We start from the raw sequence: 72,089 nt of genomic DNA on the forward strand, positions 1-72,089 counted from the left end.
TTGTGTGTATTCCCCCATTGTGATTGTGAGAAAGCCTCAAGTGAGACTCCTTCCCTCTCTCCCACTATCTTCACATCTACCAGTGGATATGTGTTCTTGTTTGGGAGTGCTGTAGTCACTTGGTGCAGCAAGAAATAGCCTACAGTTGCCTTGTCAAGCAGAGGCTGAGTACAAGGGTGTAGCAATGGCTGCATGTGAGGTAGCTTGGTTGCATAAGCTACTTTATGATATGCATCAGCCTACAGATGGGCCAGTTGTCATTTATTATGACAACATGAGTAGTATACACTTGGCAAATAACCCAGTCTATCATGCTAAAACAAAGCACATTGAGGTTTAAGTCTTATTGATCTAGTTTATGTCACCACACAGGATCATGTAGCTGACATATTCACGAAGGCATTGGGTGCAGAGAAGCTGTGAAAGTTCAGAGACCTGCTTGGTGTGCAGGAATTGGGATTGAGCTCAAGGGAGAGTGTCGAGATATCGAGCTCCACTTGTGATATGCCAAGGTGACCGTTGTGCATTTATGTCACCAACTTGTTAGGTGCAAATGTGGTTGGTACACCACCCATGAATAATAGCTAGATGACAGCTATCCTTATGTACTCTAGTTCGTGGCTCAGTTAGTATGCCACCTTAGTTAGCTGAGTTTGGTTTGAGAACCACATATAGGGTTCTTCTATTTCTTTGTACTAGAGTTCTTTTGACTTTCACAACTAAGAAGAGGAAAATTGTTTTCAGCCTCCACCTTTGTGTGTATTCCCCCATTGTGTATGTGAGAAAGCCGTAAGTGAGACTCCTTCCTTCTCTCCCATTATCTTCACAATGAGTTCATTGCATTTGCGCCTATATCACAACCATGCAAGCACTTGAGGGTTTTCAAATCACCAGCAAGATGCCATTCAACTTGAAAGGTTCCATGGCCATCAACTGTCAATGTTTGCCCTTCCTCTTGTCTTCGGATGGTCGATGGGATTCCTATTCTATCTAGAAACCACTTCAATGTCTCATGGCACTCTTTCGAAGTCTTAAATGCTGCAGGCCACCATATATCTTTCTTTGATTGAACTGAGAAATCTTGCTCTACTTCTTCATCCCCTTAAACAAAGGCTAAGGCTTTTATCATAATGCAGATGGTGACTCTCTCTAACTTGTGTTCTTTCACCAATTGAGCTTCATCCATTTCGATGACAAATATGAGCTTTTCATTGCAATGTGTACAACAAAAGAGAAAAATCATTAGGATAAACATGATATAGGAAATGAACTAAGTAAAGTGCAATGCTATAATGGATTTCCTCTTACCATCTTCTCTCATGCCATAGAATTTGACCATTGCTTGTTGCAGTTTCTCAACATCTAAATAGACATTGTTGAAAGCATTCATCTCAAAGGTTTGCAAGCCAGATTTCTTTTTACTCTTGCAAGTCATTGTGCCCCTTACGCAATGGTACCCTCCAAGCATTTCTCTTGTAGATTGGTTTGTTTCTTGCCGTGCACGTCTCACAGACCAAGGTGTGGGTAGGGGCACTGTAGACTTCTTATACTTTCCCAAAATAGTAGACTTGAAATTTTTAAAAATAGATGTGTAAGCTTGATGACTTACACCGGCAGTATCACAAGTTGCAAGCATCTCCTTTGCATCCACAATATCCTTGAAGTCCTTCATCACCTCCTCAGCAACTTGCACATGTAGGCTCTTGTGTCTTGGGTCCCTTAATATCCCAATGACATCGCTTGACTTCAATAAACTAGCTAGAGCATATGAACAGTCAATATCATCCCCATCCGTTCTTCTCGTCACATCTTCCATGAAGTTCCTAAAGAAGAACACAATAAAAAATTAGTCACAAATAGTGTAGCACAAAAGAGTGTAATCTCATTGGAACATTTGATAACCAATCTTGTAGCCCGGACTCTCCTCTTTCTAGCACCACCAATGGGTGCCAATGCATCCATGTTATGTAAGTACCTTCTTTTCCTCTCCTTCAATCCCAAAGGTGTTTCTTTCATCTTTTACACTCATTCTTCTGCCTTCTCTTGTTCCTTCTCTACGGCTCGTCGAACTTGACTGTATATAGATATTTCCAAGCCTTTTTTGGACTCAACTAGCTTATAGAGTGACTCTTCTAATCTATGTCGCTTCAAGTCCAATGCATTTCACTCCAAATCCAATGCTTTGGCTTTATCATGAAGATCTTGGTTCTCCCTTTGAAGATCCTACATAGAGTTATGCATTGCAACAATGGTGCTATTTCCTAAATGTGCTACCATCTCTGCTTGGGCTCTGCGCATCTCGCTTGCTTACATAGCCATTGATTGAGCATTGTTTAACCGATTGCAATAACCAAGCAACCCCACATGTCCATTTCCAACAAACCGAACTAGCTCATGCATTGTATGGAAAGGAGGGCTCTTTTGGTTGGTAGGATCTAAAGGATACAAGGATCCTTCTACCCAAAGGTCGAGATGCTTCTTTCCTTGCGAATGAAGACTATGGATTTTGGAAGCTCCCCTCAATCCTAGACTATGTGTGCTTGCATATTCAGCCTCCAACTCTAAGTGAACTTGGTACTTGTTGGAGACATCCTAATGCTGTGACGAGGAGGGAGGGGGAGGGAGGAGGAGCAAGCATGGAGGAGGGAGGGAGGAGGAGGGAAGGAGGAGCAGGCATGGAGGAGGGAGGGAGGGAGGGGGAGGAGGAGGAAGGGGGAGGAGGGAGTGAGGAGGGGGAGGGGGAGGGGAGGAGAGGGGAGGGGGACGAGGGAGGGAGGGGGAGGAGGGAGTGAGGACGGGGAGTGAGGGAGGGGGAGGGAGGAGGGGGAGGGAGGGAGGGAGGAGAGAGAAGGAGGAAGGGAATTCAAAATTTGAATTTTGAATTTTGAAATTTTTTGTTCCCACCTAGGAGTAAGAGTTGTGTAAGAGGTGGGGTCACTTTTGGGCTTAACCTTCCTAGGTGAGGGGGGGTTAGGACTTTTTGGGACCTACCTTGGCCCTTTCATTAGGACTAATCCATTTCTTAATCCATTCCTTATTATGAGGCTGTTTTGAGACCCCAATTCTCCCCTAATGAGTATTGTCAATGTGATACATAAATCATACAAAATTTAAAATTTTCATAATGCTTCATATTCACCAATGCTATCTAATTTGTAATCATTATAATAGCCCATCATACTCTATAATTCTTTGGCTAGTAGTACTGGGCTTATTTAGTTGCATTGGCTAGCAGTATTAGGCTTAGGTAGTTGGGGTTAAAAGAATATTACAATTAACATTTGACCACCTTTTTTTCTTTGACACTATATGATCAAGAAGTAGCATAACATAAGGCTCATATAAAAATCAAATAATAGAAAAAACTCAAACAAGCAATAAATTAAATATGAGATGCCATGCGAGATGGGAATAGTATGTTGAAGATTGCTGGAGGGATGTTATTTCAAACAAGGGAAGAATTCCTACACTCTATTTTAGAGGTTTCTTCCACTGTCCCTCTCCCTATCTATGGCATAAAATTTGAACAACCTTGCCACAAAAGCTCAAACCCATGTTTGAACAACCTTGCCACACAAGCTCAAACCCCTCAAATATGTTTACATCTTGCCCCACTGATTGCAAGACTCAAGGGACCCTCACTAACTTAGGTTGGCCAATGAAGTGACAATGGGGGGGATGGTGTGAAAATGACCATCCATGATTAAATTAGATGTCATCAATTAACCTTGTCATCCACTTCCTTAAGAGAACCTGCCCCATTATATGCCCAAAGAAATGAATTATGGCTCTCTAGAAAGAGAGAAAAAATTCATTTATGGTTCGATTAGAGGGGGGAAATGGAATTTCATGCTTAAGAAACCTTTCCATACAAACTCAAATCCATCAAATATGAAAGTCTTTCTGCTCATTGCTAGACTCAACGGACCTTACGCACTAAGGTTGTCCATTGGAGTTATCATGGGGGGAATGGTGTGAAAAATGACCAACCATGGTTAAATCAGATGATAATATGGGACCAAATGTTATCTCGCCTTGTCACGATTTTAATGGCATGAAGTGGAAAGGCCTTGCACACTTGTTACATACTAACTTGCAACCTTTCACTCTTTCGTAATGACCATTGTTGGAGTGAAAAATGGCTCCCTTGGAACAAAAAATGTGGAAAAAGATAATCTATATTTCAATTAAAATCCAATGCTTATATCAAATATTGCATTGAATTTGGACTAGTGGACTCCCCAAAAACAAGGAAGAGATGTCCAAAACAAGCCATTTGAAGGATTGCCAGTTTCTAAACATTGCCAGATATCTTCCATGAGCAGCTGGCAATGATTAAACTGCATGCATGGCTTTTCAGTGACTTCCCTTGTCATTCAAATGTCTACCACTTGGGAACTTTGTGTAGTAGAAACCTAGTGCTTGTCACCTAGATCTCAAGTTAATAGAATGTTCACCTACGTCAACATTTTGTGTCAACTCATCTTCATTAGTCTCCATGTGGATGTGGAACAGAGTCATGAACTAGCACGAATGAGTCGTTCTTAAAAACTTGGAAGCCAAACCACTCAAGGATGTAGCTGAGGTGTTGCTATATACTTTGGGCATTTGGGGGCTAGCTATTGGCATCGAAGGGAGATAGGTGGCAAACAAGGCAGAGGAACTATGGAAGCAACTGGAGCTTGGATCAAGCCTTACAAAAACATAGGGCACAATTGGGTCCTGAACACCTAGGGTTGGTGTCAAAGGCTAAGGATACAAGGCATTGATGCCTACAAGAACCTCATCTAGGTGAAGATGCCACTCCTCTTTCCATTTGCACAAATTTGTACTCATGCCTTTTTTTAAAGCACTTGTGGCTTGGTCAATTTGGTGATCAAGATTCTGTATACTTCCAATAGTTTGTATCACATTGTTGTGGCTTTGGTGATGTCCAAGATTAGCATCCACCCACTCAACAAGAGCACATTGAGCTCAATCTTCCCTAGGGCATGATGATTTGGGAGTGGCTAGACAAGGAGTAGTGGTCAAAACCAAGATACACAGATTACACAGCTACACCAATGTAGTGGTGATATTGAAATCACCCCTCTCTACGAGAGAAGAATTTGTAGGCACAAATGGGAAGTAAAGGAGCATCAATTGACATTTGTTGTCTAGCGTTGAGGGAACAAGTACCAATGAGATGGGTGGCCCTAGTTCTAGCCAAGAGATAAAGGCTTTGTGACCTCACTATTATGGATAGTGAGGATCCGAAAGAAACAAAGAAAATGATTCCTGTCATGATCAATTGTTCTAAAAGTCTTTTTGTATTGAGAAAGTCTTTGAGATTAATTCTTCTTCTGTAGGTTCTCTACCTTGGCTTGGCTGAAAATGATTTTAAGCACTTTTCACACATCTGACTTCCATCAAGAGTCAACTGAGCATTGTGGATTCGCATAATCCATCGTGATGAGTGCCATGTGTTAAGGCATTAATAGGCGCAGGGGTTTAGGCAAGGATACCAAGTGGTGTGGTGCACGGAAACTACCAATCTAGTAGTCGGATCATGGGCCCAAGTTCATACAATAGTCTCCTAGACTTTGTATTCATTCATACATTAATTGTGCATTTTGCAATGATGGGATTTCCTCTTGCAGTGTTTGTGTTTCCTATGTGCATTGTGTATTTCCATTTCATATGAGCATCTCTTTAAGTATTTTGATGTGTTATTTTGTTTATGATTATCCATAGTGTCTACCTTGATAGATAGGGGTGTTACATGTATTTCCAAGCCTTCATGCTAGCTTCATGCACTTATCTTTGGGCATATGCTCGCAAAATGTACCCTACGAAAGGTAGTGAAGCATTTCATCATACTTAATCTCAATATAGTCCACTACAAATAAATTGGCATCTGGTAATTCGAACACTAGACCCATGTCATTTGTTGATGCTACCAATCTTGATAAACAATCAACTCTTGAAGGTACATTTCTAGGTTTATGATGAATAATTTGGAAATCAAATCCATGGAGCAACAACATCCACCTTACCAATTTGGCTTGAATCACCATTTTGTTGTGATAAAATACAATAAGGCTTGATGACCAACATAAAAGATGAATTGATTCCCCATTAAAAAAAGTTTGAATTTTGTACACTATATACCATACCAAGTGCTTCATGCTTGGCAATACTAGATTGCTATTGGGTTGAGTCATCAACTTACGTGCATAGTAAATTGGGTAATCCAATTTACCATCCGGTTTTCCCTTTCCCAATATAATGCCATTGCATAACTAGAAGCATCTACATGTACATGGAAAATGACATCCTACCATGGTATTTAAGAATGGGCAGTTTAGAAGCATGATTTTGTATAGTATGGAAAGCATTAGATAATAGTGATGTCCAGTAGAACTTAATATTCTTCTTGGTGACTTCATATAGTGGAGTTTCTATCTTAGAAAAATCCCAAATAAATAATCTCTTAAAACTTCTAAAACCCAAAAAAGACCTAAATTAAGTCAAGGTTGAAGACTATAGCCTAAATCTTGGTTCTAATTCCACTCCTAATTATTCTTTTGGTAGGATTTAATGAAATACCAACCTATCTAAATCTATCAAATACATCTCCCAAATAAATTAAGTAAATAGAAATCATCCAAATAAAAGGAAATAAGTAGTCTCTAAAAGTTTCAACCATAAACCTTTCAAAAGTACATGGTGCATTCCTCAATCCAAAAGGTATGACTTTAGTGCATACACACCCCATTTAGTGACAAAAGTAGTCCGGAGGAGGTGCAATAATATTTGATTATAGCCACTATAGCCATACATAAATGGTACTCTGACTTCTTTAACATAATTAGGATTCATTCTACATCTTTGTTGCCTAATGGGCTTGGCATCTGGCACTCATGGAATTTCGTATTGATATATTTTTGGGGGAACCCCTTTCAAATCAGTATAACTCCAAGAAGAAACATCTCCATAATGTGTAAATAAATTTGTAATAGCTTGAAGTGGATCACCAATCACATGGGTATCAAGATAAAAACTATTTGGTCCTTTGTCCCTTGATTCAATTCTTATGTTGGTCTTGGAACTAGCTATTCAGATGCATGCTGAATGATTGTGAGTTTTGGCTCAGCTATCTCCCTTTAACTAACTACATCCTGAGTGAAATTACTTGGGTAGAGATGTTGCTATGCAACTATTTTATCATCCTTGATCTTTTGTTTAAGTTCAACAACCAACTAGAAAGTATTAATCTCTCCTACAGGTAAGGTCTATAATTCCATGAGACAAGTTTCACCAACTTATGGATACTAATTGTGAGATTCTAGATCTTTAGGTATATAGCACTTGGGTGTTTTGCTAGGATTTGTAGGAATTTGTACCTCTTTATCCCCAGTCTAATTGTGATTAACTAAAAACTGCTATCATGTTGTACTTTTTCACTTCTTAACCATGGTCTTCCAAATAGCAATGTAGCATTCTCCTCCATAGGAATGACCAACAAAATCAATGTATTGTGATTCCCATTGATAGTAAACACAACATTCAACTAGTCATTAGTATGCCATTCAAACTCAGAATGGTGGATCCTTCATGTTCTTGATCTTGAACTTGCTATAACCACATCTGTTGAATTATTGTTCACTCCTGAGCTACCATCCACTATTACACCTAATATATTTTTCTTTTTTATTTTAACATTGATAACTCGTGCTTCTTCATCCATCAATGGAGTGTCAATAATTGAAATGGTGATAAAGGACCCTACATCCTTACTAGGTTTTTCATCATTCTAAATCTATTGCAAAACCTAAACTTTCTACAATATGGTGCAATTTCAATAATTCTACTGTCGTTCGGCTGATCTTCAAATTGTGGAAGATCATCCACGCCCTTTCCATTTGAATACTTGGGTCTCCTTCAAACTTTGGTTCTTCCTGAGGCTTATTAGTGAAAGCCACCAAGTTATTCACTGGTGAAACTACATTTAGGTCAAGTGGTAGAACCATTATGGGTGCTTACCCTTTAGTTCCTGAGATATTTGAGCAGAAATTCGCTTCTATACCTTCTAGTTAATGTCTCCTGTAGGAAGTGTTGGGTTATGCTCGTTGTTTTTTGTGATCGAGTTATAGCATTAGCATCCCACTAACTTTGGAAATTGTTTACACAACATAAGTTGGCATCCAAAATCCAATTCCTATCTTTCCCTATTACTTTGAGGTAATTTCAAATGCTCTTGTCATAGTGCACTCTCTGCCTTGGTATGATTGCATTGTAGAAGTAGCTCCAAATTTGTGAAGGACCTTGATTTTGTCCTTACCATTTTTGGCTTTCCCTTTTCCTTGGTCGTGTTTTGGTATTCATGCTTCCTTATCCTTTTAGACTTAGGCTTGATATAATTCACTTAGGGTTCTTCTTCTTTGCATACCAACAGTTGGACTTATCATGTCCATACTTGAAACAAGTTCCAAATTATTTTGATCTAGAATCATCTTCTATGTGTCCTTTTTCGGAACACTTGTTGCACCATTTTTTTTCCTGACTCGACTTTTGTTTTTCAAAACCCATTTCTTACAAAGCCCTCTTTAGTTTTGACTTCAACTTACCAGGTTTTTTTTGTGGTGTCCTCATCATCACTCACCTTAGTCTTTTTTTTTGTCTTGTTCTTAGCAAGTCCACTCCTTTTTAGTGCAACATCTTGGTTCAATTATAGTTCTTAATGTGTCTTTGTAAGGTTGATAATTTCTAGATACCTGAGGTCAATTTTAGTATAGCCTAGAAGTAATCATGCTCGTAGTGATTTATCATCTAGCAGAGTGCTGAGTTGATTGATCAAAGTTTGTATTATGAGCAAAAAATCCTATATGGAATCGTTCTCCTTTCACTTCAGGTCACCGAGCTTGGTACAAACATCTTTCTTGTTAATTTCTTGCATGAACATTTAACGAAAAGATCAGACATTTGCTACCAATATTTGAAGTAACCAATCAAAAATTGGTTAAACCAATGCTATGCTCACCATCTTGGTTATTATACAAGAGAAATAATTCATATATTCCTCATTTGTTATAGCACCATTAATGTGACAGATGTTTAGGAATCTCTACAATTGATTGCATGTATCTTCATCTTCAATTCCCATAAAATATTAGAATTTGACCTTGATTGCAATAGCCAGTTTTACCTTGATAATTGCTAACTCGAGACCCTTGGAAAACTTATCACTAGCCCTTATGAAGAAACATTCAATCTAGTTGCAAGGATGGCAATCATAAGAGCAATCATTGCTATGGCTATATTAAAGTGTTGGTCTTTACATCAGATGGATGTAAAGAATGCTTTCTTGCATGGTGATTTGCAAGAAGAGGTCTATATGGAGTGGCCACTAGGTTATGTTCATGCTGTTCATCCTGAGTTTGTTTGAAGGTTGAAGAAAGCCTTGTATGGCTTGAAGCAAGCACCTAGAGCATGGTCTGACAAGATAGGATAGTATCTTGTCACTATTGGCTTTCAAATTTCCAAGGCAGATTTCTCACTTTATGTGAGAAAAATAGAGAAGGACATTATGCTGTTTGTCATTTATGTTGATGATTTGATCATCACAAGTGATAGTGATGAAGATATCCTTCATGTAAAAATGCTATTGAAGCAAAAGTTTGAGATGAAGGATTTGGGAGAGCTGCGTTACTTCTTGGGCATTGAGGTGATTAGATCCACAAGTGGGATATGGCTCTTGTAGAGGTATATGGATTGGACATGCTGTCCAAATATGTCCAAATATGGGATGATAGGCTCTAAGCCTATTTCAGTTCCTTTGGAGTAGAATGTGAAGCTAAGCGCAGATGCAGGTGAGCTTCTGGAAGATCCTACTATGTATAGATGCATAGTAGGAAGCTTGATTTATATGACTATTACCAGGCTAGATTTGAGCTATGATGTTGGTTTGGTAAGTCAGTTTATGCAAGCTCCAAGGAAACCGCATTTGGATGTGGCTAGACACATACTGAGGTATGTGAAGTCCACATTGTAGTATGGACTATTTTATGAGATTGGGGTTTGAGACTGGGGCATGGATACACTGATGCTGATTGGGCTGGTAGTATTTCTGATAGATGATCTAGAAGTGGATATATGTTCTCTCTTGGGAGTGCTGCAGTCACTTGGAGCAGCCAAAAATAGCCTATAGTTACCTTGTCAGGCACAGAGGCCTACAATTGCCTTGTCGAGCATAGAGGCTGAGTACAAGGGTGCAGCAATGGCTACTAGTGAGGTAGCTTGGTTGCATAAGCTACTTTATGATATGCATGAGTCTATAGATGGGTCAATTGTCATTTATTGTGACAACATGAGTAGTATACACTTGGAAAATAACCCAGTCTATCATGCTAGAACAAAGCACATTGAGGTGCATTACCACTATGTGCGGGAGAAGGTTCTAGTAGGTTTATTAATCTAGTTTATGTTAGCATAGAGGATCAGGTAGCTGACATTTTTTATTGTATAATTGAATAAAACCCTTTAATATGTATGTCGTGGAGATGCATGCTTTACACCCATACTAGTACCTAATAGAACGTATTTTCAACTTTTGATCTTTTCAATTCCCAAAATCTCATATATTTACTCCACCTTATCCAATTTTTTTTCCCTTGCATGCTCCCAAACTGTCACTAGCTACTAGAGATTTGCATGAAGTAACATGAATTGAACTATGAATAAAATGGCACAAACTTATAAGAAGATGGTCCAAACTTTAACCTTATGTTGATCTAATGGGAGTTTTTATATTAAATATGATGCATGTAATAGCATTATGTTGATTTAGTGTAAGTGTTAATATTCAATATGATGCATGCACTAGCATCATGTTGCCTATATGCCACTTTCTATATTAGGAAAAGACAGTGTGTATCATCTCATCATAGAGATATCCAACTTAATCATGTTAAGCGCACAAAGTTATTAACCTTATTATCACTCAATCCATGCCTTTTTCTCAATTTATGTCACTTTACTTTTCTTTAATTTACATGCTTTCATATTTATGTATTTGCGTCACTTTTTAAATTTTTTTGAATATCCTAACTTTCAAACCATATGCTAGATGCATATGATATAAAAGAAAATTTATAGAACGATGAAATATTATAGCTTCTTTATTGAATTTGGATCTTAATTATTAATGCATCTGACAAATTTTTAGTTTGAAAAGCACCCTTCATTCCATTTCTACTATATTTCAATTCAAACTTTTGAAGGATCCATGCTTCCTCTCACAATTTTAAAACGATGAAATATTATAGCTTCTTTATTGAATTCGGATCTTAATTATTAATGCATCTAATAATTTTTCAGTTTGGAAAGCACCCTTTATTCCATTTCTACTATATTTCAATTCAAACTTTTGAAGGACCCATGCTTCCCCTCACAATTTTGATACCATATGTAAAAATAATAATGAGCTATTTTGACATATATAATTGGAATGCATGGATCTTTAAAGAAAGCCATACACCACTTGTACATTGGATGCATAGTTTCTTGGATATAGTCTATTGTTCCTTTAGTGGTCCTTTAGAGTCTTACAATCCATCTTTTGCTGCACAATATGGAATTTCACACGAAGGTTTAGTTAGAGGTTTGGGATGTTTCAAGCTTCGATGAGATCCATATCACTTGCATTGATTGCACAATTTGATAAATAAACTATATTTTTTAGATGCTCAATTTAATATCAGAGGAATGAAGGCAAATCCCTAGGTCTTGATTCTTGTATGGCTTGATTCTTGTGAGCATTCTACCAGGGGAATTGCAAACCGTGTCAAGAGACCGGAGTGCTCCAAAGGCTAGATAGCTTACATAATATGCATTGCATGACTTGATTCTTGTGAGCATTCTGCTAGGGGAATTGCAGACCGTGCGAAGAGACCGGAGCTCTCTCGAGGCTACAAGCTTACATAAGTAACTTGATTGTATAAGAATTCTGCCAGGGGAATTGCAAACTGTGTTAAGAGACCGGAGTGCTCTCAAGGCTAGGTTGCTTAAAAATATAGTATGTGTACCCTACATTTCCTATACTACACGATTCTCGCTACATATAACCTGTATCTGAAATTGTGCTTTGGCCAGAGAGCATCGTAATTTTTCATTTTCTTTTTCCTACTATCATTTTTATCATTCCATTTGATTTAACTACTGGCTTTGGAGGAGGAATTTTATATCAATTTCTTGGGATCTTGTTTCCATTTCTCTGCTTCATATCTTGTTAGATGTGTAATCTGGTAAGATTCCACAAACTAAGTAAGATTAAGCAAACTAAAAATTTATGTTACAGACACTAGAGCCTTTTATTGGCTGCTATGCATTGGATTGGAAATGTCTTGAAATGTCTGCTAGTTGATGGAAAGCTCGCATGGTGAAAAAAATCCCTTGCATTTTATTCAATATGTGGAGGTGATCGTGAAACCTTTTGTCTCTTCTTAATCTCATTTTTCTTTTCTACCACTTTGATTATTCAAACTTTAAAGTATTCAATCAAAATGCTGTCTAGAGGGACGTTTTTGATTTTGTAGAAGGTTTCCTCACTGTATAAATCACGTCTAATGAGACATTTACACCTAATTTGGCATTCTACTAAACCCAAGCAACGTGCATCTGAGGAGGAGAATACTGAGGATACTCAATAGTTTTGTACAACATTCTTTCTGTTTCTTTTGTGCTCATCTTAAGCTAGTCTACCTCACACTTCATGGAAGAATATACTCTGAGTTTTGTCTACTATCTTTTTCATGTGCTATTCAAGTAAATTTTTAGTGTCAGTGTGATTATCTGTTAAGTGTTTAACTTGGAGCTGAAGGGTCCAGAGGTGTGAGTCAAATATTTACTAGTTTTTAATTGGAAAGTCATTATTTAAATGAGAAGGTCTAAGTTTATATTTACTTTATGATTATGCATATCTGTTATGTTTAAATAACTATTTAAACACTGTAAGAAATTGTATTTGAATTTTACTCCTTTGTTGTCTTAGCTCATAACTTTGAAATCCATAACTTTGAGAATCTAGTCTTAGTATGTAAGCAATTTAGCCTTGGGAGCACTCCGGTCTCGGCTAGATATAGCACTTAGGACATCACTATCCATTCCTAGATTTTGAGAAAGCTTATCATAGAGTAGACTGGGGTTTCTTGGAAGGTGCATTCATGGAATTTTTAATTGTGATCCTTGGATCAAACAGGTATCCTCACTTTATAGATCAGCCCATAGTCAAGTTCTTATTAGGGACTTTAGATGGAACAAATTTCAGATTTTTAGATCACTCCAGCAAGAGTGTTCACTCACTCCTTTTTCATACTTATTTGTGGTGCTATGAGTCTTTTTCTTAAATCCCAATATGACATCCTATTTGAGACCCCTCCTTAGATTGTTGGATAGCAAGCTTGCAACTTTGGAGCATGACATCACTCACCTAGTCATGGAGGCAACATCCTTAAACCTTGTGACCTAGCACACACAAGCAACCTCAATTCAGTTTGTTGCCTCTGCACAGTGTGCCACCGTGCGACATCAGCATGAGCATGTTCTTTTGGCCTTTAGTATCATCAAATTTGGAGACTTGTGCTTCTAAAACAAAGACACTCCCAGTGAGAAAAAGAGATTCTGCAAGCAATGAATAGAAAGGAAATGGGAGGGATGGGATGGGAATGAAAGAGTAATGGGAGAGATGGGAAAGAAGGCGAAATGGGAGCCAAGTTAAAGGCATCAAATAGTGTTGCATGTCTGCACAGCATCCAGGACCAGACTGGAGCAAATTGAAACAGATTGGAGTAGAAGAGCAGTAGCATCTGAGCCACCGTCTAGGGGTTCTAGTGAGGCTGAAGAGCTGCAGACCTAGCTATAGAAGGCACCGTAACCATGGCTTCTAGGATAGCAAGCAGGGGGATCACAGCACGAAGATTAAGATCTACAGAAGCTCATCGAGGAGCACACGGGCTTAGGGATCTAGAAGTGCCACGGAGGTAGTAGGAGGACACCTTTTTCGGTAAGGATGGAGGACCACATATTTTGGTGGGACTCTATACTTCTTTTGTATTGTGTCCAGGTGGACAGATATATATATTTTGGTTGGTTCCATCTCTCTTGTGAAGCATTGTCTATTTGCTGGCTTGCACATACACATGTTTGTTGAGTACACACAAGTAAACAAGTTTTGAATTCAGTACCTAAACACTTCTGTATGAATTCTTGGGATGCTCTATCAATCTTCCATTGTGGGATACCCTCTGTTTGCTCCATTTCTAACACTGAGCTTCTTTGTGGGAGCTCATGGAGCATTTGCATTAATGAGTGGTTGTGGGTCATTGAGAGGGGCTGTCAAGATTATTGAGGTCACCTGCCCACCTGTGAGCCCCCAAATGAGGAGGACTGCGAGAGGTGTATAGCAGCATGGTTGGGATCTGTGGGAAGCCATGTGGGTAGATCTGAGCACTACCACGTGTGCAGATCAGAAAGTGTAGGCAGAGCTGCAGTAGGTTGTGCACAGGAAAGCAAGCTGTACAAAACCTATATAGCTACAAGACAGGAAGTACAGGGCAATTTCAGAGGCTTTACCTGGTCAGGAGTAGATATATATGTCAGAGCAGGCACATGGCTCTAGCATGTGCAACATCATGTGGTATAGCAGGTACAGAAGATATAGTGTTGATCGAAGAGACAAGTACTAGTCGGTAGAGCCTAGATAAGACTTCTATGCAACAATACAGGTCAGCAGAAGATAGAAGATAGGTCGATTAGTATTGCAGGTCCATGTGCGTTGGTTGTAACATGCAACGGTTAATAATTGTGTAATTTGCAACGAGCCCTTAAACCTTCATGCGAGACGTCTTTGTGTATGCATCAAAGAGAGGAGAGAGAGAGAGAGATAAAGGTTAGAGGATAGATCAACAACTGATTGGGTCCGTATAACCACTGAGGGCCCCCTCCCCCAATATAGGGGATAATTTGCTTTAAACTTGGAGAACTTGAAATACAAAGGACACTCCTCTAAAGTGCACAAAATGCCACTCTGAAGAGAGCAATGTGAACAAGTAGAGCTGACCAGTACTTCCAGCCACCTCAATGCTGCCACCCCAATGTTAAGGGCCACTATGTGAGGCTAATGATGAGGCTAGTGCTATCCATGGGCATGCACAGTGACTACATGAGCGAGAGAGATGAACTGAGGTGAATATGAGGACGGAGAGCATAGTTACCAGGGAACATCGTTCCAACATCTAAAATGTCTAGAACACCATTCCGGGAAGCGAGCCTAAACCAGAATAGCCCCGGAACGTCCAAAAAGAAAAGGCTCTTTGAAAATTCCAAATGGGTCTTTTAGAGCTTATCTAGAAAGTTTAAATCTGTAAAATGTCAGTTTCTTTCATTTTCTACCATAGTTTTATGTCACATGATGATGTGTCATGCATAACGTGGTATTCCAGTTCCCATTCTCCCTCCCTGGAATGTTCCTATTCCAACACCCAAAATTTCAAAACATTCCTATTCCCTAGTAACTATGACAGAGAGAGCTGAGATATGGACCTGAGAAATTGAGAAAGGAGTGTGAAAACTAAGAGATGAGAGCTTAAAGGTAAGCTGAGAGATCTGTGAATAAATTGCAAAAGAGCTACTGAAACAAAACACTCAAACCTCAACTTCTTGCACTCTGAACAATCTGTTCCTTGGAGTGCTGCTCTGCTGCTCCAATCTGTTCCCTGGAGTGCTAATACGTGGCAGAAAGATGGCTATTCTAGGGACAAGTTGGAGGTGTTTTACAGGTTAGACCAGGCCGGAAAGAGTCTGTGAATAGAGGAGATGCCTGTGCAAAAGATAGTAGTAAATGATGCAACACTCAAGTGCACTTTGGAGCTGTCAGACAAGTCACTTTCAAAGCACAAAAAGTGTTTGACAAGGTGCCAGTTCATAATGAGGTCTCAAGAGATGTAGTAATGGTACGATATGCAGAGCATGCACTTTGTAAGGAAGGTCTGAATGCACTCTAGTTCATGCCTAGAGGTACTATCACCACATGATATAGGCCTTGTGCAGGGCACAAAGACCCATGAGTAGGGGGTCGGATCCCTGCCTACATACCCAACCCTATGGTGCCCAAAATCAACCCTCAAGTTGGCCTATTTGTTGGCCCACTTGGCTGACCTTGAGTGGCTAGCCATGGACTATAATTAGGCCCATGTGTTGAGCACATGGACTACTACTACGAGTCCCATATGCATCTCTATAGACCTAGATGATGGCCTTGCTGTGGCTCATCAGATGGCGCCACAAAAATTACAACATGCTATCCTCAAACGTTATGCTAGTAAGGGTGGATAATCTACTAGGAGCTATGAGCTGAAAGGTTGGATTGTATGTGCTAGAATGCAACCTGCAAAGACTGTCTAGAGCTACCATGTCTGGCCAACTTTTTGGTCTATCCATCCGACTAGATCTAGTTAGCTAATGTTGCCGACTTAGTCAGCCAACCAAGGCTGATTGGATTGGTTGCTAGTGGCTTTTCTATGCCCTCTTGTTGCCCTGATGGGCACTAGTCTTGCTGTGCATGAGTTGGCCCTAGAGGACTCTATAGATCTACACCAAATGGGCATTGAAGCGCTTCAAACTTGCAAATGGATACCTCGACCTATGGATCCACATGGTGGCTAGGGAGATTTGGAGGGTGATGCAAGGCATGGAGCCAAAACAAATTGATGTGTTGGCTGCCTTAGGGAAGATCACCAAGCAAGACAAGGAATTGATATAGCCTGGTCCAACCAATTGTGAGTGATTTTTGGATCAATTTTTTGAACATATTCCATTAACCCTCTCTAACAATCTGAGCATATATTTATGAATGCCATCCAAGATACCTACATATGCATGATACGACCTAGATAAAGACACCAAATTATATCTATACTAGACATCGTTTATCCGATAACTAACCCTACCCAACCACATGTACATAGTCTATTGCAAGAAATTTGAGAATACACTCACCATCAACCTCTACTGGTGAAGATTGCCATGCAATGCAAAACCTTTAATTGCAATCAGCTTGCCCATTGCCATCTCCATAAGCCCTTCAAGTTCAGCCACAAGTACGATTTATCAACAATCAAGAAGAAATGCAGAGTGATAGCCCTCACTTTGAGATGACTTCAAAATTCATCCATAGATAGTGCATGATTAGGATGACTTTGAAAGCTATGAGGTGGCTTGAAATTAGGTAAAGCATTCAAGGTTGTAAAGGACAAGAGAGTTGTGACAAAAGAATCACGTTTACCTTCATATAATCCTTGAGGAAATATATCTTGTCTACCAAGGATTGCATCAACAATGTAGTCCCATCATACATGGCCACCTTGAAAGTCAAAAACATAGTTGACCCCTACTAGTTTCAAATAGGACATGAGGGGAAGGCTATGGCATCAAAAAAAAATCCTAGGATATAAACCCTACAAAGCACATTAAATACAAGACCAAGCCTATATCCAAGGTAGTGCATAGCTAACCTAAGAAAGTTGTGAATTTCAGCCCCAAAGTTAGGAGAAAGAGAGCCATAGCTTCTGGTAATTTGTCATTAAAGAGGGTTGCAATGCCCTCCAAAGAAGATATTTGGCAATTGGCAAGCCTACATCATCAATGCCAAATATTGCTTCACCTTGGAAAAAAAAACTATCTCCGATTCCAACTCTTTCAATCTTCCTGGGAATACTCCAAGATATGCACCTGCAGTCATTCACTGGCATATGATTCAATCAACATTGTAAGAAAATAGTACGCAGCGGAAGATAACAACAAAACGCAAGTACACGATGGAAAGCTGGAGAGAATACAAAAATTCTGATATACCAAACTGCTGATACAACTGATGGTTGGCTGTCCACCCGTGCGCTCTACAGACAGAGCTTCGATGGTGATCTAGACAGATGCTGGACGGAGGACTATGAGCGTGAAGAACTGGTGATCTGATGATAGGGGGTGGCCACTTATATAGTGTAAGTGGTTGACGGTCGGCCCTGTAATAGGCAGTCGGCCTAATAGACAGTCGGCCTGGAAGACCAACTGACCCTTCAGAAAACATGCCGTCGGGCAGATGAAGGATCGCGCATAGGTCATACCGTCGGGCCTGGGGCTACCGGCAGCCCCCGGACCCTGCCGCTGGGGGCTTTGCCCCCAGACCCCCACCGGGGGCCTGCGCCCCCCGGACCCCCTGCTATCGGGGGGGCTATCGCCCCCCCGAACCCCCCCTTTGTGTAGACGGGTATCTACTCTTGGCTCCTAAGCCGTCTCATAACCATCTAGTCTACTCTAAGACCCCTTCCAGTGTCTAAACTGGGGATCCCTCCCAATATCTGATACCCATCATGGCTTCTCCTCATATGGGGGCCTTACAACATTGGGTACACAGAATATTGGTGGGTTACATGAGAGGTGGACATTTGAGCTAACTCTAACACCCCCCCTCAATGTTCACCCGAAGATGAACTACGTGTTCGGACCAATGCCGAGTCGATGTAGATGCCGCAACAATAAATCACTCCCAAGAGCCTTCGTGAAGATGTCTGCGCAATTGTCCTCTGTGGGACAATACTCCAGCTCTATGACTCCATCCTCGATGAGCTCTCGTACGTAGTGATACTGGATCTCTATGTGCTTTGTACGAGCATGGAACACAGGATTCTTTGCAATGGCCATGCAACTCTGATTGTCGCATTTTAGAACCGTCGCATCTTCGATTGGAACTCCTATGTCTTGCAGGATCCTCCTTAGCCAAACTGCTTCACAAGCAGCAATGCATGCTGCCTTGTACTCAGCTTCCGTCGAAGATAGTGCCACTGTTGGTTGCTTCTTGCTAATCCAAGAGAACACTCCTGAACCAAGTGAAAAACAATATCCAGAAACTGACTTTCTAGAATCACAATCTCCCGCCCAATCTGAGTCACAGTAACCCGCCAAGGTCTTCCCTGCTCTGTAGGTAATGCCATACTCCAGTGTACCTTTCACGTACTTTAGCACACGCATCCCTGCTTTCCAATGGTTCTCTCGAGGTTGATTTGAGAACCTACTAAGTACACCAACTGCAAAGCTGATATCAGGTCTAGTGTTGCACAGAAAAATGAGACTCCCCACAAGTTTCCTATACTCCTTGATGTCGACAAGTGGTGATGCATCCTCCACTGAGAGCTTACCATTCACCTCCATGGGAGAGACCACGTCCTTACACTCGATCATACCGAATGCCTTCAAGATCTCGCGAGCATATCTCTGCTGAGAGATGAAAATCCTGCCAGGTTTTTGCCAAACCTCAATGCCGAGGCAAAAGTGCATGAGCCCCAAATCTGTCATCTCAAACTTGGAACTCAACGACTCCCTCAACTGTTGCAGCATCTTCTCATGATCTCCTGTGATGATCAAGTCATCCACATAAAGGACTATTACCACATACTTGCCATCCTGTTTACAAACATACAGGTTAGCATCAGAAGCACTTTTTGAGAAACCAATTGATATGAGAAAGCTATCAATCCGTTGGTACCATGCCCTTGGGGCCTGTTTCAGCCCGTACAATGCCTTCTTTAGTTTGCAAACCTTGTTCTCTGAATTGGGCACCTCAAATCCTGGTGGCTGGAACACATATACCTCCTCCTTGAGATGTCCATTCAAGAACGCAGATTTCACGTCCATTTGAAACACCGGCCACTGCTTATGAGCAGCCAAGGCAAGTACCACCCGAATAGTTGTCATCCTTGCTATAGGAGCAAAGGAATCCTCAAAATCAAAGCCTTCAACTTGAGAGTATCCTTGTGCAACAAGCCTAGCCTTGTACTTTTCCAAAGATCCATCAGATTTGTACTTGGCCTTCCATACCCATTTGGTACCAATGATCTTCCTTTTTACTGGACGATCAACCAAGTCCCAAGTCTGATTCTTCATGATGCTATCATACTCCTCTTGCATGGCAGCTTTCCAATTTGGATCGCCCATTGCCTCATCCAAATTCGTAGGCTCTTGAACTTTCATAATCTCAGCCATCAAGGCCATATTGACTATGTGTTCAGAAGCCCTTTTCTGCTCCTCTATCCTCTTTGATCGTCGAAGTCCATCTGCAGATGACTCCGCCAAGTCTGGAACCGGATTCTTCTCATCAAAGAGCTGCCTTGCCCACTTTGGAAGTGGCTTACCTTGTGGAGCCAAGGCATGTTGTGGTGTTGGTGGAGTCTGTTCCTCGAAGTACTCCTCCTCATTCTGCAACTCTGCTTTAGATACGGGCACAAGGTGAGTTACTTTTACGGCTGATGATAAAGTGGAAGGGCATACCTCCTCCTCCACTGTATGTGGCTGTTCCCAAAACACCACATCACGACTGACCACGATCTTCTTTGCCTCTGGATCATATAGCCAGTACGCCTTTGACTCCTGGCTATAGCCCATGAAGATACACTTTCTGCTCTTTGGATCTAATTTCTTTCTGGTGCTATCTGGAACATGAACAAAACACTCACATCCAAATGTTCTGAAATGAGAAGCGGAAGGCTTTTTACCTGAATAAGCCTCCAAAGGTGTTTTGCCCGTCAAGGCCTTTGTGAAGCTTCGATTGAGGATGTAGACTGCTGTATTGACTGCCTCAGCCCAAAAAGACTTAGGCAATCCTTTACCTAGTGCCATGCATCGTGCCATCTCCATGGTAGTACGATTGCGACGCTCTACAACACCATTTTGTTGCGGAGTATGTGCAGTCGTGAGTTGGCGCTTAATGCCATTCTCGTGCAAGTATGTGTCGAACTCTTTTGACAGGAACTCTCCTCCTCGATCCGTGCGAAGCTTCTTTACCTTCAGCCCGCTTTCGTTTTCCACCATCTTTTGCCACTGTTTGAATTTTCCAAGAGCTTCAGCCTTATCTCGTAAAAAATACACCCACATGTATCTACTGTAGTCGTCGACGATAAGCATATAGTAGTTACATCCCCCCAAAGCTTGAGTCGGAGCTTTCCCACTGAGATCAGCATGAACCAATTCTAGAGGAGCCTTTGCCCGATAGCCGCTCTCATGTGGAAAAGCCTTCCTTTGTTGCTTGCCCATCATACAAGCTTCACAAGGTTCCTGCACCTTTGAGAGTGCAGGCAAGTGTGCAACCATCCCTGTTTTCTGTATTTCCAAAAGAATAGGATAACTAAGATGACCAAATCTTTCATGCCATACCTTACTGATGCCCACTCCTGAAGAGACTGTTAGTGCCGTCAGCTCGTAGAGATTGTTCTTCCTTACTGCCTTGCCGACCACCTTGCCCGCTGCATTAAGGATTTCTGCTCCGGTCCTCTTGAAACGCACCTCCAAGTTGCGATCAGTTATCGCAGCAACCGAAAGCAAGTTCTTCTTTAGCTGAGGAACTAGTAATACATCAGAAAGCTCTTTAGTTTCACCCTCTTGAATGGAAAGAGAGATAGTACCTGTACCTTCCACAGGGCATTTTGCATTATTACCAACCGTCACGTTCATGGGCTCTTGTAGAGGCTTGAAAGAGCTATACCAGTCCTTCTTTCTGGTCATGTGACGGGACGCTCCACTATCAAGGAGCCACGAATCATTCGTTGTTGAAACTTCTGTTGAGGAGCATATTTCTTCAATTGCAACCCATAGCTCCAACTCAGTTTCAACTGTGTTGGCAGATTCCTTGCCTTTCGAAGAAGACTGTGTAGTGCCATTCTTTTCGTCCTGCTGCTTCTTTCTGCAATCCTTGATCATGTGACCGCTTTTGTTGCAGTAGTGGCACTTACCTGAAAACTTCTTCTTCTTACCATTCTTCTTCTCTCCACCCTTCCCTTTGGATGTGGTTGAGAATGCTGCATCACTTCCGCCATCGCGGGTCTTCATTCGCATCTCCTCCTCTAGAAGCATCGCACTGAACTCTTCAAAAGTGAGGGGTGGATTTCTTACCTGCGTGTTGAGTGTCGTAACCAACGCATCGTACTTTTGTGGAAGGATCCGAATGCACCTTCTGGCCAACTCTTCGCTGGTCTTTGTAATCCCAACCGCCGCCATCTGATCACGTAGATTCTTGATCCGTGTGATGAATGTCTCAGCTGATTCTCCATCAGAGCACCTCTCTGCAGCAAGCATATTCTCCAAATTTTGAATTCTAGTCTGATTCCGCGTTTCATACTGACCTTTCAGTATGTTCCAAGCCTCACTTGCCTTGTCTGTATGCTGAATCAGAGTCAAAACAGAATCACTTGAACTGGTAACAAGAGCACAGAGTGCATCTGCGTTCCTTCGTTTCCATGCCCGAAGAAGATCTGCATTCGGTGGCGTTATGACGTTGGGGTTGTCTGGATTCGGTGATCCAACCGGTTCTGGATCCAATCCCAGAACAGTATCCAGAAGCTCATATGAATCCAAGATCACGCTGATCTTGAATTTCCACAAAGTATAATTCGTCCCATCGAGCTTGCCTTCATTGAAGGCAGGTGGACGAATTCGCAACGGGGTTGGTGCAGCCATCACTCCTAGTAGCCTTTGCTAACAAAGCTCGTTGAACTTGCAATAAAGTCGTTACTTAGATAGCCTGAGCTCTGATACCATGTAAGAAAATAGTACGCAGCGGAAGATAACAACAAAACGCAAGTACACGATGGAAAGCTGGAGAGAATACAAAAATTCTGATATACCAAACTGCTGATACAACTGATGGTTGGCTGTCCACCCGTGCGCTCTACAGACAGAGCTTCGATGGTGATCTAGACAGATGCTGGACGGAGGACTATGAGCGTGAAGAACTGGTGATCTGATGATAGGGGGTGGCCACTTATATAGTGTAAGTGGTTGACGGTCGGCCCTGTAATAGGCAGTCGGCCTAATAGACAGTCGGCCTGGAAGACCAACTGACCCTTCAGAAAACATGCCGTCGGGCAGATGAAGGATCGCGCATAGGTCATACCGTCGGGCCTGGGGCTACCGGCAGCCCCCGGACCCTGCCGCTGGGGGCTTTGCCCCCAGACCCCCACCGGGGGCCTGCGCCCCCCGGACCCCCTGCTATCGGGGGGGCTATCGCCCCCCCGAACCCCCCCTTTGTGCAGACGGGTATCTACTCTTGGCTCCTAAGCCGTCTCATAACCATCTGGTCTACTCTAAGACCCCTTCCAGTGTCTAAACTGGGGATCCCTCCCAATATCTGATACCCATCATGGCTTCTCCTCATATGGGGGCCTTACAACATTGGGTACACAGAATATTGGTGGGTTACATGAGAGGTGGACATTTGAGCTAACTCTAACAAACATCATAAAAGCATGCTTGCAATAAGGCAATGTTCCTTTTAATTCTCCTGAAGCTTGCACTACAGAGCAGATTCCAGAGCTTTTTAGAATGTTTCCACCTCATTTGGGCTCGCTGTCACAAGATCGAGAAAGCCATGAAACAGGTGGGGTTCCCTTGCTGCTTTCTGCCAGAACACTTCCTAGCACGTCTCTCGGGGGGTTCACTTAGTGTAATATGTCTATATCACATGCGTTCAAGGGTTCTTTTCTAAATCCCTATGTAACCTATTTGTAGTATTTCCTAGTATCCCCTCTGTAAATTTTGGGAAGTTTTATAAATCCCCTTCTGTAAGTATATTTATTTTCCTAGAGGAATTTTAAAAGTCCTTATGTGAGTCATACACTACTACTTTTGGAGTCCCTTTAGGTAGGATGAGATATTTAGACTGCAAGATATCTACATCACCTACATTATTTGAATCTACACACAAAAAATTGAGATACCGACTGCAATAATGGGCAATGCATAAGTTTAAGATGGGTTTGTGTCTTGATGATGCCATAAGGCAAGAGAAACAAAGAATAAAGACATATCTGCAAAAATTAAGAGGAACAAATATCAAACAAGACAAACCATGTGTGCCATACACCAAGAGCAAAGAATTGTGCAAAGTCACTTGAAACACGTAAAGAGCTCAAGAAACAACCTTTATAAAAATACTACATGAAAGATTGGGAGCTTTTATAAATGCTTTATATCTTTCAATTTTTTACAAAACCATATGTATGGGTGTTTTAGCTAGGAGAAGGGATGATAGATTAGCCAATTTTATTCAATGACGATATATAATATTTATTTCTTGCCAATTATAAACATCTACTAAGTCATATCAAACCATGGTATTAAAACCATAGAGGCTACATTCATACAACATCTTGTTGTACCCGATGCCAAAATAGCATTTTCAAACTTGCTTAATGGCATTCATATAAACAAAAGTACCCAGGCGGTTGCAAATCATCCACTTCTGTGATTCAAGGTCCTGCAAAAAAATAATTTAAAAAATCCATCAAGACAAATCAAACTAAACTCAGCACATAGTAATAATCATAATAAAGCTTTTATCATATTAGAAAGATTACAAAGAAGCCCCTACCAAGTGCATTTAATGCCCCTTTACAAAGTCATTGAATACATTCCAATCATTCTCATCTAAAGTATACTTATTGCTATTACACTCATAGGTGAGGATTGCCAATGCAATTACGCTCTCAATATTTATCATGTCAAGGTCTGTAAGGTCATATGTGAAGCATCTTGAACCTTTTTCCTTTTGATACCACCCAAGCTAGACTTCTACTCCAAAAGGTCTATCTGAAAGGTTAAACCCTCTTTTATATTCCACATACCCCCCACCAACCTTTCTCCTCATTTTTTGAACTCGTCCAAGGTACCATATAGCTTGTGTTTTCTTTTTTTGCAAAGATCTTGGATTGCATTTCCTTTTGCTTTTCCTTGTTTTGTGTTCTTCATGAAAGAATACGGCACAATCGGAACCTATTCCAAATAGGTTCTCATTTGATGTAGCAAGAGGTATATCTTCCTTAGAGTAGTATACTCCTTGGCGAACCCTTGTGAGTCTATCTTTAGAGAGTGTGGGATTTCCATTAAGTTGGCTTACCAATGTGGACTTGAAGAGAGTTTTACCATCAATGGTAACAACTGGGCTCACTGCTTCTTGTTCATCTAGGAGAGAATCCACCACATGTCTGATTTCACTTATGGAGGCATCGTTGTCATTATCATCTATTTCTGACACATGATCTGCTTGACATTGGTCTTCTTCTTCAGAATCAGATTCTTGTGAATATGCATCTGCAAATCCATTTGACCAAGGTTCCATCCACCACTTCATATTCTCACCCTTTGGCTTCATATGCAAACTTTCACACCTTTCTTGAGCACTTTTTAGTCCCTTCTTCAATGCTTCGATGATTTTATCATCAGTTGACACACACTCATAGTCCCCTAGACTAGCTTCTTACATGTTCTCTTTGAGATTCAATTCTTTCCAGACATGTTCTTGCTTCTTATGTGCCCTTGTAAATAGAGGACTATCCTCTTCGCATTCAAAGTGTGCAAGCCTATTCATACTACCTGCACTATGTAGCATATCCATCAAGTCATAAGCGCATTCTTGTCCCACCATGCTTCCAATCTTACTGAAGAAGATCTCAACTGCATCTAAACCTGTAAGATGTAAAGGACACCTTAGGCTTGGACAAAATTCTCTAAAGTACTTGATCAGTAGGACCACAAAATCGCATGAGAGTTGCACATCTAAGAAAGCTTCCTTAGTTATGAAGTTTCTATTCAACGTATAGTTGGCATGATGAACAATCCAAGACCTCCAAATTTGAAAGAAAAAAGAGACTTTGCCTGCAAGATAGACTCGATCCACAAGATTCAAATGTGGAGATTAGAAGATGTCGATGTAGTCCCCAGCAATTTCAAGATAAGCTTGTGTTCCTAGCATGCTCCTCTCTTTTCTATGAATTCCATTGTTTGCCAATTCTCCCAAGCACCATTGCACTTGTCTACTGCATATTCTTTGAGCTCCAGCCCAATTTTGACGGTCATCTCGCCTAATGCCTCCCTCCCTTAGCATATGCTTGTCGATAGAAAAAGCATCATACACATATGCTTCTCCTCTTTCCACTTCAAATCCCAAAAACCTAATTTTTCCATGTCAATATTAGGAGGCAAGTCATCTCGCAAGTCTTCTGCACATTTCTTCATATTTCCTATGATGCTATTGATCATGTGACGTACTCCACCTTCATTCATTTCACTCTTGGGCAACGTCTCTCCCATTGTGTTGGCTATGACCTCATTGTAGAAACACTCTATCCGTATTGCATTGCTAGTTATGTCTGTTATTTGCTCCTTGCTCATCTTACTTATCCCTATACAAAGATGCCGCCTAATGACTTTGAGACAATTTTTCCTTTGCTCTACTTGCATCTTTTCACAAAAGGATTTCTAGCAAAACATGCATGAAAAAACCAAGTATTGAGAGAGAATCTAAAATATATTCATATTTTAAATAATCAATGAACACAATGTCAATTACAATAAAGAACACAATGAACTCCATTCTTATGAAATTTGTATCATGCTTACATGGGCCTACCATTTGAGTGTGTGGAGAAGTGTGTGTTAGACACTAGATAATCAACATTGGAAGAATATTTCAAATAATATCCAATGGTTGATGACCCACAACTGATTAAAGATAAGATTCAACTTAGAATCCTTATACATAAGTAGCTTTCAAAGACCCCATGGATAGGCATGAATCAAAGACACAAATATCATTGGCTCTAGCATTGTTACCTTAGATGTATGAGCATGAATCTCGGATGTATATTTATTGGAAAGTTTACAACCTCTACACACTAGCATTTATGCAATGGTCCCCTATATTCTACACAAAATATTTCCAAAGAGGACAACAACATCAAAAGTCGAATAAACGACCAAGTGTTGAAGCCGAAACTATCATACAACACTGATAACCTACAATGACACTGAAAGCCAAATAAATGACCATGTGTCAAAGTTTAAACATTTGTTTTATGAAATAAGCTACGACAACACTGAAAGCCGAATAAACAACCTAGTGTCGAAGCCTACTTATTTTATAAATTATATATCTAAGGAACAACACCAAAAGTCGAATAAACGACAAAGTGTTGAATCCTATTACTCTTCTAAGGTTGAGAGACGACACATACAGTCGAATGATACGACCAAGTGTCGAGCTAGTTTCAAAACAATGAGAAGGAGTCCTTGTAATGACATCAAAGGTTGAATATTACAACCAAATGTCGAAATGCAGACTTTACTTACTTAACCGCACATATAATCGAGTAATACGATCTAATGCAGAAAGATAAGCACCATGCAAATGCATGGCCCAAGTAATTGACTCAAATATTACATTACAAATCAGATGATTGACGTATTATGTCGAAAGGCCAAATACGACACTACGTCGATATCTAATAGTCATGTAATATCAAGAATAAAAAAGTTATGACATTGACATACTATATGAAAAGACGACACTACATCGAACATACGTGAAGAAGAAACCCCCCCAAAAAAAGCTTATCAACTTATCAAAAATTTGCCAACAGATGGGTTATTGAGCAGAGAAAGAAAAGCTATCATACCTTTATTTCAATTATAGTTTTGATTTTGGATTGCTAACCAGGCACAAAGCGAACAGAGAGTCTCCTTGGTGACCTGCACAAATCCAAGGGACAATTAATAGAAATCCTCTCAGTAGAAGGCAAGCTATAAACTCCAGTTGAGTCGTTCCCAAAACTACCTTTTCAAGATGCAGTGCCTTATGAACAAACTTATTAGAGAGCTTATGTAAGGTAAAGGGGAAAAAAGTAAGGTAAATGAGGAATCCTAAGCTATGGATGAGCAATTCAACTTCGAATTGCGCATATTAGACTCCAAAATCTTACAGTCAACCAGTGACTGAACAAAATTCCAAGCAGGTACTCTTCTGGCTTCAGTACTGTTTGTCCATCACCTTCTAGCAATCCTGCGTCCAAGATTTGAAGAAGCACCAATACTTCCCCTTCTGCCTTCGAAGAAGGCCAATTCCTTCCAATCTTGTATCACCTGAGACAAATGAAGAGCAGACAGCATGCTATAAAGGCTCAAGAATCTATTATTTGAATCACAAATCTGCTAGGCTGCCAGACTAAAAGCGATCTCCCATGGCCAATAGACACAGGAAGGATGGTGCCAGAAAGGGACAAGAGGTCCTGCAACCAGAAGAGTGACCTGGTGAGTTCTTCTATGAAGCATTCCCTCACAACATCTATGGATTGAACTGTGTACGCCAGACAACATGTTTCCAGTAATAAACCAATTGCCTCTCTTGATCCCGCCAAGCAAGAAAGCAATACCTGCCACATCTTCTGGGATTGCCCATGACTAGAGAAGGATGGGGTTGATAAACTAGTGCCCCTTACTTCACGCAATAATTGTGAGTGTGGAGGATAGCGAGAGGACAGCATCTTGGATGGTTCCTACAGTGGTAGTCTGACTAATCTCCAATCCTCTTCCACTGCATAAAGAACCATTTCACCTCCTTGATCCCAAAGAAAGCAAATAACTTGGTAGTGGAACTCCTCTACCAGAGAAGACTCCCAGCCAATGGATGCATCTCCTTGTCCCTACCTGAGATTGAATCTAAACAATCCAGAGGGTTGGCTGTATCAATCTGCACAACAAGGTTCTGACCACCTTGAAGGTCCTGAGTAATGCTGTCCATTCCTCTTAATGCTCTCCAAGAACCAACTTGGATGCTAGTTCTCTCACCCATCTCAACCAGTGCATGGAGCCTGAGTGCACATATTCTTCCAGATAATATAAACCTAAGATGATCCCTATGTCTTGTACTATGACAAATACAGCAGACTTCAGCAGGATTTTTTCATTTCCTATTGCATCCACTGCTGCGAGTTGGTCCCATGGATTATTACCTGCAAACGGGTAAAATATTCAAAGAAGAAAAGAAAAAATAGAAGAACCCAGAAAGAGGTTACATGTGCCAATACATCTAGTAACTTCCTGAACAAGCAAATAGGAGTCTCATCCTGCCCTTCGTGTTAGAAGGAAGACTTTTTGGAAACCATTTCCAATACCGAGGTTCTTGATAAAATTGCATTCATATTCTCAAATACTTCATTTAAAAATTCATGCCAAGCACAAGCAAGATTCTCGAGTACATAGCAAAGAAAAATTAAGTATATATCAGTGTCACCTTTGTTCCATTGGAAAAAAAATATGGAACATTCTAAACAGTCTGTTGTACAGGTTGGGCAGGAAAACCATGCAATGAGTTTTTAATATTTGCAGTAAACAGTTACAAATACAGTTTCTGATGAGATGCTAGTAGATCACTCAAGATCTAAATACTCTCCCTATTTAGAAAATGATTTCCTCCCAAATGGAATAACCCACTGTGATTTGATTAAATTAGTGTCCCAATATTCACAAATAACATCAATACATATAAATCCTTGACCTTGTTATGCATACAGTTCCCTCAGGTCATCTGCAAAGGCCTTCCTTGCATTTTCTCTTTTCAATTTCAGGGCAGCCATTACCAGACCAGACTCTAGTGTCCATGGATCTGGTGAGATCTTGATTTTGGATGGGATTTCAAACTTTTCCAGTTTGGCCGATTTCCCGATCTGGTGCACAACATTAAAGCGCATGTGAATTTTCAAAGAATGGTGATGGCATGCTATTCTTCATTTCCATTCACTAAATAGATTCCACCAACAAATGAAGACCCACCTTGTGCAAGGAGTTGATGACCTCCTTTACCGCTTCCTTCTTCGAGCAAAGATCTGAAAAATCCTTGTATTCAATGCCTTCCTTCCGAGCCCAGTTCTCAACAGCAATCTGTGATCCAACTACAATAGCTACAAAATTGCTATGGAATGGATCGGCATGCAACATGATGTTGTCTACATAAGGGCTTGCTACGAGGATTGCCTCAACCTGCAATTTGTCAAAAGAGAACACTGATATCAGCTGACAAAATAAGTGGAAAATGTGAGCTTTCTAAAAAAAGCTGGACATGAATTTCTGATAAAAAGATTGCCTTGCCTTTCCAAGTGATACATATTCCCCATGTTGAAGATTTACAATATCTTTTCTCCGATCAATTATCTCCAGGCAGCCATCTGGATGAAACTGTCCAATATCTCCTGTATAGAACCACCGTAAACCATTCTCATCCACCTTCACAATGCAAGCACCTGACCACTTGTGAGAGAAATAAATGTACAATTTCAATCCAGTCAGTGAAGAACACGATTTCAATCCAGTCAGTGAAGGATATAGCAAAATGGAGAACTTACCTTATAAACTTCATCTGTTTTAGCCTGATTCTTGAAATAGCCAAGAGTCACAGAAGGCCCACCAATTACTATTTCACCCCTTGGCATCAGGCTATCTGTTATTTTGTAGCCTCCCTCCTCCCAGTCAACCAACTGTTCAAGCAAAAAAGTGCAAATACCAGAATGTCTCTCAACTCCACAAAATTCCTTGTTTACCCATGAATAAACTAATTCGAGGGTACATCCCTGCAAAGAGTAGAGGTGAGAGAGTAGGCATGAAACGGATGCAAAGTGGGATGGGTAAGACTTATTTTGTAGCCTCCCTCCTCCCAGTCAACCAACTGTTGGAAGCAAAAAAGGTGCAAATATCAGAATGACTCTCAACTCTACAAAAGGAAAAGACAAATTCCTTATTTACCCAGGCATAAACTAATTTGAGGGTGCATCCCTGCGAAGAGTAGAGATGAGAGAGCAGGCATGAAAGGGATGCAAAGTGGGGTGGGCATATTTTTACAGCTTCTCTCATATTACTTCCCCTCTCCCTTCCTGTCAAGGCCTTGTAAACTTTGTAGGGGCTTCGCCACCCCCCCTTCCACACTTCCTCCTCCCACCCCCCACCCCCCCTAATCTCTCATATTACTTCCCCTCCCCCTTCTTGTCTAGGCCTTGAAACATTGTGGAGGCTTTGCCACCCTCCCCTTCCACGGGTTTTTCCCTGCAATCCCCCATCCCAAACAAAATAGGGAATTAAAAAACAAAGGTTCCTGTGCTGCATGTCCATCTACCCACAATGCTATGCAGGTGTAAAGTCCCTGATCTCTCCTCATTTGCAGGCTCACAGGTGGGGCACTGACCCTATACAGAAAAGTTGCAGCCTGCCATGTGGAACCCTATTTTAATGATACCATCATGAGTGAGTATGACAAGGAATGCACAACAGAAGGAGAGACGGGGAGAGGTTGGTCAATTTGAGCAGGATTTTTTCAGCACCCTTTGAGAGGATGGCTATATTCAGTTAAGAGAGGGGCTGGAGAGGAACACAGCAAAACAAAGACCCCTCCTCTATGGAAGACTTTTTCTTAGAATACTGATCTGCAAATTCTTATCAGATCCACAACTTAGTTGCCGTATAGATGATAAAATTGGGATATATTTACAAACACTGACCATACAAGGTTTGAAATACAGGATGTACAAATGAGGGGCTTACTAACAATTCCAGATGTTCCATGATGGGAGCATGATGGATCTATGGGTCTAATGAGCTGGACAAGTAACTATTAAATGTTAGACAAAGATATTCTGAATAACTCCAGCATTTTAAACATCCAACATAATCTTTTCAACATTACCAGAAGCTCTATCAGTATTTGTAATGTCCTTGGACATCAACATGTATCCCATCCCCAATGAACCCCAAGACCAAAAATGTTCCATGTAATTAATATGTCCCAAAGGGGAACACTCGTTAATTTCCCATCACCATACCTTAATGTAGCAATGCGGGACTGGTGGGCCAACCCGACCAACAGAAATATCATCCCATTCTGAAAAGGTTGCTCCAGCACAAGTTTTAGTGAGACCATAACCCTGTCCAATGGGTCCCCTGCAAAAAAAAGAGTAAAACTTCCATGAAGATAAAAGGATACTTTTACTAGGATTTTGAAAACATGCTAGAATTCTATTTAGACAGCTTCCAAAAAACTAGCATAACTGGCACAACAGGCAACTGTAATAACATGCCTCGCAATGGTAACCTCAAAATGACAGTCTAGAATGAAAAGGTCATACTATTAAATGGAGTGTAAGCATTTCTTGTGAAGCTTTGCTTTTTATTATAGATTTTGACAAGCATTGTGACACTTGTAAAGAAGGATCCATGCACAATTGACCTGGCATGCGAAGATGGTTACTGAGATTAAAATATTTCTAATCATAAATTATTCCACTTGTCAACCCCAAAATATCTAATTTATTTGCTAGATTATATTGCTTGTCTATCCCCATGGCCTCCAAAAGATCTGTCAAAGAGATTTAAAGACTTGGCCTGACACTGACTCTTTCTTCTTGGGCTTTGCCTCCTTTTTCTGATCCGCCTTCTTTCTTCCTACAATCTCACACAAGATGTTGAGGATGATCACAATAGTACAAATTTCCTCCTCTTACTCTCATTGTTTGAAGACTTGCCATCCCCTAAAAAAATACTTAAGCCTTACTGGGTTTGCATTTGCAAAAGCAGTAAATGCTTTGTTGTTGCCATCTTACCCTGCAACTTCAACCTAGCTTCCTCCTGGAGCAACAGAGGACAAACCTCCTTAAAGGTGAGAGGTTTCAACTTTACTCTAGCCATTAGGGCAGTAACCAGCCCATTGAAGCTGCGTGGAAGCTTGCTTTTGAATAGCCTGGCAAGTTGACTGATGTCAACCTTTTGACACACCGAATGAGGTGCCATGGATACTTGTGTAGCTTCCCTAAAGTTTCCGTCAATCTTGAATCCTTTGCACTCACTGCAAATCTCTCTTGATCAATGCACACTCACTCAAGTGAAATCAGCAAAGGCCTCTACCTTTAGTCACCTTTGAAGCAGACCTTTGCAGTAGGCTACGTGGCTTTGCCAGCCCAAAATCAAAGGGCAAAGTCAATATGCAGCAAACATAGACCTGCAAAACAAAGGCGACCTGCAGCCTACAAATGCAGATTCTCCTACGAGAAAGACCCAGCAAGACCTGGCAAAAAGAAAGGACCAGGCAAATAGTAAAGCAGCCAACGATGCTGCAGTAGACATAGATCTCCATCCCCTCACCGAAGGGCAAAGACAAAAAGAAGGGCACATGCCAGAGCCTGCGACTATGATCTCGAACTGTGTCACCCCGCTTGGAGGCCCTGTGTTGCAGGCCTGTCCAGCGCACCCTCCTTAAATCGCCCACATGGTTGCTCCTTCCCACATGGGCGTGGTTCCCACTCTCCACACTGATTCCAGCCATTGTAGAGCTGGAAGCTCCCTGCACCTGCCCCCGATCTCCTCGTTCAGTTCCCAGTATTTGACACACAGTGTTGAGGTGGCGTTGTTCACCGCATTCAGAGTGGTCGCTGAGACCATCGCCACAACTGCTCAATGTCAGCCAACTTAAAGCAAAGGCCTCATCAAGCAAGCAGCAAGGAGCTATAATGGAATTGCTAATGCACTAAGGTCTTTCTCACCGAAAATGGAAGATCAAGATGAGGGTAGACTCCGACCCCAAACAGGAGCAGAATTTGACGAAACAAAGCCAGACATCGAAATGTGCGATGATCCCAGAATGGTAAAGAAAAAGAATTCTTTCTTTCTTTGCCTTACGATTAGCACTCCCTTTCATCCCGGTGAGCCACAGGGCCAATTGCAAAATCAACAAGAACCTGAATGCGATCCTAGAGATGGAGACCTTCGACGACCAATGGCAACGATTGCACCAGACCAACGTCTCATGCATGCAACGATCATAGTGCTGCAGCACAAAGCAACCAAGATTACGATAGGTCCAATAGCAGTCCTGGAGAGTTAAGCAGTAATCTACAACTTGCAAGAGATCAAAAGGAATCCAGGGAAGCCTTAATCGAGGAAGGTAAAGCCTTGCATGCTCAAGGAATCCAGGGAAGGGGAAGCCTTTGATAGATCCACATCAGGGTTCGAAGAGGAAGAAGTGGAGAGGGTGTTGATTTAGCAAGAGGGGATCGTGGAGGATGGGGGAGAAGGAGATGGCGAGGAAGATGGAAGAGGATTAGGAGGGGATTTCAAAAGCGGCGGCCCATTAAATTTTGACAGCAAGATTTAGCAAGATTAAGATAAGATTGCATGAGCTATCACCTTCACAGCTTGTAGAGAGCTTGCAACCATATATCATTTTATTCCATATTTCAAGAATATTCTCACAATATTGCACAACCTAGACATCATGGTTGGATTGATTTTGCGATTGCATCCTCGACAATTCTTCTCCTATGGTTGATAGTGAATGGGAGAGGACTTGTGAGAACGTTCTAAAACAAGATGGCCTCATTGTTAAATTTTATAAGGGATTTTGGCATGTCATTTAGGATGTTTTGGTTAGTATGCTTAATTTTATGTGTTACAATGGTGTTCTATTAGAAGGCATGACTAATGATTTGAGTTAGTAGACAGAGCGCAACATTGAGCCTTGGAACAGTGGCTACCTCTCTAGCCAAGACCAGACGAGAGACCAGATCAAGTTCCCTCTCATTGCTCTACACTAGGTCGAGGATGAGGTAGGGTGAGACAAAGGTCTCTTGTAGAGCAATGGGTGCTAGGGCCTAGCCAAAGGAATGAAACTTCGTGACCGATGATGGCAAATAGATTTTGAACACAAGAGTCGCATTGTCATTGGTGTAGAGATGATAGAGGGAAGAGGATGGAGATGTAGGCATTTAGCAAATGTAGATTCCACCCCATAAGATCCATAGCTCGTAATGGGTGGAATCAATGTCAAGAATTAAAAATCTTAACAAGGCAATAGCAGTTTGATGGTGAAAAGTACAGTGCACCAATGCATATTTTCCATAGTTTCCACACACACCAAATATTTGTGCATATAACCATGGTGGCTGCCCCTTGGCCTCCTTTGCCCCACTCTCTCCTAGTCCTCCTAGCAACGCCTTGTGCCTCCCCTTGCCTCGTGGAAATAGTAGCCCTCCTGGCGAGCATTTGCTCTCTGTTGCACACCGACCTCTGCTCATCCATTGCTTCAACTTGCCTAGCCATGTGGTTGCCCTGCTATCCACCAAGATTCCTAGCTATGGTGAAAGGGAGGTGGCTCAATGGGTTTCCTTGTGCCCCCCTCAACCCTGTGTACATTAGGTTAGCTACTTCTTGTTAAATTATGCTAAGTTTCATTATTACTATGCATTGTGTTAATTGGAATAGCTTATGTTAGCTTCTGTTAAGCAGAAGTGCCAATACCTTAATGCCAATTTATGAAATTTAATGTGGATTGGTTTTATGCATGTGAATTTTCTACTTAGAAAATGAAAAATATAGGTGCTTGAATCACTCTCATATCATCTAGATTGCAAGAGTTACAAATTCTCAACAAAACGCTCACAAAATGGTGCTTATTATGTCCGAGATACACTATGCAAAATAGTGCAAAACTACAATTAGGCCCATTAAACAGATTTCTATAACTTTGCAATCTGGAAACAAGATTTCTCTTCATGCCATGTTATGAATTGTAGTCATCTATACGTTCTATAAGTTGTACCATGAGATGCTCTTGGAAAGATATTAGTCACCAAAAAATGTAGCCTTAATGTCATACCACACTCTTATACACTCCACCTATGTCAAGAAGATGTAGAATTCTTCACAATTGTTTAGACCAAAAGTAATGGAAAATAAGTTGCCCAAGAAGAATGCAACTCATAATAGATTGCAACAAATAAAACAATCGAGTAGCCACATCTTCCAGTCTTCTATGTCCCTTCATCACAAAATCAACATCTAATACCTCTCTAATACATGACAATAATATAAATTATATCTCAATTATATATGCACATAGCTTATTGCATATGTGCATATGCGCATAGCTTATTGCATCACTGCATGTATGACTATAATATAACTGCATTTAGGACCTATGCTCCAACGCCATGCTAACACCTATGTGTAACCACATCCATGACAACTCGGGGAGATTTTAGCATTGTCCTTCTAATAACTAATCCACCACTAAATGCCACAATCAACAAGATGCCATTTCTAGGCATTTTTAGGCATTGTGTAGCATATGCCGCAAACAACAAGATGACATTTCTAGGCATTGTGTAGCATATATAATACCTCGAGAAAAGATATGGTCTAAGAAGCTAGAAAGGGTCTTCTTTAATCTTTGAAGATACCATATATAAGAGCCTTCTTTAGCTCTCAATGTAGCAGACACAAGGGCTTATGTTCTCCTAACCTAGAAATAGTTTTATTCTTTCATTTACTTTAAATTGATCATGTTTACCATATTCTAGTTCAAACTGTAACTGGTAGTGATGCTCATGGTACTTGCTAATCTACAACTCTAGGCACAAGTGCATGAAAAACCCTCAAACATAATGGGATTCTCACTCAATGACAATTTTCCTTTTGCTTTGATCCCTTGTTGCTATATGGATACTATATTTTCCCAAGTGGGAGAATCCTTTTGAATAGGGCTATCTAAAAATAAATACCTTACTTCTTTACTCTCACAGGTTTTATCTTATGGATTTAATTATAGAAGTGTTTCTCCCCTATCTGTCCATTTTCAAATAATAGATCAATTGTTTGAGAGCCTGAAGGATCTTTACAAAGGCAGTGCTAAATAGACTGAGTAGAACTAAAGAAAATCAAGTATAAGAGGCATCAACTTCAAAAATACTCCTTCACCATTGATTCAATGCAATCCCTCTGTGGATAGAAAGAAAAAGAAAGAGAGTGACGAGATTAAAAAACTTCAAAAAATAAATTCAAAATTAATGTTGTTCATCAAGATTAGAGATCAATGTATGCAAGAAAGCATAGCATCCTAATCTCATCCTAATGAAAAGGCCAAAAAAGAGCAATAAAGAGAGAAAATCATAGCATCATAATCTCATCCTAATGCAAAGGCCAAAAAGAGCAATAAAGAGAGAAAAGGTTTTTAGAATTCTCTAGAATTCAAGAAAGCATAGTATCCTAATCTCATCCTAATGCAAAGGCCAAAAAGAGCAATAAAGAGAGAAAAGGTTTTTAGAATTCTCTAGAATTCAAGAAAATGCAAGAGGAGCGCTTACTCATTTCAAAAGGAAAATGCCAATAATAGCATTTCAAAATGTCCCATGACATAAGCCACTCCATGCAAATATCCATGTCACATGTTGCAAGCTTCTGAACAAATTTTAATATAAAACGCCCTTCTGTATATTAACCTTTGGGTATTAAATTACTTCCTTATGTATATATAAATCTGTAAGTAATTGAATTAATAAAAACCCATCTGTTGAACTCACGTGATAGGGTTACATATGATGAGTGACCCCCCTGAGGCACGTCTACATTGTCGAACAAAGTAGTATCCTTCTCCACACTCGAGGGAGGACCCTTGACCACTTTGATGACATCAAAAACCTTTGAAGTCGTTGAAAGCCTTTTTCTTCTCATAGATGACTGCTAGCATTGTATATGCATATTTTTGGGTCTTAAACGTAGCTTGTGATTCATCATTCCTCAAAAACATGATAACCCAAACCACCACAACGTCAAAAAAACAAATTGTATGTACTACCATAAAGTGCCCCAACAGATGAGCAGAACCTAAGCTCCATGATGCTATCCTTGGTCCTTGGAAACTCGAGGAATTCCTTCACTGCAAAACAGTTCTACTAATAAAAAATGCCCAAGTTGGTTGGTAACAACATTGAGCTGCCACAGCTAGAAACTTTAAGAGGATCCTCTGCCATGGAAGTTGCTAAGATTACATAGCTGCTGCTGAGACACTTCCATGTCAGAAATGTGGTAGCTACCCAAATTCATCAGATCATGGAGATCGCGCACCAAGCTAGGATGGGAAAGGCATTGAGGGCATGAGGGCAGCTCTGCTTGCTACCATTCAAGCAATTGTTCTCCATTGCCTGGAGTTCCTGCTCTAGATTACAAAAGCGTCTTGGCTACAATAAAATGATTGGGCAGTCTTATATTGAGCCACAAGCTCCTGAATCATCCCCCCTTCCTTTCTGCTTTTGTACCATGCCCATCAGCTTCTCATCTTCTCTCTCTCGATCCCTTATCTTATCTCTTTCTTCTTCTTTGCAGCATAATCAATGGGCCAAAGGCAACGAAGGGAGACGATGGGACCAGACAACCTCAATAGGCATAATGAAAATCCCCTCATGAACCGAGCAGGCCAAAGGCAAGCATGAGGAAAGGAAGAGCTGAGCGTCATAAGGAATAGATGCAGTAGCAAATTGCCCATGTTCTAGAGAACATGGGTCATAAGGTCCTCTCTAAATATGGGTTGTAAGGTACTCTCTCGATCTCCATGAAACTTGGATTGGGTTACCCAAGCTCTACTAGGTAATTCCAACTACATTGCAACCTACCAATGCCTTCATAGAGGATGCATGGGACAAGCTAGGCCCTTCAGTGATGTAAGTGATGTAAGCCATTCTACTGATAGTTGTGATCATTTGGATGCTTCCATGTGGATTTATCTGCTCATCACTCATCTAGGAGGTGCTAAGGCTCCAATATGAGGCGACATTAGGTTACTAAATTGCCACTATCTCAAAGCATAGCTTAAAAGATACAATTTGAGTCCTTTCTCTCTCTATGTGTGTGTGTGTGTGTGTGTGTGTGTGTGTGTCTCACTGAATCCAACACTAATATCTTATTATCATGACTGTGAGGGCTAGTCAGCACATTAAAACTTTGAGCTACCCATGAAAAAATTGATTGCTCTTACACATCATCCTAGATGAGAGAATATTTAAAAAATAACTTTTAATTTGGATCTGAGAATGAACACACCCTACCTATTAATTTAAAAATGGTGTATAAAATTACCCTTGCTATAAATATATTTTTGTAAGTCTTGAGAATTAAAATACCCCTCATTTTGAACTCTCATAGTATACTTACATTTCCCAGATGGATCCCCTGAGCTACTTCACCATGTCATTCATCATTCTTCGTATGGAGGCACCCATTCTGGAGTATAGTTTTTTGTTGGGACACCCTTGGGTGTAGCAAGCTAAAGTCAAATAGAATTTGGAGCTAAATATATGGTTGGTGTAGAGGGGTAAAAAGAATATCTGCATGCCGATGGGTGCAGTGAGTGTGCTCAAAGGTGCAATACAAACAGTGTTGGTGGAGATGTTCAACATGGCAGATGGGCTAGAAGATGACAAGAAGGAATTGTTCCTATGAAGCAACCCAGTCCTGGTACCATTGTTCATGGTTGATGTTAAGGAAATCTTTGCACAGTAGCTCCTGCTTGGACCTTTTGCTTGTTTAGCGAGTTCGTAACCGTAGAGTGAGTCGATGGATGACACACTTGCAATGGATATAGACATGAAGGATGTCTTTGAGAACAAGTGAGAATTTGAAGAGTGCATGACACACATGACATTAGTGCCAGAGGATGCACTAGATACGGTATTCTTGGGAACTTATGGGAGCTCCAAGCCAGTGAATATCAGTACCCTCTTAGAGGATGATTTTTGAACAAAGTTGGTGGCACTGTTGATAGAGTTTGTAGGCTTTTTTGCTTGGGATTACTCCAACATGCGGGGGCTTGAAGCAAAGTTTTACAGCACTGAGTGAAGAGTAAACTAGATGATGCACTAGATACAATATTCTTGGGAACCAATGGGAGCTCCAAGCCAGTGAATATCAGTACCCTCTTGGAGGATGCTTTTAAACAAAGTTGGTGGCACTATTGGACAGAGTTTCTGATCGTTTTTGCTTGGGATTACTCTGACATGCGGGGGTTGGAAGCAAAGTTTTACAGCACTGAGTGAAGACTAAACTAGAGCGGCTATTATAGGTGGGATTCATCACACCCACTAAAACCCCGAAGTGGATTTATCCAATAGTGATCATGTTGAAGAAGAACAGAAAGCTATAGATCTGTGTGGATTACCCCAAACTCAATGCAAGTGCTATACCAGATCCATTCCTGCTCCCATACATGGATTCCATGCTCAATGAGATGGTAGGGCATGAAGTTACTCATTCCTAGATTAGCGGCTACAACTTTACTCATTCCTAGATCAGTGGCTACAAGCAAATGCAGATGACCCCGAAAGATCAGCCAAATATCGCATTTATCATTGCACGGGGGGTGTATGGCTGCCCAATGATGTGATTTGGGTTGCAAAATGCCCCATCTAGTTTCCCGTGTGCCATGCAAGAGCTCTTCAAAGTATATCTGACCGGCTTCATGAGAATATTTTTGGATGATCTCAGTGTGTTCAGTGAGAAAGTGAGACATTTGGAATCCCTGAGGCTCTATTTCCAACGTTGCCGAGAGACGTCATTCAGCCTGCACTCGATGAAGTGTACATGCAATGTCCGTAGCGGCCGCTTGTTGGGTCATGTCATCAATAAAGAGGGCATCGTGGTAGACCCCAATAAAGTGGCAGTGAATGTAGGCACCCACATCAACCAATTTGAAAGAGTTCTTGCACTTCCTAGGGTAGATCCATTGGCATGGTAGACACCTACTATTTTTGGCACATTGGCTATACCGTTGAATGCACTTGCTTATGTTGAACGTAGAGCCCTTGTTTGGTCTGCAGAATGTGAGAGGGCTTATTAGAAGCTTAAGGTTTAAATTTCCCAAGCACCCATTCTCATCCCTCTAGAATGGGAAAATACATTTCATGCATTCGTAGATGCCTCCAACCGCATGGTGGAAAGCGTGCTAATGCAAGAGGATGAGGCGGGGTGGTTCCAACCCACTAGTGTAATATGCTAGCCGCATTGGACCATAACTACTCAATGACAGAGCACGAAGGCTTGGGGATGGCCTTCTTCATAAAGAAGTTTTGGCACTACATGTTGGGTCGACGATGTTGGGTCGACGCTGTGTGTTCCATGTCGACCACTTCACACTAATATATCTGGTGAAACAGCAAATTTTGACAAGTCGGCTAGTGCATAGAATGTTTCTCCTCCTAGAGTTTGATTTTGAGATGGTTCATCGACCCGGGTCATAGCGTGTGGTGACAAACAACCTATGTCAACTAGAATCAAGGTAACGAGGTAACAAGGATGAATATGCTAGCCGAAGTAACTAGGATTCATTGGACCAATGTAATATGCTAGCCGCAAAAAGTAATAAGGATGAATTCCCAGATGTGGAGCTCAACGCAGTCTTTATGGTGGTGACCACTACGGAAGCTACTATGGAGGAGGTGACTCAAAGAATCCCATGGTCTTGGTATGATGAAATGCTCTACTTCATGATGTCTGAGAAGATGCCAAAGAACTTAACTAGAGACCAACAGAAGTGGTTGGCATTGAGAAGCCACGGGTTTGAAGTGGTGGTTGGGCAGCTTTATCGCAAGCACTTGACGAATGTCCTGTTCAAATGTGTGTTGCCACACAAATAGGAAGCCGTGCTTATGGAGGCACACTATAGAGTGGAAGACGACCACTTTGCTAGAGCTATCATGGCCAAAAAGGTGCTGTAGGATGGTTTGTGCTGGCCCACGTTGCAGAAGGATTCCTGCCGATTTGCAATGTGGTGTGACTTATGCCAACGGCTTGGTCATCCTTTGGATCGGGACCGCATGCCAACATAGCCAGTGCCCCCATTGGGAGCATTTTAGAAGTGGGGACTGGACTTCATGGATCATTTCAAGCTCGCAACTGCACGGACCCAAAATTGCTATGTGCTTGTGGCCACAGATTACTGTACCAAGTGGGTGGAAGCATGGGCATTGCAGGATAACACCACATGCTCTACAACCTAGTGCCTACATAAGGATGTCTTTTGTTGGTTTAGTTGCCCAATCAAGTTGGTCAGTGATTGAGGGAAGAATTTTTTTAGCTTAAGTTGTGACAAACAACCTATCTCAACTAGAATCAAGGTAACGAGGTAACAAGGATGAATATGCTAGCCGAAGTAACTAGGATTCATTGGACCAATGTAATATGCTAGCCGCAAAAGGTAATAAGGATGAATTCCCAGATGTGGAGCTCAACGCAGTCTTTATGGTGGTGACCACTATGGAAGCTACTATGGAGGAGGTGACTCAAAGAATCCCATGGTCTTGGTATGATGAAATGCTCTACTTCATGATGTCTAAGAAGATGCCAAAGCACTTAACTAGAGACCAACAGAAGTGGTTGGCATTGAGAAGCCACGGGTTTGAAGTGGTGGTTGGGCAGCTTTATCGCAAGCACTTGATGAATGTCCTGTTCAAATGTGTGTTGCCACACAAATAGGAAGCCGTGCTTATGGAGGCACAATATAGAGTGGAAGACGACCACTTTGCTAGAGCTATCATGGCCAAAAAGGTGCTGTAGGATGGTTTGTGCTAGCCCACATTGCAGAAGGATTCCTACCGGTTTGCAATGTGGTGCGACTTATGCCAACAACCTTATGCCAACAACTTGGTCATCCTTTGGATCGGGACCACATGCCAACGTAGCCAGTGCCCCCATTGGGAGCATTTCAGAAGTGGGGACTGGACTTCATGGATCATTTCAAGCTCGCAGCTGCACGGACCCAAAATTGCTATGTGCTTGTGGCCACAGATTACTGTACCAAGTGGGTGGAAGCATGGGCATTGTAGGATAACACCACATGCTCTACAACCTAGTGCCTACATAAGGATGTCTTCTGTTGGTTTAGTTGCCCAATCAAGTTGGTCAGTGATCGAGGGAAGAATTTTTTAGCTTAACTTGTGAAGGAGATGATGACGTTCTATATGGTGATCCATAAACAGTTCTCTTCTTATGACACGTGAGTGAATGGCCAGGCAAGTCCTCCAACAAACAGTTCAAGTGGATCACCACATTGTTGGTGAATAGTCATTGCACGAAATGGGATGACAAGCTACTATTCACATAATGGGCACTACTGCACATATTTCAAAATTTCCACAAGTTTGACACCTTTCAAGTTGGCTTTTGGTATGGAGTCTATTACACCCGTGGAATATATGGTGCCAAGCCTCCACATTGTGGCAATCAAAGACAACCTACTTCCACATAGAGTTTTAGCTAGATGTGCTGGAGCAATTGGAGGAGGATCAGATGGAGAGTTATTACTTGGCACAGGTAGTTCAATCACAAAGAAAGAGGGGAGTGGACTTGGCATTTAAGATTTCCACAAGTCTGACACCTTTCAAGTTGGCTTTTGGTATGGAGGCTATTACGCTCGTGGAGTATGTGGTGCCAAGCCGGGCCACATTGCAACGGTCAAAGATAGGCTACTTCCACATAGAGTTCTAGCTAGACATGCTGAAGCAATTAGAGGAGGATCAAATGGAGAGTTATTACTTGGCACAGGTAGTTCAATCATGAAGAAAGAGGGGAGTGGAATTGGCATTGAAGAAGAAGTTTTTTAAGAAGAGGAAATTGGTGCTACTCTTCAAAAGTCGCATGGGGCAGATGCTGGGGAAGCTGAAGATGTGGTGGTATGGCCCTTTCTAGATCTTTGAATATTGTGGCTCAACCTCCTTTTATCTAGAAGAACTTCAAGGATGGTGCTACCTCTTGCAGTGAACGGGTTCAAGCTGCATACATATCGCCATGAAGGTTGCCTTAAATGCCCATTCCTAATGACACGTGAGGTACTTATTCCTTGGATTGGTGTGGGAGCACAAAATCCAGTGGTGTGATCTTGAAGTCCTTGTTATGATGATCAATTAACTGTTGGCCAGCAGCTTCAGTTGTCATGCAGCAGACCCAGACCATTTCTCCCTAGAATTTGCTAAGTCTAGTTTTACCTATTGTTCACTCATCATGCCTCACGCTTGTGCTCTCCCATATGCTCTATCATGCCCTCAATTTTTTGCTCCTCTCTCCCTCATCTTCCACCTCGCACCTTCTTCCTATCGAGATCCCTTAGATTTCTCCCTCATGGGTATGGCACTAATCCATTTCAACACTCTGACGCCACTATTAGCAATCAGTAATGAGATTATTAACCGATGGCTGAGGCAACTTCGTCTTCAAATCTTTTCTAGCATCAAATGGTCTTGCATCATCATCCACCACCCAGAGATAGTTCAACTATGCGTACAATTTTCTCAAGGGGACAGGGTGCAAATATTGGATGGACCACATACATTGACGATGGAGCTGATCTATGAGTGATTGTTTCTACCCATGGATGGAGAATCATAGAACTTGCCCACACCTAGATGAGCATCAATGGAGGTGGAGTTTGGGATATCGATTTGACAAGAACCTATATTGCCTCACCAACTATAGCAGTACACACCTTCATGAGGGCTATTGTTGTCTTTTTTAAGCTTTTTTTCTATAGGCGAAGGCATATACAATATTCATGCACCCTTGAGGGGTGTTGGCGCTTGCAGAGTCTTAGCAAATCATTGGCATTTATTCTATAGGACGGACTTCAAGTAGAGGCTTTGCAAGTGGCAGAGGCAGCAACAAGGGGCATGCTCAATGACAACGAAGGTTGGTCAGGTGCTCAATGTACTATTCCCCATCACAAGTGATGTAAAGATTCCCCTATGCCTTGGAGAGATGATCATAGCATTGGTACTGAATGGCCCACGGATTGTCTTATGAATAGAGCAAAGGAAGAGGTACCACAAGGGCGGCAGCTCATCACAACCACAGATGCTAGTTTCACAGGCAGTCACCACTCTGCAGCAATCTCAAAAGCGCACTCCACGTTTTATCTGTGTTCCACAAGAGTAACTCAAATTGCAACATTGGTGGGGCAAGGATTGCAGAGTTGCCATGGATGGAAGGAGTCACGAGTGCGCTTGCGGTGACCAGTGCAAAAACGAGTTCGGTAAGTACTTTTGTTGCTCCCTCCAGTCTTGGAGTTCTTTTGGGAGGCGTAGCAGGTTTTGGGGACTCTCTCCGATAGTGTACAAGAGAGAATTTTGCAATCCTCGGGCACTTTGACCATGGCAATTGCCACATTAGTAGTAGGAATCTTGAGAGTGTTGACACAATTGGTTTGTTCACTTCCAATCACACTGGCTCTATTTGTCATAGTTGGGTCCCTTTTGTTGACGTTATCCTTGAGGACCTAGACAATAATGTCACTGTTGGTCCAATTGGTGGTCACTATTTGCTGCAGCCTACACCAAGCTCTAAAGCCAGTGGCACAGATGCATCCGAACGAAATCCAACTCCACAGTATTGAAAAATAGGTACGTAATGCACAATACGCTGTGGATAATGTCAGCACTCTCCATGAAGAGAGTCTTCAGAGTACGTTTGTGAAACTACACAGTAGACGGACATGGATGCACTCACCCATTTCCTATCGATAGTGCCCAACATGCCAGTGTTAGTTAATGTGGATTAGCTATTCGACTTGCTAGCCACTCTACAGGATGAAATGCGGCAAGAGTGGGACACCCAAATTGCAAGTTATCAATGTACTCTTGTTCCGGAGACTTGACGGAGAATCATCCACAGACCCCCAAATCCAAATGCAGGTGGTGGATCAAGTGGTCTCTTAGGTGTGGGTGCAGATGCTACTATGGAAGGAAAGATGTGAGCTACTCTCTGACCACCCATCTCTGACCACCCATTACAAAAAATTTGGACTCAAAAAGGGGCCCTTTGGAGAATTACTAAAATATTAGAGGCTTGGATAAGGGAATATGGTATCCATGAAGGAGATTATGCCATCTTCTCTATAACAGAGCCTTCCCAATTCTAGGGGAGATTTTAGATTTTTATCAAAATACACCAAAAAACATCATTGGGGGTTCACAATAAAAAATTATCTTTGATAGGCCTACCCTAACCATGTTAGGCCTCCTTGTTTTCCTCCCAGGGCAATGTAAAGAGAGTGGAAGAGAAGGAAGGAGTCTCACTTGCAACTTTCTCACATACACAATGGGGGAATATACACAAAGGTGGAGGCTAAAAACACTTTTCCTCTTCTTAGTTGTGTAAGCCAAAAGAACTCTAAGTACAAAAGAATACGTGAACCCTATATGTGGGTCTCAAATCAAACTCAGCTAACTAAGGTGGCATACTAACTGAGCCACTAACTAGAGTACATAAAGATAGTTGTCATCTATCTACTATTCATGGGTGGTGTACCAACCGCATCTGTAGCTAACAAGTCGGTGACATAAATGCACAATGGTCACCCTGGCATATCACAAGTGGAGCTCGATATCTCAATAGGAAAACTATCCCCTAGCTAAAACTATGCTCATGTTTTCCATTTGGTTCAACCATTTGGCCCAAACTTTGACTTCCTAATTAGCTCTCTCCCTATTCTCTCTCTTCCAAAATGTTACAAACATTCATTCCCACCACTTTCTAGTAGCTAGTTTCAAAATATCTTCTTTTCACTCTTGCTTAGTCATTCTCTCTCCTCTTTGCTCATGTTTTTCTTCCACATTCAAAAATCTCTCAGAGAAACTTCTGTTAAAGCTCTGTTCATCCCTCTTCTCTTCCATTCATTCTCTACTTAGTTCACTCTCTCTTAGAAACCAAAGTTGTGACATAAATCTGCTTGGAAGGAGTGAGAAAAATGGGTGTTCTCTCATTTTCGATTCTTTCCTCACCTTTTTGGAGTATAGAGAGTCACCTCCAGAAGTTGCGACCTAAATCTGCTTGGAAGGAGTGAGAAAAGTGGGTGTTCTATCATTTTCAGCTCTTTCTCTACGTTTTTGGAGTATATAGAGTCAACTCCAAAACAAGAAACACATACTTTCCAGGTAATGAAGTGATGGCATCTTGACAGTTTTATTTGTATTAAGTAGATACGTTTTTGTATCACACTTTGTCTATATGTTTGTTACAAGAGACAAAGAAGAGGGAGAGATTGAGGTAGATGATATATAAAACTACAAGATGATTTTTGACATTTTTTTCTTCACTGGTATAGGAGGGATAGATAGAGGATAAGCTTCTTGACTACATACCACAAATTGTATGGTGCAAAAGCATTACAGTATGAACGACTGGATTATGCACATGGCATCCCAACTCTGAAATCAAAATAAGCCATAACCCAAGGATGGGTAATAAAATGGATCCCGGAGTATGTTGACTCTATGCCAACATGAACTTATGTAGAAAGAGTATGTGTTACAACTTCTACATTTAGAAAGAGAATGTGATACAACTTTGTGTTACAACTTCTACATACGACTTCTACATGTAGAAAGAGAATGTGTTACAACTTTGTGTTACAACTTCTACATACGGAGAATGTGTTACAACTTCTACATATGACTTCTACATGTAGAAAGAGAATGTGATACAACTTTGTGTTACAACTTCTACATACGACTTCTACATGTAGAAAGAGAACGTGTTACAACTTCTACATATGACTTCTACATGTAGAAAGAGAATGTGTTACAACTTTGTGTTACAACTCCTACATGTAGAGAGAGAAGCTCTCCAACTTGTATAAATACCCCATAATGGAATGAAGCCCACACTCTTTGGGGCATTGTGTTGAGTCTACTTTGGTATTCCAAGCATTTGTCTCAAGTGTCCATGCTTCCTTGAACTGCATGTCCTAACCTTGTAACTCCTCCTCCCCTCTCCTTCAACCTTGCAACCCATCCTCTCCCTCTCCTCCTCCCTCCTCCTCCTCCCTCCTCCTTCTCCTCCTCCCTCCTTCTCCTCCCTCCTCCTCCTCCTCCTCCCTCCTCTGCCTCCTCCTCTATCCTCCTCCTCCCTCCTCTCTCTTCTTTCCCCCATGCTCTTACACCTTCTTTCTCTCCCACTCCTATGCTCCCCCTAAACCCTTTGTTCCTCATCCCTTAAACTCCATGATGTACGAGGGAAACGACTTCTCCACCATGTACTGACCCTGAACCTTGGAACCTTCTTCTAACCCTGGACTCCTTCTAAACCCTGGAACCTCCTTCTAAACCCTGGAACTCCTTCTAAACCCTGGAACCTCCTTCTAACCCTGGAACCTCCTTCTAAACCCTGCAACTCCTTCTAAATCCTAGAACCTCTTCTAAACCCTGGAACCTCCTTCTAAACCTTGGAACCTCCTTCTAACCCTGGAACCTCCTTCTGAACCTTGAAACCTTCTTCTAGCCCTAGACTCCTTCTAAACCCTGGAACCTCCTTCTAAACCCTGGAGCCTCCTTCTAACCCTGGAACCTCCTTCTAACCCTTAAACTCCTCCTAAACACTACAACCCCCAATGAAGGTGAAAGCCTTCATTACCTCAATCATGATGATACACGTTTCTTTTACACATGCATGCACTTTGTTTGCTCACCAGACTTAAGCCTACGTCTCTCACTGGAACATGACTCGAGGTCCTAAGCTACACATATACTACAACCGACAACCCTGCTATATCTATAGGTGACAAAAAGCCTCGGAACCCTACATACTAACAGAACCCAGGCTTTTTGTCACCTACAAATATATTAGGGTTATCGATTGTAGTATACGTGTAGCTTACAACCTCGAGTCGTGTTCGAGTAAGAGACGTAGGCTTAAGTGTGGTGAGCAAAGATAGTGCATGCATGTGTAAAAGGGACATGTATCATCATGGTTGAGGTAATGAAGGCTTTCGCCTTTTCATTGGGGGTTGTAGGGTGACAAAGTGCGGATCGGACTAAGCCTAGTGTACATAAGATCGATGTAAGGACTACGGAGGCTCAAAGCATATAATGAAAAGCATGAGGAGAGAGAAACCAAATGGAAAACACTCAATCTATATGATCAACAATACATGATAGGCTTCTTATATAGAGAGAGCCTTTAGAATAGTCAAACCATGTGGGATCCTCTCATCCACATCTCTCCTTGTGGATATCCTCAATCCACATCTTCACATCTTGTAGTCCACATCCTAGGGTGGCTACTTTAATTCTTTCCTTATCACATACCTTTGCCTTTTAATCTATGTGCTCATGGCACCATATCTCTCAACACCTCCCCTTGGTGCCATGATCCTTTAGCTACTGCAAGGTGGTCAGATGTGAGTTACATTCCATCACCTCCCCTTAGTGCATGCATTGCTACTTAAGGTGGTCAAGTGTGGATTTTACATGTCAATACCTCCCCTGGGTGCTTTCATAGCTACTCTCAGGTGGTCAGGCTTGATTTACAAAATATAGGCAAGGTTGGCAAGGTATTTGTTTCTCAATACATTCCATTGATGTCACCTTTTGGCTCATGGCTTGATGACGACTCCACGTAGTTGACTTGTTGGTTCTTTAATCTGCAATCTTCTTCCTTGTGTCCCAGCTTCTTGCAATGGTGACACTTTGGTTCTTTAATCTGCAGTCACTTTGATAGTGACCCATCCTTCCGCAATGATAGCACTTCGTTGATGTTTTACTGAATAGTGCTTGTTCTTCATTATAGCTGTTGTGTGTAGATGTTGATGTCGATGTCGATGCCTTCAACTCTCTTTCTTTTTCGAGAAGAGAGGATACACATTCTTCAAACTTTGGATCTGGCAAATTCTTCAAAGTGGTTGTCAATGCACTATACTCTACAGACATGCTTTTAAGGAGAATTGCAAGTGCATCTTTCTCTCCTACTTTTGCATTTATGCTCTCTAGTTGAGTCATAATGCTTTTGATTTTGTTGACAAATTGTGCCATGGATTCATTGAAGCCCATGTGCATACCATAGAATTCAATCTTAAGATGGATTTCTTGGTTTTTGGCTTTTGCACCAAACACTGTGTTCAACTCATCCCATGCATCCCTGGCATGATCCTTAGAGTCTATATGATGAATTATGTTTGGACCCAAGTGCAATCCAATGAGTGATAGTGCTGCTTCATCTTTTTCCTTCCAAGCATCATTTTGTGCAGTGGGTATGTCTTCTTTTACAGTCTTCCAAGGCTTTTGGTGCATCAAGAGATATCTCATTTGTATAGACGAGGTATAGACCATGTGTGAAATCCTTCCCCAGTGAACTTCTCAACAGTTGGGGTGCGGATTGCCATTGCAAAGGTCTTACCAGTTGATGATACTTTTCAAATCTGGCAGTGTCTAATTGCATACAAAAAATTTGAGTTGACAGGCACGTAGAGCTCAAAAAACTCGTTATTTTTCCTTTTTGGAGCGTGTGCAAATTCTTCCTGGATTGGAAGTTATGGCTTGTCAAAGATTCCATGAAGAAGAGGGGGGGCCTTGATGATGTGGCACAGGGATTCACATGCTGGATTCCATACTGTGCTTAGTGTTGCAGATATAGCAAGCTTCAGCCGTCATCATCCACCTGATGGATGATCTTATTGTGTGGACGTCGTTCTATCGGCAGTATGTATAGCGGAGTAAGCGATAGCTACCCGCCAGTTGTTCATCTAGGATTTGATATTACTAGATAGACTTATGTCTTGTACACTATGACCACTGTGTTAGTCATATGTGGACTTAGGGTATGATGGAATAAAAAGTAAGAAAAGGGGACACACATAGTAGTCTTCCTACTACTCCTCAACACTTGTGTCTTGTGCTCATTGTCTCTCCACCTCCTCCTTCTCTTTTAACATGGTATCAGAGCACCAGGTGTGCATCTCGTAGTCACGAGGGAGTTGCATCGGAGAGAGTCTTATGCTCAACCAGTGAGCAGCTTTTTTGAGCACATACAGAGGAGGGGCAGCCGCCATACCACAAAATCCAACGGTGGAATTTTGGGACGCCGTTCGCGGTGAAGCTTCGGGTGGTCAAGGTCTCTCAGCATTCCGGGGCCATCTTGACCTTCATTTTTTTGAAATTCGTCATTTCCGCAGGTGATTTCAGACACCCTGTTTCTGCGCGACAGAGTGGTCGCATCCTGAAAGTGAGTCTATTTTTCATTCTGGACTCTGTCCAAAGTTTTTCCTTTGCTACCTTCTATTTCGCAAGGTTGTATATGCCAGGAAAGAGGACAGGTACACTGCAGGTATCAGATTTGATGCAGGAACAGTGAACTGTTTATGCCAGTTTGGTTGGACGCTGTAGTCACCATTTGGCAGAGTTGTTTGATTCATGCTTCGAAGCTTATGCTAGTTACATACGGCAGTGGAAGGCCTGTATTTCTGAGTTCTTGGTGTTGTATGCCCTTATGCAATTGAATATTGCAGAGTTGTATGCTATTGGAAGGCAGTGAAAGTGATACTTGTATGCTCAGCAAGAGTAGGTTTCTTATGCACAGAGTTGCAGTAGTTTTTGTTGTTATTTGACTTGAGTCAAAGGTCTTGCAAGGTAGTGATTTGCTGTGTTTTTTCTCATCTCGCTGTGTTCATTAGTTTGCTGTGTTTATACAGTAAATATGACAGAACAAGCTTCAGCCTCTCACATCACAGGAGAGAAGTTGGATAAAAATAACTATCCTGCCTGGAAGTTCAGAATCAAGAACTTCTTGATCGGCAAGGAGTTGTGGGAGCTATGCATTGGCACAGATCAAAAGCCAGCAGGTGATGCTACAGATGCACCAGTAAGAGCATGGGTAAAGAAAGCAAGGCAGGCCATTCACTACATTTCTATCACAGTGAGTGATAGTATGATTGGCCACATACAGGATGCTGAGACACCCAAGGAAGTTTGGGATACACTGTCAAACCTGTTTGAGACGTCTACAAAGGCGCGTAAGCTGTAGCTAAAGCAGCAACTAAATGAAGTAAAGAAGGGGTCATTGAGCATCAATGACTATGTGCTAAAAATAAGAGCACTAACAGATCAACTTGGCAGCATTGGGGTTGTCATTGATGATGATGATTTGCTGCTTGTTACTCTGCAGGGTCTTGGCAAAGAGTACAAACCCTTTGAAACATCTATTGCTGTAAGAGATACCTTCCCTACATTTAATGAGCTTATTCCTCTTCTTGTCAGTGAAGAGATGAGGCTTGGACATTCTACATCCACTGGTGGAAACTAGGAACATGCATTGATTGCAGGCAGGGGGAGAGGTAGAGGACGTGGTCATAATAGAGGCCGAGGTGTAGGACGCTATGGCGCACAAGGAAGAGGCCAAAACAATCAAAATCAGCAAGGACAAGGAGATGCTCAAAATGAACAGCAATATGTTCAGCAAAATGCAAGAGGCAGAGGAAATAATCATGGTAGAGGTAACTACCAGAATCAAGGAAGAAGGCCTGGTGTATGCAACTACTGTGGTGCAAAAGGACATTGGGCAAAGGAGTGTTTCAAGAAGCAAAATGACATAAGAAGTGGCAAGCTGCCACAAAATAATTATGCTTCTACAGACTATGAGAGTACCAGCAGAAGTGATCATCTATTGGCGATGACACATTCAATGGATAACACTATGCAGGAAAGTGTAGAAGATTGGTACATCGATTCAGGAGCGTCAAATCATATGACTGCTCGTGGGGAATGGTTCACATCCTTAACCAGTAAAAGCCCCATCTTATGTGTTCACAGGTGATGATTCTCAACATGAGATCACACACATGGGAAATGTCCCAGTTAATACAGATGCAGGCAATATCAAGGCATTGGGTGAAGTGTTGCATGTGCCTAGCATCACCAAAAATCTGATTTCTGTTGGTCAAATGGTTGAGCGGGACTTGCAGGTTCGCTTCAACAAAACAGGATGTTATATTGAAGATATGAACAATAACATGCAGCTGGTTGCAAAAGGAAAAAAGACAGGCAGAATGTTTAAATTGGATGCCAATATGCCTGCAGTAGAGGCAGCCATGTATGCTCATAGTGATGCGCAAATTTCAGATATTGAAATGTGGCATAAGAGGATAGGACACATGAACTACCAAAGGCTGAAAACTTTGCCTACCTCAGGCATAGTTACAGGGGTGCCAGCATTTAAGGTTAGTGGTCCATCCACAGTTTGCAGTTCATGCCAAATAGGCAAGCAAGCCAGGTTGCCATTTCCCCAACATGGGAGAAGAGCTCGCAGAATTTTAGAGCTTATACATAGTGACGTTTGGACACCATCTCAGCCTAGTCTGAGTGGCTATGAGTACTATGTTTCATTCATTGATGATTACTCAAGTAAGACTTGGGTTTATTTTATGAAACAGAAGTCTGAAGTACTTGCAAAATTCAAAGAGTTCAAAGCACTTGTGGAAAAGCAAACAGGACAGCGCATTTTGTGCCTCAGATCAGATAATGGGGGCGAATATGTGTCTGATGAGTTTAATGCCTTTCTCAAGGAGCATGGCATTAAGAGGGAGAAAACATGTGGTTACAGCCCTCAACAAAATGGAAAGGCTGAAAGAAAGAACAGATTTGTAGCAGAAGTTTCCAGAGCCATGTTGGATGAGAAGAATATGCCTAGACCATATTGGGCAGAGGCAGTTTCATGCGCAGTTTATCTCATGAATCGGGCACCTACATCTTCAGTGCATGACATGACGCCTGAAGAGGCCTTTACAGGTGTCAAACCAGATATTTCTCATTTGAAAGTATTTGGTTGTTTATGCTATGTACATATCCCTGATGAAAGGAGAAGGAAATTGGATCCCAAGGCAGTAAGATGTGTGTTTTTGGGTTATGCCTCAGAGTCAAAGGGGTATAGATGCTACAACCCTTCTACCAGGAAGTTCTATATAAGCAGGGATGTTGTTTTTGATGAGCTGAACTCATGGTTCAAGGCACCTCATGCCAATGGGCAAGATGCCACTGTTTTGGCAGAAACAGAAAACAATGCAGTGCGCAGGCCCGTAGCGGACAGCCCACTAAACAGTGCAAGTTTGGGGCTCGGAGAGGTTGATAACAGTCCCAAAACTGTCACTCCATGGACAGGAAGACTAAGGTCAAATATGGGCGGTTTAGGGTAGCAAAGATCAGCCCATGACAGTCCGAAAAATTCAGCGAGAAATGCACAACAATTGGGGACTCAAAACAGTCCAAGAAATAGTGGTGCAGCAGTAAGAAGTGGACAGCCAAGAAATAATGGTTATAACAGTCCAAACTTCAGTTCTGGGACTCATGGATCTGATGAGAATATGGGCTTTGATGCTGCGTATGAAAATCCAGAAGTACAATCATCAGGAAGGGTTTCTTTTTCTCCAGGTACAGTCATAGTTGATAGACACAATGCACCTACAGTTCCCCGCAGGTCAATGCGAGTTACTTATCCAGTTCAGAGGCTTACTTATGATGGTTTTATGGCAGTGCATCATGCATATATGGTTAAGGTTATCCAAGAGAGGGAGCCAAGTTCCCTTGAGGAAGCATGTGATAGCCCAAAATGGGTTGATGCCATGAATGAGGAAATGGATGCACTAAGTAAGCAGCACACATGGACACTTGCAGATTTGCCAGAGGGCAAGAAAGCAATTGGATGCAAGTGGGTGTACAAGGTGAAACATAAATCTGATGGTTCAGTGGGTAGATACAAAGCAAGATTGGTTGCTAAGGGCTATGCTCAAGAGTATGGAATTGATTTTGAGGAGACTTTCAGCCCTGTTGCAAAAATGGCAACTGTTAGAACTGTCATTGCTTTGGCTACGCACAATAAATGGGCTATGCATCAAATGGATGTTAAAAATGCATTTCTGAATGGTGATCTTATGGAAGAGGTGTATATGATGCAGCCACCTGGGTATGAAGACCCAAATCAGCCCACAAAAGTATGCAAGTTGCAGAAGGCATTATATGGATTGAAGCAAGCGCCACGCGCTTGGTATGGTAGAATAAATGCATACTTGCAGAAAATTGGTTTTCAGACATGCCAGTCAGACTCATCCTTGTATGTATATATTCAGGGGGAGCATATGATATTGCTGATTCTATATGTTGATGATCTGATATTGACAGGAAGCAGTGATGTGCTTATACAGCAGATGAAGGACAAACTCAAGGCTGAATTTGACATGAAGGACTTGGGTGAGCTGAGATACTTTCTTGGCATTGAAATCATAAGGGATGCCTATGACACTTGGATGGTGCAAAGGCAGTATGCTCTAGACATGCTCTCACGCTATGGGATGACGGCTTGTAAGCCAGTTTCAGTTCCCTTAGAGCAGAATGTCAAGTTAAGAGCAGATACAGGTGATGTCTTAGAAGATCCAGCTACGTATCGGCAGATGGTTGGTAGTCTGATTTATATGACGATCACTAGGCCTGATCTTAGTTATGCAGTTGGCTTGGTTAGCCAGTTTATGCAGACGCCTAGAAAGCCACATTTGGATGCTGTGAGGAGGATCCTCAGATATGTGAAGTCCACTGTGCAGTATGGGCTTCACTACAGATCTTTTGGTGATCTCATCTTGTTTGAGTACACTGATGCCGATTGGGCACGTAGTTCTATGGACAGGAGGTCCACATCTGGGTATGTATTCAGCATTGGAAATGCCGCTATCACGTGGTCCTCCAAGAAGCAACCCACAGTTGCATTGTCATCTACAGAGGTTGAATTGAAGGGCAGCATTGGCCGCTTGTGAGTCTATATGGTTATGCAGCCTACTTGCAGATTTGGGGCAGTATGTCAAGGATCCTGTTGCTCTCTATTGTGATAACATGAGCAGTATTCAGCTTGCTAGTAACCCAGTGTTTCATGCACGTACAAAACACATAGAGGTTCACTACCATTTCATAAGAGAGAAGGTCCTGGCAGGTCAGATTAACATGTCCTATGTGCAGACAGGAGAGCAGGTTGCTGATATCTTCACGAAGGCGCTGCCTCGAGAGAAATTTGAGAACTTCCGATTCTTCATGGGAGTTCACAAGCTCGACTCGAGCTTGAGGGGGAGTGTTGCAAATATAGCAAGCTCCAGCCGTCATCATCCACCTGATGGATGATCTTATTGTGTGGATGTCGTTCTATCGGCAGTATGTATAGCGGAGTAAGCGATAGCTACCCGCCAGTTGTTCATCTAGGATTTGATATTACTAGATAGACTTATGTCTTGTACACTATGACCACTATGTTAGTCATATGTGGACTTAGGGTATGATGGAATAAAAAGTAAGAAAAGGGGACACACATAGTAGTCTTCCTACTACTCCTCAACACTTGTGTCTTGTGCTCATTGTCTCTCCACCTCCTCCTTCTCTTTTAACACTTAGTAGGGGACTCTGTGCTTAGGAGGCACTGCTGACTGTGCATGCTAATGTGGCAATCTTTTGACCCAACTAGGTGAACCCAAGGTTACATTAACTTTACCATGGTCCAACTAAACCTAACCATAAACTTTAACCAAGGTTAACTTAACCCCACACAAACCCTACCTTATCTGCCACGTGGCATTTGTAGAGAAATGGAAGCTTTGAAGCTTCTCTGCTGCAGAGACGACGATGGCGTGCGACGATGAAGATGCTGCAGAGCTGGTCGGCCGAGGCGGAGCTACCATGAGTCACTGGTGGTTTGAGCATCACGAACTATATATCTTCTTCGTCTTAATCGTTGCAACCGCTGTTGTTGAAGATCCGTCGTTTGAAGGAGCCGTCTAGCATTGGTATGTAGGCTGTCGGTCGTCTTGGAGCTAGAGCTATTTTGTTTGTAGAAGGCTTGGGTTGCGTTGGAGGCGTCAGCTCATTGGAGTGGCACTCATGCAGGCTCGTTGAGGGGCTGGGAGCCACGGGCGTCACTGCTTGTTGAAGAAGCTTGTGTGTAGGAGCTCGTTGCAGAGCCGGTTCTTCCCTTAGGAGGTGGCTTTGGAGCGGCTTGAGAAGGTTGGAGCTCTCTTTCTCATTTCAGCACGTTGGAGCCACCCGGGGAACTTGCTCTCCGATTAAACTCTCTGGGTTGTCTCTGCATAGAAATCAGAAACTACCACAAAATGTGAAGCACTTGTAGCTCGCCGAGGGCTCACATAGTTTTATAGCTTGCCGTAAGTTCATACTCAATTTCCAAGAGACCACTCAAAGCCAACTCCTCGAGCCTTGGTAGTGATCCGCAGAAGATACTTGCTCTATGAGCAATGAGATCCTCAGACTGCGCTTTGCACTCTTATGCCAGCTTTGAATCCCGTGAGAAGAAGTTGCATATCTATTGGATCATGGCTTATAGAAAAACCTCTAGCTCCACTCTCTCACCAGAAATTTCACTCAAAAGAGAATGGACCTAAATCTCTTTTTAATGAGAAGACAAATCTTTCAACAGAAATCTCTCAAGACTTTGAAGAACTTAAAACTAATCTAAAAGAAAACATGTGCTCCTAAGGCAAGCCTACCACTAATCTAGGAGACTAGACCTAGGCTCTGATACCATGACAAAGTGCGGATCGGACTAAGCCTAGTGTACATAAGATCGATGTAAGGACTACGGAGGCTCAAAGCATATAATGAAAAACATGAGGAGAGAGAAACCAAATGGGAAACACTCAATCTATTTCAATCTATATGATCAACAATACATGATAGGCTTCTTATATAGAGAGAGCCTTTAGAATAGTCAAACCATGTGGGATCCTCTCATCCACATCTCTCCTTGTGGATATCCTCAATCCACATCTTCACATCTTGTAGTCCACATCCTAGGGTGGCTACTTTAATTCTTTCCTTATCACATACCTTTGCCTTTTAATCTATGTGCTCATGGCACCATATCTCTCAACATAGGGTTTAGTAGGAGTTTAAGGGTTAGGAGGAGGTTCTAGGGTTAGAAGGAGTTCCAAGGTTTAGAAGGAGGTTCTAGAGTTTAGAAGAGGTTCCACGGTTAGAAGGAGTTCCAAGGTTTAGAAGGAGGTTCTAGGGTTAAAAGGAGTTCCAAGGTTTAGAACGAGGTTCCAGAGTTTAGAAGAGGTTCCAGGGTTAGAAGGAGTTCCAAGGTTAGAAGGGGTTCCAAGGTTTAGAAGGAGGTTCCAAGGTTTAGAGTAGAGTACATGTTGGAGAACTCATCTCCCTCGTAGGTCATGGAGATTAAGGGTTGAGGAATTAAGGGTTTAGGGGGAGCATAGGAGTGGGAGAGGAAGAAGGTGTAAGAGCATGGGGGAAAGAAGAGAGAGGAGGGAGGAGGAGGAGGAGGAGGAGGAGGAGGAGGAGGAGGGAGGAGGAGGGAGGAGGAGGAGGAAGAGGGAGGAGGAGAAGGGAGGAGGAGGAGGGAGGAGGAGGGAGGAGGAGGACGAAGAGGGAGGAGGAGAAGGGAGAAGGAGGAGGGAGGAGGAGAGGGAGAGGATAGGTTGCAATGTTGGAGGAGAGGGGAGGAGGAATTGCAGGGTTAGAGCATGCTTTTGGACGTGGAGTGCAAGGAAGCATGGACACTTGAGACAAATGCTTAGAAAACCAAAGTAGACTCAACACAATGCCCCAAAGAGTGTGGGCTTCATTCCATTATGGGGTATTTATACAAGTTGGAGAGCTTCTCTCTCTGCATGTAGGAGTTGTAACACAAAGTTGTAACACATTCTCTTTCTACATGTAGAAGTCGTATGTAGAAGTTGTAACACAAAGTTGTATCACATTCTCTTTCTACATGTAGAAGTCGTATGTAGAAGTTGTAACACAAAGTTGTAACACATTCTCTTTCTACACGTAGAAGTTGTATGTAGAAGTTGTAACACATTCTCTTTCTACATGTAGAAGTTACATTCTCTTTCTACATAAGTCCATGTTGGCACAAAGTCAACAATAATGGCACTCTCAAAGGTGATCTTCCAACAATGAAGGTCCATAATGGTATCCTAAATGAAACCACTAAGTGGCTTTGCTCTTGTGCTATTGTTGGATACATTCATGGCCCCCGTTTACTAGCAATGTTCCTAGAATGTTGGGTTAGGAACTTCTGGTCATGCAAAGTCTAAATGTCACTAGCGTTCATTTCCTCAGGAATGGGTATATAGTTTTCTTGTTTGAGAAGCTAGAGGTGGCCATAGAGGTAGTCCAAAAGGGCACCTAAACTATAAGAATTCAATCCTTGTCTATCGTCCAACTATGAGAACCGTCATTTAGCCCTAACTCACTGGCTCCATTCAAAGCCCCAATATGGGTAGAGTTCCTTGATCTACCTCTTTCTCTCTTTCCACAAGTAGAGGTCCTTTGTGCACATCTAGGACAGTTTTTGGTTTTGGAAACTAAATGATGCATAAGCCTATGAGGAAACCCTCAAGTCTGTGTCTTGATGGACATTGTTGTTGAGCAACCTAACGCTATTCACATGCTGGATGGTGATGGAGTAGAAATGATCCAAAAGATCTTCTATAAGAATATACCAAACTCCTGCTTTCTGTGGTTGGGTGGACATTTCATCAAGGACTGTCCTTCCAAGAATTGCCATAGAAAAGAAAATGTAAAGGAACCAACAACCCCTCCTAGACTATGCAAGCTACTGATAAAGAGGCTCCTGCAATAGTAGAAACAAAAGGTAAGGCACACGAAAGGGTTAATGTTTCATGGAGCGAAGTAAGAAAAGAGAAAAATGTCATCACCCATGGGCACATGGACCTCTACGAACAACGACACTTCAAGTTTCATCACACAAAGGTAGACATTAGGAAACGTGGCTATTTTAAAAAGTGACACATAGCAGGTACCTTATTTGCAAGGTGATGCAACTGCAGAGGCTTGGTCAAGAAATTGACACTTGGTAGCCTCATTGTTGGACATGTGGTAGATTGAAGGTAACCCAAGTTTGTTGAAGTAACTAGGGTTCACAACCCAAGATTATTCAAGTAACTAAGGTCAACCAAAGGAATGCCATGTGGCATAGTGTCACCTAAGCACATAACCCCCTGCTAGGCATGCTTTGGAATCTGCATGTCAATTCCTATGTCATATCATCAAAGGCCCCTTTTTTACCAAAATTTTAACAAGCCATAACTTCCAATCCAAGAAGAATTTGCACGTGCTCCAAAAAGAAAAAGTGATCACCTTTTTTATCTCTACATGCTCGTCAACTCAGAATCATTGTATGCAACTAGACACTATCGTTGAAGCAAAACAAAACTCATGGTAAGACCTTTGCAACAAATGGAAAACCAGCACATGCCAAAAGCACAAGTGCATGAGATGACCATAGCACAGAACATGGAATCCACACATAAACCATTAAAGGCACAGGAAGAATAAAGCATCATACATCAAGATACATCAAGTAGAGAACACCATCGACATCAAGCATTGAGAAGCAACTGTGAAGATACTGGGAGAGAGGGAAGGAGTCTCACTTGCGGCTTTCTCACATGCACAATGGGGGAATATACACAAAGGTGGAGGCTGAAAACAGTTTTCCTCTTCTTAGTTGTGAAAGCCAAAAGAACTCAAGTACAAAGAAATAGAAGAACCCTATATGTGGGTCTCAAACCAAACTCAACTAACTAAGGTGGCTTACTAACTGAGCCACAAACTAGAGTAGATAAGGATAGCTATCATCCAGCTATTATTCGTGGGCGGTACACCAACCGCATCTGCAGCTAACAAGTCGGTGACATAAATGCACAACAGTCACCCTGGCATATCGCGAGTGGAGCTCGATATCTCAACCCTCCCCCTCGAGCTCAATCCCAATTCCTGCACACCAAGCAGGTCTCTGAACTTGCGCAACTTCTCCGCGCCCAATGCTTTCGTGAATATGTCAGCTACCTGATCCTCTGTGCTGACATAAACTAGATCAATAAGACCTAGTAAAACCTTCTCCCGTACATAGTGATAATGCACCTCAATGTGCTTTGTTCCAGCATGAAAGACTGGGTTCTTTGCCAAGTGTATACTGCTCATGTTGTCACAATAAATGACAACTGGTCCATCTGTAGACTGATGCATATCATAAAGTAGCTTATGCAACCAAGCTAGCTCACATGCAGCCATTGCTGCACCCCTGTACTCAGCCTCTATGCTCGACAAGGCAACTATAGGTTGTTTCTTGCTGCTCCAAGTGACTGCAGCACTCCCAAAAGAGAACACATATCCATTGGTAGATCGTCTATCAGAAATACTACCATCCCAATCAGCATCAGTGTATCCATGCAACTGTATCTGAACCCCAGCCTCATAAAATAGTCCATACTGCAATGTGGACTTCACATACCTGAGTATGCGTCTAGCCACATCCGAATGCAGTTTCCTTAGAGCTTGCATAAATTGACTTACCAATCCAACAGCATAGCTTAGATCTGGCCTGGTAATAGTCATATAAATCAAACTTCCTACTATGCGTCTGTACATAGTAGGGTCTTCCAAAAGCTCACCTGCATCTGTGCTCAGCTTCACATTCTGCTCCAAAGGAACTGAAATATAGGCTTACAGCCTGTCATCCCATATTTGGATAGCATGTCCAATCCATGCTGCCTCTGCAAGAGCTGTATCCCACTTGGTGATCTAATCACCTCAATGCCCAAGAAATAACGTAGCTCTCCCAAATCCTTCATCTCAAACTTCTACCTCAATAGCATTTTCACATGAAGGATATCTTCATCACTATCACCTGTGATGATCAAATCATCAACATAAATGACAAGCAGCATAATCCCTTTCTCTGTTTTTTTTCTCACATAGAGTGAGAAATCTGCCTTGGAAATCTGAAAGCCAATAGTGACAAGATACTCTCCTATCTTGTTAGACCATGCTCTAGGTGCTTGCTTCAAGCCATACAAGGCTTTCTTCAACCTGCAAACAAACTCAGGATGAATAGCATGAACATAACCTGCTGGCTGCTCCATAAAGACCTCTTCTTGCAAATCACCATGCAAGAAGGCATTCTTTACATCCATCTGATGTAAAGACCATCCCTTTGATGCAGCCATAGCAATGGCTGCTCTTACAGTTGCCATCCTTGCAACCGGACTGAAAGTTTCTTCATAATCAATGCCATATGTCTGTGCATACCCCTTGACAACTAATCTTGCCTTGTATCCATTCACAGAACCATCTGCATTGTGCTTGATCTTATAAACCCACTTACAGCCAATTGCATTCTTGTCTTTAGGCAAAGGCACCAATTCCCATGTAGCATTTGCTTCCAAGGCATCCATTTCTTCATCCATGGCTTTCTCCCATTTTTCATTTCCCATGGCTTGCTCAAAAGAAGTGGGTTCTGGTTCCTATATCACTTTGACCATATAGGCATAGTGAATGGCTGTAAATCCATCATATTTTAGCCTATCCACAGGATACCTAACCCTGGTAGACCTGCGCAAAATAGGATCACTTCCAGGTGCTCTGAAAACATCCCTGGTCTTCCTTACTCCAGGTGTAACAACAGAAGGAATACCCAACTCATCATCAATGCTCTGTTCTGAGCCACTGGATTCACCATCCACATAAGAGTGACTTGCATTCACATCAAACATGGGCTGATCTACCTTCTCTTTTCCTTTTCGTGATACCTGCGTACCACTATCTGCATTGCTTTGAGGAGATTCTCCTGATCTCAATCTGCCTGTCCATGGCGAAGTATGTGAACCACTGCTAGAGGACACTGCAGGTCCACTGATATTTTGTGATTGTTGCTGTGAATTCTGTGCAGCATTACCATTTTGTGCATCTACATCAATCATCACATTTACTGGTTTATACCAGCTACTCATCTCATCAAAAACAACATCTTTGCTCATTGTGAACTTTCGTGTAGAAGGGTTATAGCATCTATACCCTTTCTGCTGCAGAGAATAACCAATAAAGACGCACTTCTCAGCTTTTGGATCCAACTTGGACCTCAACTCATCTGGCACATGAACATAGGCAATGCAACCAAAAATTTTCAAATGAGAAATATCTGGTTTCCTACCAATATACATCTCCTCTAGCGTCATGCCATGTATTGCTGCAGTGGGAGTCCTGTTCATTATGTAAACTGCTGTAGCAACTGCTTCAGCCCAATAATAATCTGGTAGATCTTTTTCATTTAGCATGGCCCGAGATACCTCTCCAATATGCCTGTTTTTCCTTTCTGCAATTCCATTTTGCTGTGGGGTATGACTGCATGAATATTGTTGCTTTATACCATGCTCCTGCAAGAACCTTGCAAACTCATTTGAGAGGTACTCTCCCCCTCCATCTGACCTTAGGCATTTTATTTGCAGGCCTGTTTCTTTTTCAACCATAGCTTTCAAAGCTTTGAAGTGCCCAAACACTTCACTTTTCTTTTTCATAAAATACACCCAAAGTTTTCTGCTGAAGTCATCAATAAATGTGACAAAATAGTGACAGCCTCCAATAGATGCAGCTTTAGTAGTCCACACATCAGAGTGGATTAATTCCAATGGCTTTTTACTCTCTTGAACATGCCTAGGAAAAGGTTTCCTTGCCTGTTTCCCAAATTGACAGGCTTCACAAACCTCGGGGGGGTCACTATGTATAAACCCTCAATATCACATGCGTTCAAGGCCTATTTGTAAAATCCCTTATCTGTAAATTTTCCATTAATAAAATGTACCCTTTTTTTATATAAATCTGTAAAGTTTTCCCAAAATCAATTAAAAAACTCCCTTATGTAAATTAATTTCTGTAAAATTTAGATATTAAAAATATCCTTATGTTGAACTCACGTGATAGGGTTACATATGATGACTGACCCCCCCGAGTCACAAACCTTGTGCATTTCTGCAACCTTGAATTTAGGCAATACTACAACAATATTTTGGGCTTGCATTGATTTAAGTCGCATTATATTAACATGACCAATGCGTTTGTGCCAGATATCAATATCTGCAACTACACCGGTCCCATGTGCAAACATTGCTGCACTCAATTCAGGCATGTCCGCATCCAACGTAAACATCCTACCCTTCTTCTTTCCTTTTGCTATCAAGCGACCGTTATTTTTCATATCCTCAACAAAGCATCCATGAGGATTAAATCTAACCTGCAAGCCCTGCTCAACCATTTGACCAACAGAAACCAGGTTCTTGGTGATGTTCGGGACATGAAATACATCGGACAGGTATTTCTTTTTCCCATCCTGCATAGACAAAGGAATTTTACCAATCTGCACAATAGGATGTGCAGTATCATCACCAGTCTCCACAAATCCTTGCTTTTCCATTTTCCTTGCATCCTGCATCCATTCTGCATGACCTGTCATGTGGTTTGATGCACCTGAGTCAACATACCACACATCATTTTGTTCTTCTGCACTTGTCACAGAATTGGTCATATGCTGCACCATAAATAGATGCTCATTTCTGTCATCACCCTGTCTACTGGAAGATGCATAATTGCCTTGCTGCAATTTTCCATTCATAATGTCATTCTGCTTTTTGTAGCAGTCCTTAGCCATATGACCCATTTTACCACAATAGTAGCATTCAACATTGCTATTTGCATTTTGGCCTCTCTGCCATCCACCACGGCCTCTTTGGCTCCCCCTGCCTCTAGAGTTACCACGTCCTCCTGCATAGGACTGGTTTTCTTGAGTTTGCTGCATATTCTGATTTCTACCACGGCCTGCAGATCGGCCTCCTCTACCTCTGCCTCTACCTCTTCCAGCATTTGAGTAGAAGACAGTTTCTTTTGAAGTTCCTCCTGAAGAAGATGCACCCCCATTTCTCTGCTCTTTAGAAATTAGAAGAGCAAACAACTCTTCAAAATCAAGAAATCTTTCACAGACGGCAATGGATGTCTGGAACTGTGCATAATCCTTTCCTAGACCATTCAAGGTCACAGAAACTAGATCATCATCTTCCACTGGCGACCCAATGGAAGCAAGTGCATCTGCAATTTTCTTCACCTTCATGTGGTAGTCATTTATGCTCAAATTTTCTCTCTGCACATTGTGCAACTCCTGTTTGAGCTGCATTTTCCTGGCTTGCGTATTTGTGCTATACATTTTTGCCAAAGTATCCCATGCCTCCTTTGGCGTACTTGCATCCTGAATATGCACAATCATAGAGTCCGAAATACTGATAGACAGCCAGTACATAACTTTCCTGGCTCTCTCATGCCATCCTTTAAATGCCTGCATTTCCTTTTGATTGGGAACATTAGGAAGAACAGGTTCTTCTTCATTTCCTGTAATGAACTCCCAATAGACTTTTCCCATAAGGAAATTCGTCATTCTAAACTTCATGCCTGGAAGTTGTTCTTGTCAAGCTTTTCAGTGACAATCTGTGAAAGAGAATCAGATGCCATTACAGAACACTGCAAAATATTCTGTCACTGTAAAAAACACAGCTTTTGCCTCACACGGGCAGATCCGCAAAACTAACGAAAGTGGTATTTCACCACACAGTCACTTCCTAGTGATGATTTTGCATCAACAGGCAACAAGCATGATTCTACAACTCCCAATATCTCTGCACACAGGCATACGATGCAATTTCTGCGGCAACTTTTCACCGACTAGCCGAGCAGTGGTCGCACAGCCAAAACAGGGCCTTTTTCTGAGTGCCTGCGAAGAACTTCCGCCTTCAAAATGGGCCTCGAAATGGCCTCGAATCAAAAAAATAAAGTCACCAAGGGCTTTGCCCTTGCCCGCAGCATATACTGTGCTCTTGCCACACCGCGAAGGGCGTCTCAATTTGAGACAGTGCACTCTTGCACTTCTGGCTGTGCTACCTGCAGAGATTTGCTCCCAAACTCGAAATAGGAAAGCAACACTAGTCCTCTTACCAGGACACCGCGAACTTGGTTTGCTTTCTTGAGCTCCTTACCACGAACAAGGCTCTGATACCATGTGAAGATAGTGGAAGAGAGGGAAGGAGTCTCACTTGCGGCTTTCTCACATGCACAATGGGGGAATATACACAAAGGTGGAGGCTGAAAATAGTTTTCCTCTTCTTAGTTGTGAAAGCCAAAAGAACTCAAGTACAAAGAAATAGAAGAACCCTATATGTGGGTCTCAAACCAAACTCAACTAACTAAGGTGGCTTACTAACTGAGCCACAAACTAGAGTAGATAAGGATAGCTATCATCCAGCTATTATTCATGGGCGGTGTACCAACCGCATCTGCAGCTAACAAGTCGGTGACATAAATGCACAATAGTCACCCTGGCATATTGCGAGTGGAGGTCGATATCTCAATAGCAACAACCTTGTCACCTTTAGCCCACATGTTTGTAAATCAAGCCTGACCACCTAAGAGTAGCTAGGAAGCACCTCGGGGAGGTATTGACATGTAAAAGCCACACTTGACCACCTTATGTAGCAAGGTATACAATAAGGGGGGGTGATGGAATGTAAACTCACATCTGACCACCTTGTAATAGCCAAAGGATCATGGCACCAAGGGGAGGCATTGAGATATGGTGCCATGTGCACATAGATTGATTAGAGGCTAAGGTATTGTATAGGAAAAAATTAAAGTAGCCACCCTAAGATGTGGACTACATGATGTGGAGATGTGGATCAAGGATATCCACAAGGAGAAATGTGCATCAGAGGATCCCACAAGTGTTGACTATTCTAAGGGCACTCTCTATATAAGAGGCCTATCATGTATTGTTGAATAGGGAAATGCACATACACTCAAGATTCTGTTTATGAGTCCAAGCTAATCTATCTTGGAACCTAATTGACTTGAGGTACATGTCATGAGCACTCTTTTCATCATGTTTCCACATAGGTTCCATCCACCTTAGAGTGCTCCATAGATCCTGAGGCATGCATATTTTAACACTCTCTCCCTTTTGATTTCACAAATGGTGACATGTTCCATGATGAGCATGATGAAGAGGAACAGTGGTTGCAATATATTGGGATAAGTTTTTAAGGTGCCTTGATGATACAAGATGGAGAATGTGTTGAAGGTCTTTTCCTCAAAGAAGGGGGAGTGCCAATTTTGGATTTTAGAGACACATCTTCCCATTATTTGGACCATGTGAACCATACATGTGAATCTTCAGAAAAATGTGGAGATTTGATCAAGGGGATATGGATATGGCCTTTACACCATGCCTTGTATTAGACCAATGAACATCTTTCTAAGCTATGTGATTTTTGAATTCCTCCAGGTGTCATTTCAAGAACAAAGAGGTCCAAATGATTGGCCACATCATTTCTTAAGAAGGAACCAACAAACCCCAAGAAGATTAGTAAGCTCCAAAAAAGAAACGCTTAGCCAACTATCTCTTAACTTCATGGATTCTAGGTTTGGCAGATTTACCATAGGTTTATCTTTGAGCTTAGCTAGTACACTCACTAAGACGTGTGACTTTTAGAGTTTGCAACTTTAGAAACTGGATGAAGGTTGGCATATGACCAAACTACACTTGGAGGCACATCAAATGGATAGAAAGAATGCCTATGACAAATATTTGTTAAAGACCTGAAGGCAACCATGCACTTTCTAGATTAGTGACTTAGTTTTACTTTTTGATGCTAACATTGATCAAGTCTTTGACAATATATTTCTTCCATGTTCAAGGAAAAGATCACATGAGGTTGCAGAAGGGCTTTTATGTTTAAAAGCGAATCACTAGGCAAAAAAGCCAAAAATTTGCAATTGAATGAATATCGAGAAATTCTTCATTTGACCACTCACATCTCAACAAATTCCATCAACACCCAGGTGAATCTCATTCACCTAGAGTTGAGGGGAAAAACTATCCTAGGAATTAAAATTCCATATGTTCTAGTGTGTATTGTGTTATTTCGTGTGAGGAGGGTAATGTGAATTATCCTGAGGTATAAGGAGGCTACATGATATTTTGTGTAATGGGTATTTGTTTATGTAATTTTGGTCAACCTAAATTAAAATATGGAAAAGATGGATGATGTGTCAAGGAGTCTCCATGGGCCATCTTGTCACATAAGCACACCCATGGTGAAATTAAGTGAGCTATCCATAAGGTCAATGGCCTGGAGGTGGCAAGGAGTCTTGTGCCAACCCTACCTTGAGAAATATTTCAATGGGATGAGGTCATGGCTATCTAGAATCTTTGTGCCAATGCTCCCATGGTATTATTTTAGTAGGAAAGGTTCCATCAGATAGATAGCCCAAGATATTGAGGCTTGATTATTGTGGAAAATGCAAGCCAATGTTGTCGTATGCAATTGAGGAAGCGTGACTTATTTGTTCACAAGGATGGTGCCTCCCTCACACTAAGCACGTGGGAAGGCCAATTAATTGAGGAGATCTTGGCCTATAAAATGAGGACTCCTCTGTGATGTGAAGGGGAGAAAGCTCTATAATATTCAACAACTCTCCATGTAGATTCTCGCATCCTTAGCATTGTCCTTTGTGCCTTGAATTGATATAATGAGGCTTCATATGCCTCCATTCCTTATCCTCTTTGCTCCTCCTCCTCACTTTCTCCCACCCCCCATTTCCTCTTTGCGATGCTATAATTACTATCACTATCCCCTTATTATTGCAGAGTCTTTGCTACACATGACTATATTATGTAGATGGATGGAATTCTATGTGATGTGGGACCTGGTGGTGAGATGTTCTATTGTGATATGGATGGAAATTCTATCCTTTTGAATGGATTTTAGACACTTATAGCCTAATGTCATGTTTAGTTTCATCTTGAATACAAATGTCAATAATTTCATATGCCATGGTGAAGGAGGGGAATATCACGAGAAACCTCTAAAATAGTGCAAATGAATTCTTCCCTAGTTATCATCCTTCTACTCTAGCTTCAACGTACTATTTCCATACTTCACTTCTGTAACTTGTTGGTTGCTTTGGGCTTTTCCTTTTGTTTGCTTTTTAGATGAGCCTTATGTTAGGTTGTGTCACTTCTCCATCATTTAGGTTCAAAGAACAATAGGTTTGAAATGGATTGTAAAATTTAATGTGCTTTTAACCCCATCTACATAATGCAATACTACTAACCAAAGCAATGTAAAGTATGATGGACTATGATATTTTTTTATATCAATTTTCCATACAATGAAAAATACTATCAGCAAATTTCATATCCAAAATTCATGGCTAGGTCAGCATATATCAATATCACACATGGGTGTTTGGCCTAAGGACCAAAAAAGTATCTAGTGTGGTACCCTTTTCACATGGCATGAAGGAAGGTATAAATTGGACTATTAAGGTATTAGTCAAAAAGCTATGTGTAGATGATGTCGACAAGAAATATAATGGAAATAGTATTGATAGGTTTGATAGCCTAAAGTCCTTGAAGTGACATTTAGCATGACCTATGTACATTTTATCTTAAGCAATCAACAAAGAGTCCTCAGTCCCTTTCATATAAAAGGATATAGAAGCAAATCACAAGGTTGCCTATAGAAGAAGGGAAATGTAAGTTTTTTCACTTGTTCACCACTATGAAGGAAACATGAACGAAGTTTCCCAAGGAGAGTTATTTGAGGAGCTAACCTTCATGATTGACAATGATCCCAACTACCTTCAGTATTTGCTCATAAAGATCCAAAGGTATTCTTTTTAGGTTGTGCAAGTAACATGATCTAATTTCATTATGGGTGACACAAGCACAAAAAAGAACCATTAGGTTTCACATTATAATTTCACTCTTTGGGGGGGGGATGCCTTGAAAACTTATTACCTGACACACACCAATTGGAATAATTAGAGGGTTGCAAGGTCTCTAAGATCTAGGTGTTCCAAATCATGCCTATTCACAAGTGGTTTGTATTGAGGGTTTCAATAGTCCAATGGAGAAAAATTAAGTAGATGCATATTGTGCAAAGTTGGGCAAGAAGATTTGGATGTGGGGGATGCACTCAAAACTAGGAAAATTACAGCCCATAATGCCAAGCAAGTGCTACTAGAAGAAATTAATATTTCATAGTATTGTCCATGTATGCCTAATTTTTGTAATGCTTGATGATGCATTGGCACCATATTCTTAATTTTGGCCAAGGGAGTAGTGCTGAGATGGTTTGTGCCTGGTAACAGGTGTTGTATCAGTTCACCCCGAACAAAATTAATAAGAGAGGAAATGTGCTTGAAAGCAGTACCGCTAAGGGTCTTAAGCAAGATCTTTGAGCCTTCAGAGTGATGCTGCAAGAGAGAGAGAGAGAGAGAGAGAGAGAGAGAGAGAGAGAGAGAGAGAGAGAGAGAGATCCGAAATTAGCAAGTCGTATGTTTAAGAGAAGGTTTACATTTATAGATAGAGAAACCTATAACTTTCCACCTCGCACATTGGACTTTCAAAATGTTGCAAAAATAAACTTAAACTTTGTAGTTTCATTGTGCATAGTTTATCGCTTTTCTATGAACACACATAGAGCTCCTTTGTGTGGCGTAGTGAGAAGAACTTGAGTTGATGCTAGAAACTACCTTGGATAGCTCGCCATACAAAGTTATTCCATTTGATCTTAGATAGTCGTAACAAATCCATACAAAGCCATTACATTTGAGGGGTACTATCAAAGCACCTTAATATTAATAGAAAGAAATTACAGCTAAGAGCTAGTAACTAAAGGCTCATCCAGAGCCGAGAAACACTAACGAAACATAGGTAGATGCCTGCGTAAGTACAAACCCAACTGAACTCAGACTCGAATCTCCTGACTCAAAGCAAGTGGAAAAGGCACTTGTTGAAAGACCAATGCATGCCAAATACGATAAACTGTAATTGCCCGAAGCAAACTCCATATAGCATACTGAACCTCCGTGAGCCATCCCCGATCACCAAGAAGCGCAATTTTCCATTGGGGTTGACTGAAAATATGTTTGTGAGATAACCACTCCATCAGGGCCTTCCACACCGAGCGAACTTCCCCAATGTAAATGAAAGTTACATTCCATAGCAACATTCCCAAATAAAATGTTTTTCAATGCGCGAAAAAAAAAAGCACCTTAATATTTTCCAAACTTATGACATATACTAAATTTGGAAAAACTGGCTGCATTAAATATTCTAATGGCATTTTAAAGAATTGAAATATTAATTTCTTATATCTACATATTTTGTGGACACGTATTGATTGCTAATTCTCACTTCTGCGTGACTCCGTCCCTCACGCTTCGGCCATGGCAGCCGCAGAGGAAACTTCGGATCTTGCATTTGCTCAGCCTACTCCTGAGGATGTTGCTGCGCTCTCTATATCCAGCTTTGGGTACCCCTTGCCTGCCCACCAGTTAGAAGTTTATCATCAACTGACTTGTGAATTTCTTCAGAACCGCGAAGGGCTGAAGCGGGACGTTCAAGCATCAGAATTAGTTCCCAGCGGCACTGAATCGTTAGATTCAATCGAGAAGCGTGAGCCAGCATCACAAGAAAGTGGCTCCTGGAACATTGAACGCCGGGAGTTCACGCTGTTGCCAGCTTCTGGTCCAGAGAACCCTTATGGAGCTTGGACGTTGCGGTGTCATTTGATGGAGGAAACTGGCGTAGACACCATCCCCGGTGCCTCTTTGCCGTTGAAGGGCAAGCGTCTGGTCATTAAAGACAACATCCCCATCCGCGGTATGCCTATGTACTGCGGCACTCCATTCTCGTTTGTTCCTCACGCAGATTCTCCTCTTATCACTCGCTGTCTAGCTGCGGGTGCTACGATCGTGGGCAAAGCACAGTGCGAGTTCATGTGCTTCTCCGCTGCATCTCATACAGCATCTGCAGGCGTTGTTCGTAACCCTCTTGCCGCGGAGTACCATGCCGGTGGTAGCAGTAGTGGATGCGCTGTCTTGATTGCTTCAGGAGATGCCGATCTTTCTATTGGGTGTGATCAGGGTGGGTCAATTCGCATACCCAGTGCCGCAAACGGTGTTGTGGGGTGTAAGCCCACTCATGGTTTGGTGCCTTACACACTGATCGATGGCTTCTATGGTCCCGTAGATCATGCAGGGCCGATTACTCGCACGGTAGAAGACAACGCATTGTTGTTGGGTGTGTTAGCGGGATGGGATGGAGCGGATGAAAGAGCGACCGCAGCAGCAAGGAAGATGGAAAAGATAGACTACATGTCTGGGCTGAAGAGAGGCGTTAAGGGCATCCGTGTTGGAGTGGTGGAAGAAGGTTTTACAGCGCCAAAAATGGAGGCAGACATGGTAGAAGCGACGCAGGACGCAGCAAAGGTATTGGAGGAGCTGGGAGCGAGGGTGGAGAAAGTGTCGCTGCCGCTGCACAGAGTGGCGATGGTTATCTGGCAATGGTATGCGCTAGGAAGGATCGCGGAGGGGCTTTTGAGCGAGAATGATAAGGAGCTGCGGGGGGAGGACGAGAAGGGGAGGGTTTGCAGAAGAGGGGAGTTCATGAGGGAGCAGCTGCTGTCGAATGTTGGGAGGTAAGCAAGCAAACAGTCTCTCACAAGCTTGCAACTTCCTAGTAGAAGGCATAGCTAAGGAAATTTTTGTTTATTTTTTCACTTACGATTACTAAGTCGATGGAAGGAAACATGAACTTCCTGATAACCTCATAGGTGGTTTTTGTTTTGTCTTTCAATAAGTCGATTGAAACATGAGCTTGTTGATACCCTACTAAGAAGCGAATGGAAGGGCCGAGTTGAAACAGTT

The 72,089-nt window shown here is 41.8% G+C and overlaps 2 protein-coding genes across 2 annotated transcripts in view; one reads left to right on the top strand and one right to left on the bottom strand.

The window, feature by feature from the left end:
* Window positions 1–29,336: 29,336 nt before the first annotated feature.
* LOC147894246 (long chain acyl-CoA synthetase 8-like) lies at window positions 29,337–33,983 on the bottom strand. Its single transcript, XM_087385237.1, has 7 exons — window positions 33,791–33,983; window positions 33,471–33,718; window positions 31,722–31,839; window positions 30,255–30,386; window positions 30,001–30,135; window positions 29,686–29,892; window positions 29,337–29,579 (listed from the first exon to the last, which is right to left on the bottom strand). Exons 2-7 carry the CDS (start codon window positions 33,701–33,703, stop codon window positions 29,415–29,417), a joined length of 990 nt encoding a protein of 329 aa, XP_087241363.1. The 5' UTR covers window positions 33,704–33,718; window positions 33,791–33,983; the 3' UTR covers window positions 29,337–29,414.
* Window positions 33,984–70,570: 36,587 nt separating this feature from the next.
* Window positions 70,571–72,089, top strand: part of LOC147894247 (uncharacterized) — a 2,419-nt gene continuing 900 nt past the window's right edge. Inside the window, exon 1 of the mRNA XM_087384361.1 lies at window positions 70,571–71,860. Within this exon, the coding sequence (XP_087240487.1) occupies window positions 70,608–71,860 (1,253 nt within the window). The 5' untranslated portion in view covers window positions 70,571–70,607. The remainder of the gene's footprint in view (window positions 71,861–72,089) is intronic.

This window comes from Dipteris shenzhenensis, chromosome 14 (genome assembly GCF_047967505.1).
Source record: "Dipteris shenzhenensis isolate YYH24624 ecotype China chromosome 14, Dip_SZ_1.0, whole genome shotgun sequence".
In the NCBI taxonomy this organism is placed as follows: Eukaryota; Viridiplantae; Streptophyta; class Polypodiopsida; order Gleicheniales; family Dipteridaceae; genus Dipteris; species Dipteris shenzhenensis.

Excerpts from the sequence above, each read along its gene's own strand:
- LOC147894246 (XM_087385237.1), bottom strand. The coding sequence starts at position 33,703 with ATGCATGAGACGTTGGTCTGGTGCAATCGTTGCCATTGGTCGTCGAAG. Across the intron at positions 31,840-33,470 it reads AAATTCTGCTCCTGTTTGGG|GGGACCCATTGGACAGGGTT; the intron begins GTCGGAGTCTAC and ends TTTTTTTTGCAG. Across the intron at positions 30,387-31,721 it reads TCCCGCATTGCTACATTAAG|TTGGTTGACTGGGAGGAGGG; the intron begins GTATGGTGATGG and ends TTGCTTGAACAG.